Consider the following 60948-nt stretch of genomic DNA (forward strand, 5'->3'; position numbering starts at 1 on the left):
TACACAACTTAACCATCATTATCCCAGGTCTTTTGACCTAAAATGAACCCTACTGTTTCCTCAAAACTCCCACGAACCTGCCAAGACCACAGGGATGTCACATGGGGCACAGAGACCTGGGAGTGTTGTCCCAAATATGGGTTCTTCCACCCGGTGTGCAGAGAGCTGAAAAACACAGAGTTCAGATATTTGCTTTTATTCCACAGCTGCGCAGAGTTGGGTGCTAGGTGGTGGGTCCACAAAACTAGCACACCTCGGTTAACACACGGAAAATATTTACACAGTTTGAGCAACAGTTATAAGTATTTTTTAAAAGTTGGCTCTGTCACCCTTGTTCCCCTTGGTTCTCACCAGCCTCTTCTCCACTTAAAGTCACAGCATCCTTCTTTCTTCCTAGGCATGCTCCGTGAGGAGGGGGCTTTCCCTGCCCAGGGGCAGGTTTCTATTATGCCAATTAGATGTTAATTAGATGTTAATTAGGACAGTTCACTCAAGGTTCAGTAGTTGTGTTTCTTTTGTGATTATCTTGTTCCTTCCCTCAAGGTTGCACCTTGTTAACTGCTCACAGAGACTAAACAATACCCCCAGCTTCATTCCTTGCATGCCTTCAACAGGAGCCTGGGTACAGACTGGGTGTGTGGCCCAGGTCTAGCCTGATTCTGACCTTGAGCACATCTGACTTGGTATGTATCTGAAATGCCAGATTCTGCACCTGGGACAGAGTTACACCAGGCACAGATATAAACCGGGAGAGGAGCAGCTGGAGAGCAGCCCTGCAGAAAGGGGTCTGGGGGTGCTGGTCGACAGCAGGCTCAACAGGAGCTGTCAGCAGCGTGCCCTGGCAGCCACGAGGGCAAACCGCATCCTGGGGTGCTTCAAGCACAGCATAACCAGCCAGTCAAAAGAGGGGATTATCCTGCTGTATCCAGCACTGGTGCGGCCTCACCTTGAGCACTGTGTGCGGTTCTGGGCCCCACAACTTAAGAAAGATGAGAAGGTCCTTGAATGTGTCCAGAGGAGGGCAACAAAGCTGGTGACAGGGCTGGGCAGAAATGAGGAGTGGCTAAGGACTTTGGGCTTGTCTAGTTTGGAGAAAAGGAGGCTGAGGGACGACCTCATTGTTCTCTACAGCTTCCTGAAGAGGGGAAGTGGAGCGGGAGATGCTGAGCTCTTCTCCCTGGGATCCAGTGAGAGGATGCATGGGAATGGTTCAAGGCTTCACCAGGGGAGGTTTAGACTGGACATTAGGAAGCATTTCTTTACCAAGAGGATGGTCAAACATTGGAACAGGCTTCCTAGAGAGGTGGTCAATGCCCCAAGGCTGTCAGTGTTTAAGAGGCATTTGGACAATGCCCTTAACAACATGCTTTAACTTTCGGTCAGCTCTGAGCTGGTCAGGCAGCTGGACTAGATGATCATTGTAGGTCCTTTCCAACTGATATTCTATTCTATTCTATTCTATTCTATTCTATTCTATTCTATTCTATTCTATTCTATTCTATTCTATTCTATTCTATTCTATTCTATTCTATTCTATTCTATTCTATTCTATTCTATTCTATTCTATTCCCAGTGGCAGGACGAGAGGAAATGGCCTCAAGTTGCGCCAGGGGAGGTTTAGATTGGATATTAGGAAAAATTTCTTCACTGAGAGGGTGGTCAGGCATTGGAACAGGCTGCCCAGGGAGGTGGTGGAGTGGAAGTGTTCAAAAAATGTGTGGATGTGGCACTTCAAGACATGGTTTAGGGGACATGGTGACGCTGGATTAATGGTTGGACTTGATGATCTTGAAGGTCCTTTCCAACCTAGTGATTCTGTGATTCTGTGATTCTGTGATTCTATTCTATTCTATTCTATTCTATTCTATTCTATTCTATTCTATTCTATTCTATTCTATTCTATTCTATTTAGACTAGCGACCAAGTCTTGCTTTTGGGGTAGAGGGCTGTAGTAGTGCAGACACAGTCTAAGCACTGTGTATGTTTCCAAGATGGAAAGACAGACAGTGTCCAGCTGGTCTAAAGGCTATATATATTTCTGTAAATGTAAATGGTCTTTTATGGGCAGGACGGGACCCCTTCTTAACCCTTCTCTGCATATGGCTGCCTCTGGTTTCATCTTGTTTCACAGAGTGAATTTTCTGTCTGTCCTGGAACTTCAAGTATTACAGCCTCCTCTTGTGTGCTTTTATAGTCACAGTCTTGCCCTGCTGATACTGACCCAGATGCTGTTGTGCAAATCATTTTCCTGACTTGCCACTAGAGTAAGGCTGTCCTGCTTGATGCTTTTCTTGATTCCTCTTTTTCCCTAAGCATCAAGCATGAGCTGCCTGTCCTTACAGAATCACAGAATCACAGAATCACTAGGTTGGAAAGGACCTTCAAGATCATCAAGTCCAACCATTAATCCAGTGCCACCATGTCCCCTAAACCATGTCCTGAAGTGCCACATCCACACGTTTTTTGAACACTTCCAGAGATGGCGACTCCACCACCTCCCTGGGCAGCCTGTTCCAATGCCTGACCACCCTCTCAGTGAAGAAATTTTTCCTAATATCCAATCTAAACCTCCCCTGGTGCAACTTGAGGCCATTTCCTCTTGTCCTATCACTAGTTACTTGGGAGAAGAGACCAACACCCTTGTCGCCACAACCCCCTTTCAGGTAGCTGTAGAGAGCAATAAGGTCTCCCCTCAGCCTCCTCTTCTCCAGACTGAACAACCCCAGTTCCCTCAGCCGCTCCTCATAAGACTTGTGCTCCAGACCCCTCACCAGCTTCATTGTCCTTCTCTGGACACGCTCCAGCACCTCAACATCCTTCTTGTAGTGAGGGGCCCAAAACTGAACACAGTATTCAAGTTGCGGCCTCACCAGTGCCGAGTACAGGAGCACAATCACTTCCCTACTCCTGCTGGCCACACTATTCCTGATACAGGCCAGGATGCTGTTGGCCCTCTTGGCCACCTGGGCACACTGCCGGCTCATGTTCAGCCGGCTGTCAACCAGCATCCCCAGGTCCCTTTCCACCAGGCTGCTCTCTAGCCACTCCTCCCCAAGCCTGTAGCATTGCATGGGGTTGTTGTGGCCAAAGTGCAGGACCCTGCACTTGGCCTTATTAAACCTCATACAGTTGGCCTCTGCCCATCGATCCAGCCTGTCCAGATCCCTCTGCAGAGCCCTCCTACCCTCCAGCAGATCAACACTCGCACCCAACTTGGTGTCATCTGCAAACTTACTGAGGGAGCACTCGATTCCCTCATCCAGATCATCAATAAAGATATCGAACAAGACCGGCCCCAGAACCGAGCCCTGGGGAACACCACTCGTGACCGACCGCCAGCCGGATTTAACGCTGTTCACCACAACTGTCTGGGCTCGGCCATCCAGCCAGTTCCTCACCCAGCGAAGAGTAAACCCGTCTAAGCCACGAGCTGCCAGTTTCTCCAGGAGAATGCTGTGGGAGACGCTGTCAAAGGCTTTACTAAAGTCCAGGTAGACAACGTCCACAGTCTTTCCCTCATCCACTAGGCGGGTCACCTGGTCATAGAAGGAGATCAGGTTGGTCAAGCAGGACCTGCCTTTCATGAACCCCTGCTGGCTGGGCCTGATCCCTTGGTTGTCCTGCAGGTGCCCTGTGAGCACTCTCAAGACCAACCGCTCCATAATCTTCCCCGGTACAGAGGTCAGGCTGACAGGCCTGTAGTTCCCAGGATAACTTTCCCAGGATTACTTTCAAAGCCTTTGCAGTCCTCACGCATGCTCTTCTCCAGTACCGTGAAGTTTTAGCAGACTACATTAAAACAAATTTTGACTTAATGTATCCATTAATTTTTGGTTCAGACTCATATATTTAGCAAATCTGAAATTCATGAGTGAGCTTTCTTTAAAATAAAGCTTTGTTGACACTATGTTGACAACACAAAAATATTCCCAAACCATAAATACAAGATCATTTAATTCTATCCAGTACTGTTGCAGAAATTAGGAGTGAATACAGTGACCTGGTAACATGCCCCACAGGCCAGTGAACTCAGTTGCTCTCAAGCAAGTGGGTAGATGTGAATTTCAGAGTTGAGAACTTCTCCCCACCCTTCCTCAGCTGCCATTTTCCAGATGATACACAAATTTAGACACTGCCAGCTTAGATGTCACAAGTTTTCCCAGGTCTTGGCTGTGCACAGAGGAGTTCTGTGGGGCTGGAAGGGACCTCCTGGAAGAGAGCAGTGCTCTGATGTCACAGGCTCTGAGAGCATTTTTGGAAGAAAGCTGATCAGTTTCCAAAGCTGACACTTTTCCCTGCTTGTATCTCCTTTTGGAGGGCTGCCCGAGAACCTCATTTCTTTTACAATTAACTTTTTCCCACTCTAGGCATAATTAATTCTGGGATAATTTAAACCTATAAATTTTTGTGCCCACGGGTTCTAATAGGTTAAATAGGACTACTTCTTTTCCTGTGCTTATTCATCTAATAGATTTACAAAGAATAATCTCACTTTTTTTGCTATCTTTTCTTTCATTCGCCTTAGCTAAAGAGGCCAGTTTCTCTTAGTCTTTGCTTAGTGGATAGGCTGTTGATTCCTTTGGCTGTTCCTGTGATTTCAAGTCATGTCTTTGGGGAACTCTCATCAGCTTGCTATTTCCATCTGCCATAGAGTTGGTTCTGTATCTACCATTTTTGTAATAATTTCCATCTTTTACTCCTTAACTGATAGTTTTCAATGTGGTCAGTGTTTCTAGACTTCAGGAGATGAGGTTTATGCCATTTACTTTCTCTGGAAGATAATTTTTCAGCAGAAGATATTAGGTTGACTGCATATTTTGTTGTATTTTAACTCATGTTGCGCTTGCTTTCATGTCTTGAATTAGTCTTTCCTTTCTAAAGCCTTGCACACATTGATGAACTACCGACCCGTCAGCCTCACCTCTGTGCCTTGGAAGATCATGGAACAGATCCTCCTAAAAGCTATGCTAAGGCACATGGAGGGCAGGGAGGTGATTTGAGACAGCCAGCATGACTTCACCAAGGGCAACTCCTGCCTCACCAACCTAGTGGCCTTCTGTGATGGAGTGACCACATCAGTGGACAAGGGAGGAGCTACTGATGTTGTCTATCTGGACTTCTGTAAGGCCTTTTACACGGTCCCCCACAACATCCTTCTCTCTAAATTGGAGAGACATGGATTTGGTGTGTGGATGAGGCATTGGTTGGATGGTTGCATCTAGTGGTCAAGGGCTCAATGTCCAGATGGAGATCGGTGTTGAGTTGTGTCCCTCAAGGGTCTGTATTGTGACCAGTACTCTTTAGTATCTTCATCAATGATGTAGACAGTGGGATCGAGTGCACCCTCAGCAAGTTTGCAGACAACACCAAGCTGACACGCTTGGTGCAGTTGACACACCTGAGGGACGGGATGCCATCCAGAGGCACCTGGACGAATGGGCCCATGTGAATATCCTGAGGTTCAACAAGGCCAAGGGCAGGGTCCTGCACCTGGGTTGGGGCAACCCATCCTATCAGTACAGGTGGGGGATGAAGGGATTGAGAGCAGCCCTGCCGAGAAGGACTTGGTGGTGCTGGTGGATGAAAAGCTGGACATGAGCCAGCAATGTGTGCTCGTAGGCCAGAAGGCCAACTGTCTCCTGGGCTGCATCCAAAGAAACATGGACAGCAGGTCAAGGGAGGTGATTCTGCCCCTCTACTCCGCGCTGCTGAGACCCCACCTGCAGTCCTGCGTCCAGCTCTGGAGCCCTCAGCACAGGAAGGACATGGACCTGTTGGAGCGGGTCCAGAGGAGGGCCACCAAAATGATCAGAGGGATGGAACACCTCTCTTGTGAAGAAGGCTGAGAGAATTGGGGTTGTTCAGTCTGGAGAAGAGAAGGCTCCAGGGAGACAGTTATTGCAGCCTTCCCATACTTAAAGGGGACCTATAAGAAAGATGGGGACAGACATTTTAGCAGGGCCTGTTGTGATAGGACAAGGGTAGATATATACTAGATATAAGAAGGAAGACATTTTTCACAGTGAGGGTGGTGAACCACTGGCACAGGTTGCCCAGAGAGGTGGTAGATGCCCCATCCCATGAAACTTTCAAGATGAGGTTGGATGGGGCTCTGAGCAACCTGATCTAGTTGAAAACGTCCCTGCTTATTGCAGGGGGGGGGTGGACTAGATGACCTTTAAAGGTCCCTTCCAACCCAAAGATTCTAGGATTCTGTATTGCACAAAGGATCTGTAGTTGCCCAGATCATTTTTTCCTAGTCATACAGTACTAACCTCTGTTTGATTTATTAAAAATATTTCCTACTAAAATTGTAATTTTGTGTTCAAGAGCTCTTGGACAGAGATAATCTAGTTTCTTCCAACTAGAGGGAGTTAACTTTAATTCCGACCTCAGTTATGGAATTACAATTTCTGCACGTTTTTTCTACTAGCCATGTCATCTTGGTCCACATATTGAACACTAAAAATAAATGGGAATGCAACTTGCCTGTGTTACATTACCTCTGTTATAGGTTGTGCATGAGGCTTTCTAAGTAAAAAGGCCATATCTCAAATTGTGCCCAGAACTCATTTGGACGCTGTTGCAGAGTAGGAGATGCATCATTCGCTGAAGAGGTACACTGCACACAATATGCAGTCCAAAACAGCTGTGAGAGTCCCTGACATGATGAATCAGAGCTCAGTTTTGTCAGCAATACGCATTTGTCTCACCTGGAGATTCCTCAAACCGGGGCTGTCTGCATATCTCATACCTCCTGAAGGAGGGAATGACTTGGTAGGCTCATGATGTTACCAAGATTATCTCATCATAAGCTTTCCAGTAATACAACATGAAGAAAGGTTCTTTGCAGTAAGTGAGGACAGGATAAGTATTCAGAGAAGGCTTGGCTTGAATACTCCTTTGAGAGCTGCTAATATCTTCCCCTCCATGAAAGTATTGGGAATATTCTGTAACTGTAGACTTAAAATTTCCTCATCAGGTTTTTGTCAGTGAAATGCAGATTTCTGAGTTGTAGGTCTGAGAATTTCAATCTACCTCAAACAAGGAGATACTGCAAAACACATTCATACAATAAATTATTCACATTTATGTATATCTGATACAGGTTTGTGTTTTGTGGCTGTCAATCTTGCCTGGATCCAAATACCTGTGAACAAAAGGGGGAACCTCCATATGTAATAAATACTTAATGAGAGAAAAAAAAAATGAATTCAGTACTTCAAACAGCTTTGCATCTCAGGACTTTCAAATTACCGTGATAAGCAATTCTTTCCAATTTTCATTGCAATCATAAGAATAGTAACAAAAAAGACCTTGAACTGTCCTTAGAAGACAGAAGTCCAAGTAAGAACGCAACTGCTCCTAACAGCAGGCTAACTTCCTTCCTTCCTTCCTGGCCATCTGTGCTCCAAGGTGATCAAAGAGGAAGATGCTAGGCCAGAGAAGGTAGCGAGGCCAGCTATCATATTGATAGCTGAGGTTAGACAGTGTTCAGGGAACAGTAATGCCTAAACTAAACATCAATTCATTTTACTGATTGAAGACAATTTTTTTAAAGATCTGAACCCATCTGCTCTTCATTTAAATGTTGAAGTAAGATCAATGGGAAGATTTGAATATAGCTAAACCCCCCACTTGAAGGTAAAATAACAATTATTTTAAAAACATTGTGTGTAAGGATAACCTTCCATATATATGTATTACTTATAATAATTATTTGGAGTTTGATTTACTTAATAGGTAAGAAATTAATTTGAAAGCATATTTTTTTCTGCTTTGGACATTTGAACATAGACAAGACTTAATTATTTGTGATCATCTAAAACAAATAACAGAAGTTGTATTCTGATTTAGTATACTTAAGCCTGAACTTCCTGTTAGTAGTTTAGAAGGTAGGAGGCAAAATACATAAAGAATTCCAATATCAAGATTAGGTATTCAGAATTTAGGTTATAACTGACTTTATGGTACATAAATACTCTTCCTAAGTTCATCTTTAAAATAAGTTAATTTACTCTTTCATCTTAAGTGCATTCCTGCAAAGTGTACTTCAGGTGTACTCTTAAACTTCATGTATCTGTTATAATGGTCTTCTGTATATGGCACTGTAAAATGCCTTTATGTAACCATGAACGTGTGGATGTGGCACTTCAGGACATGGTTCAGTAAGCATGGTGGTTGTTGGGTTGATGGTTGGACTCCATGATCTTAAAGGTCTTTTTCAACCTTAATAAGTCTGTGATTCTGTGTGATGAAGGGTATTTGGGTTTCCTTGTACTTCAGCCACTAGTAATGTTGCAAAACGATGATCAAGGTGTGAGTTTTCCAGGCTGCTCTTGAAGAAAAGTGCTTGAGGGAGATATTTTTGTAGCTAAAAGAATCATTTTAGCAATCCAAACAAAATATAATTAAAATAAAAACAAGGAGAAGAAAATCTGTAAAAGTACTCATTCCCCCCTGGGGAATCGTATTTTCAGAATGCTCAACCAACTACTTTTCCTTCCAGCCCTGTATCACTTACAGAGACTGACTTCAACAAAAACTACTGCTGGAATAATTATTCTAAAATTTTAGTATTTTCTGTACAAGGGCTCAGTTCCTATCCTGTCCTTCGCCTGGTTTCTCACCAGGGACTCATGAGACCAACATCCCACTGTTAGATAATTCATAAACTCTTGTATTGGTGAGTCTGCACAGGATGCTGTGTTGCTACGGCGGATGGTCCAGACTAGCTCAGATACTAGAAATTATGTATCTGCATTAGTGTTCAGCTCAGACTTAGTGTGTGCCCTGTTTTAGAGCAAGCAGAGTTTATCGATTAAGCTGGGTATCTCTAAATGGCATGGTATTGTGCAGTCATGTTATAACCCATATTCCTGCTATTTTTTTCTCTGCTTAATAGCCCCATTGTTCATATGTTTGTGACTGCAGAGCACTTTAGGTTTCTGTATCATGGTTAGCTCTTTAGGTTTCTGTATTACAGACAGCCTCACTTTCCTGTTTCATTGGAGAGCCCATTAAATGATTCAGAACTAATTCTCAGCACAAATGGTTTTCTTTCTGCTTGTCCTTTTGTGTGGCACCCACTGCTTTCAGTTTCAGAGGAGAGGTCTTAAAATCTCCAAGTTTCTGGAGAACAGCAGTGAGGTTTAACCACATGTCTCTTTCCCTCAGTTTTTTTCTTTTTAAGCCTGTTTCTCCAGCTGCTATTTATTGCTGAGAAATCACTTTGAGACATTTTCATTGGGTATCTAAGTTTACTTAATCAGAATTTGATGAAAGGATTCTTTATGCATAATTCAACTGTGCAGTCCCAGATGGTTACTGTAAGATCATTTGAATACCACAGAATCAAACTGTTTAGTCATATTATTGCAAATAATTTTTAGAGCTTTCATATTGTTGCATGTAGTCATACTTCCTGAGTCACCTTTTCCATAAGCGAAGTATTGCAAATCTTGTGTTAAGCATATTTACTTGTTGAGAATTGCATTTTCTTTGATCCTTTGAAAAAGAAACAGATGAAGTTGGCGCAGAACCTACTTGTTGGTTTCAATTAAAATAGTCTCACTCTTGAGAATAAGTATTGTGCTCTTTTTTGGCCTCTGAGACAAATCTCCTCTACTCCATGGCTTAGGGTAGTGGTCATGTTAGATGATGTATCCATGCAGCACTGAGCTGGGAGGAGATACTGGCTTCATTTTGAGAACCATAGGGCTGTCAGCTCTGCTTACTGTGCTGCTGGATCATTCCTGCTCTGCTGCTCCGGGTTTTGGAGCTAGCAGCTGCTCCATTTGCTCAGGTAACTCTGAACTGTTTTCCAGTATGTGCTAGAGATGTATTCATACCAAATCTACCAGCCACTGTTATGGTCTAACTTCACCGCCTGCTGCTGGAGGCTGTCATCTCTCTTTTAATAACACAGAAGTTTTCACAATTAATAAATTTCAGTGACTGTCAGATGGCCACCACACTGTGAGGCAAAGAGCAGGAGAAGGGGTTCACTCAGCTTGGGGGAACTACGTAACCTTGCTGCAGATAACAGACAGGCCTTAATGTTGCTTTGAGCTTGCCCTGGACTCTGGCATGTGTTTTGGTGAGCAATGTGTCTGTGCTCTCTCCCACGCTCTTGCTGATGCAGCTTTTTTCTCTTCTAAGTCTTGTGGTTTGGGTAGGTGTTAAAACTGCCTAAATGTAAACCAGTTGCAATTAATTCCTAGAATACCTTCACAAATCAGACTTTTCTCAAATAGCTGGTTGGGCACCTGGTCCATGCAGTCAAGGTTAAATACATTCCCAGATTTGTGATTAGCTTGGCAGCATCTTCTGTGGTTTTTGCCTCCCTCACTCCCCATGTGGCATATAGTCATCAACTCAGGTTTAGCCAGGAATTTTCTTTGCTTATCAAACTTCCTGCTATTCTAGGAACCTATGGCAATTACGGAGTTGCTGGTCAGTGGTTACACTACTCTATGGGATCTAAGAGGGATAACTGCTGCTCTTTCTATTGCTGGTGTAGCCTTGGAAGGGGTAGGCACAAAGAGCAATATCTGCTCCAAAAAAACCCAATGACTACAAATTTTGCCCCATTCTCCATCTGTTAAATATTTTTATCCTGGTACATATATTTGTCGTGTTTTGTCAAAAAGGAACAATGCCTACTATGCCAAGTGCATCAAAATCATCACAGTCTAGAAGAAGAATGACTTTTGTACGGCTACTATCAATCTGTCCTCTATATAAAAATCAACAAGAGTACAGCATTTTTGTTAATGATAATATTAATAGCATTAATAAAATAGTATTCATAGTATTAATACTATCAATAGTATAAACAGTATTAAAGTGTTGGCATTTTTGAAAGCTTTTAGTTTACTTCTAATCTTAAAATTGTATGTAATAAAGCATGAAAATTCATGTAGCACGTAACAGTATAAATGCAGAGCCAAAAGCTTCGATTATGGCACTGGTTTATATCTGCTAATGGCCTGGACTACTCATTTCAGTTGAATGAGCTACACCAAAACTGTCTAGACAATAAAGGTACTAAGGACATATCTACTTCCAGCATTTCTAGCTTTCTGGCACATTATTACATTACACTGTATCAGGTCCATCTCAAATTTCTGCAGAGCAGCTCTCTCTGAGAAGCAACTCTGTACATTTGTGTGGTACCTGCAGTTGTGTGATAGCCTTGAATTTAATTTAACCTTTGACAGAAACACATTTTGAACCCAGTGTGTATAGCTGTGCATTGACAGGAACAATTGGTATTTAAGAGGTGTTTGTCTTTGCAAAATTTTGATATCTGGACTGTCTTTTTTTCAAGGTTAACCACTTCCTCTGGACTGTGCACCAGTCCTTGTTATTTTCATAGTGAGTGTGGTCTAGGCTTATTCAGACCTACTGCTGCTATTGCATGGAGTAGGATTTTAATTATGTCATATGCTCCTGCCTAAGAAATCCAGGAGAAAGCAGAATTTCGTGAAACAGTGGAGCCATTCTGTATTTATAATGGTATACAGGAGATTACAAGTTAGCCCTGAGATGACCCCACACTACTTAAAATCAGAGATTAGACTTTGGGCATATTTGGTTTCCAGCTTCTTCTGTCTCTCTTGGCACTCATTTGTCAGCTTTCTGTTTTGCCAGGTATCCTTGCTTTTTCCTTTTTAAAGGGATGTTTCTCTCATGCAAGCAGATTTAGAAGGCAGCAAGTTTTTAGTTCGTGTCACAAGGCACATCTCCCTGTATTTGCTGGTAAAACCAAAATGATGTCATATACATGAGATGAGTTGTACATTTTCATTCCATTTACAGTTTACTAAGAAAGCATTTTGGGGGGAGAGTGGAATGTCCTAAAACAAAAAAGTGCTTTTCCCCCATCCCCGACACATGGAGTGTTTTTACCTGTGGTACTGAAAGGAGCCATGGTTAGCGTGAGGCGATTGTGCCACAGCGTATCCTTGAACCTTGAAGACAAGTGCTAGGTACAGCTAAGGTACCCCATGAACGCAGTAGATGGACGGGGTACCTTTGGCTGTGCACATCCCACTAGTGACCCAGCTCTGGTCAGCTCAGCTTGCTCTTGTGCTATGCTGCTCACAACTGCTCTCTTGCTTGAGGATCTATACCTCCTGTTGTTGTGGCCCTGTTTATTCCAACAGAAATCAGCATAAGCAATAATGGTTTTGTGATCAAATTGTGCTTTTAAACTGTATAAAACATAAATTGAGAATTAGTTACTGCTGTGTTACTGCTGATTAATGTCGCTGTTCACAAATTTCCTTCTCTAAACTTTGGATTGTGTTCAGTAATTCTGATGGTTCTTGCATGCTTCCCATGCTGCTGGAGGGAGTATTACCAGTTTTGATTTGGTTGTTATTGTTGAAGAAAGAAACTCAGTGTATGCGTAGTTTAGAGTGTATGTAGTAGAATGTGAAGTGTAGACTGATACCAGTATTAAAAAGATGGATGAGGAGTGAACAGATAGATAGTCAGATAACCACCAATGGTTTTCACACCAGAAATTCCTGGAACAGTATTAATATGTATGCATCTACCTGATTTGCAGGCAAAATTAGGTATTTGCATAGCTATGCCTGTGGCTTCATAACTACAACTAATCACAGGCATCCACAAAAGTGAAGATTGTTTCTACAGATTGACTACTAAGGCTCTTCCACCAAAATACAATTAAAGACAGACATAAAATCCTCCAGCAAAGGTGTTTCCTTTTAAAAACTAATAAATCCCACAGGAGAAAATTGGCATAGGCAATGGTTGTAACTGTTTTTTTTCCCAGGAGAGATTTATGCCTATTCTAATAAATTCAGTGACAGAATGTTCTCAGATGCTGCAGCTCTGAGAACAGTATCAGTATCATATATAGCTATAAGGTAACCTGTATGACCACCTCAGGCACTGAAGAAGTGTAGGGTCAGGAAGTTAGTGTGCCAGGGTCAGTCTATATCTGGTACCCGACAGCCAAGTTGGCTCTCTTTCTTACCATGGGAGACAACATCAAGATGACCGTGTCAAAATCTTTCTAGGATCGTAATGTGATCTGGTAGCAGACTGACAACACCATCCATGCCGGCAAGACCAAGCTCTTTCGAGGACTATCAGAATGATTTGCCAGTGTAGAGATGACACTTCATGCTGTGATATAACTTGCCCTTCTGCTAAGCAAACTATTTATTGAATTAATAATTTTTAGGGTGCTTTCAGGTACTTTGGACCTATCCATTTTCTGGACAAGGTGTCATTGTCAAATATCCTAGAAGGTATTTTTATTTTCCAAGGGTGTGTCAGTACCAAGAGCAATTCTTTTGAAACAGAGGGCTTTTCAGTGTCCTGGGAGAAACACTGCAATTACTGAATTACTAAGATAATGGATTTAGCTAGAGTCTTGTCAGCATGCAAGTCATGCACAGCCCTATGTGTGAAATCATGCATAAAATTGCAGTGACTTAAAAAGCTTCCCCACAGTAACATAATAAGGGACAACCTTTGAAAGGCCAAACCTAGAAATAGAATGCAGTCTGAGAAAGTGTGTCACTCACTAATTATGGAGAGGCTGTCTCTTAAAGCCATAATTAACTTTCTATTATAAACCTATTTTTTTTCTTTTTTCTTCCCCAAGACAATTGAAGCTGCTCAAATAATTTTAAACATTTTTCATGTGTGATTTTACTAGTGATGTTTTAGGGGAAACAGTATAAGCTGGCCTGGTCTTCCAACGATGGCTGTACCACAGAGTGCCAGGACCCCCCTGAGTGTGGCTTTCCACTGCAGCCAAAATGCCTTTCCCTGATGCTTCCCTCCCAACCGCAACTCGTTACACAGCAGGGCTGCAACGGTTTTACCCTCTATGGAATCATTGATACCTGGACAAATGAGACTGTATTTGCATGGCTTGTTTGCTTAAGTCTGTATTACTTAAGTATGGCTTAAGTGTGGAACATTTCTTTGGATTACATGCTAGATATACATCTCAGCATCTGTAGAAAGAAAAATTTCTATAAAAGCCATTTTGTAATACATTATGCTAAGTTAAATTCTCTGTGATGCTTTTCACAGTAAGCATGCATTCGGAATTCATCTTCAGTCTATATACTTTGATATTTCACTTACTGAGTGGATATTTCCTAAGTATTAAAAAAATGATATTCAAGCCACGAATTCTACCCCCCTTTCTTTCATACCGTTTGTATTTCCATATCATACTTACATAGTAAACTAATTCACCTTTTGCAATTTAGCCACAGTTGTTTGGCGCTCTGGGTCAGGAAAGAATGTCTCTGCAATACCGTTTGAAGAGGGACATATGCAACTGCACGTTATGAAAAGACTTGCCAACACTGTCAGAGGCTCAGAGAAGGATTTACATTTGCACAGATGCAGAACAATAATGGAATACCACTGTTGTCCTCCCAGCTCTCTCAAACATATCTTCCTTGGGTAATTCTCTGTGTCAGCTTGAAGGAAATAGTTCTTGAAGGTATGTGCAGCATAGGGGAGATGTTGACCTATATAGTTGGGAGTTGGGATTAGCTGAGAAGACTTTGAATCCTCCCTATGGAAAGTCATTGCAAGCTAGTTAATCTCTTCCCCTAGCTGCAAGCCATTTGAATAGAAGGGCAAAATCCTTCTCCATAAATGTTCTGCCCAGCCCGTTATTCTCTGCCCAGCCTGTTATTTTCTTTGATGCCATAATTTTATGTCAAGTCTGTAATATGTATCCTTTTCTTTTAAGCAGATACTGATGCAAAGGAAGAAATTGAAAACTTGCCCATTTATTCAGCATACTTACAGCTACATATGTTTGTTATTGTACTGATTGTAAGATACCGTGCTGGAGGAGAAGCAGGAAACCTCACTGCTCTTTTTCAGTTCTCCATGAGCTTACAAGTACTGTAACACACAAGGCAGTTTATAATTAGTATCATGAGTCACTTAATACTAGTAACTGCAACTATGGCCTCAGAGGAAATGACTTTTCCATACCCTTCAGTTAAATTCTGTTTTGTATTAATGGCCCACCCCGCTCCTCTTGTGTTTCTTCTTCCAGAACTCCTGAGCTGATATTAAGAAGTATCTTCTAGTGGGTGTGAGGGGAGAAGACAAGTCAGACTTTGGTCCTCACAAATACTCTTCGAACTGTGCCTGCTTACAGAAAAAGGAAGACAAAGCAGAAACAGCAGCTTCCAGAATTCCACCCTTTCTCCAGAAGATAAATATAGATCAATAGCACGAGAACATAGCCTGAATTCAGTTAAAGAAACTGAACAAGACCTCCTTGCTTTATGAGACCTGTCCTATTAAGTCTGTTCCTGATTATAAGAGAATGGCTTAAAGCAAGTGGCTTTAAAAGAAAACTGGAGAAGTAGCATGTGGTGAGGCACACAGACTTCTTCGTGAGTTCAGGGATGGAGTGAACACTGAGTTGAGTTTCACATGCTTGGGCTTTCTAGTGTCCACTGAAGAGATAATGAGTCACCAAGCAAAGAAGATTAAAAAATATTTTGCTAATTTGTAATCCAATATCTGCTTCATGTTCCTATTGGGAAGATACAAAAGAAAAAGAGAAAATGGAGATCGAAGATAAGAACAGGTAAAAAAAAAAAAATTAACTCCTGAAATAATTTTCTGTTAGGCTGACATGTTCTTGCTCAAACCCCCATGGTCAATAAGTTAAAGACTGAGTCTGAAACTTGCCTCGTGTTTGTTCAAAATTGCTACTTTTATAGGTGAAATTAATTTCTTAAGTTACAAAATCATACATAGGTACCAGGTTCTGCTGCATTTACTTATCAGTTGTCTCTGTGAAATTAATAAGAACTGCTTGAAAAAAATTAATCACTCTTATGAGTAATGGATTCGTAGTCTAACTTTCAATTTACATTCACTACAGCATTTTTTGAAAACAAGTGAAAGTTTTCTTGCTGCACTTACCTAACTTTGAATTCAACACACTGTTTTACTGAGAAGAATGTATAACATAGCTAACAGCTAAAAAGCAAAGCGAGTTCCTTGTGTGAACAGTGTCTAAACAAATCTTATGAGATAAAGGTTATTTGGATGCTAAGTTGTAATTAGAAGTGGTCGTCTTTGCTATCAGTGGGCCTGTAGGAAGACAACAGCCTCCACCCTCTGCCTTGCAATCTGCAGAATCCCCACCGATGTGCAAGTCTATAACTTACGGCCTCTGCTTTCTCCTGTGTGTTAAGAAGATGGGCTTTGCATTTGGTTCCAAAGTCGTTGTTAGCAACAGCTGACTATTGTTTCAGGGTTTGTTCTACTGGCTTCCTGGGTAATTTTGTGAAAATTCATGTATTTCTATTGCAAGGTGCCTGTGGGATAGAAAATTTGGGGATTTGAACCTCTTTCTTTTTCTTCTAGATTATTTAACTAGGTCCTTCCAATGCAAATCTTGTACATTTGGAAATCTCTGAGGTTTAGACATTGCACAAACTATCTGTGCAGCAAGCTTTCTATCATCTAGTAAGACATGAAAGTCTCTTGTAAACACCTAGTCTGATGGTCAGCTTGGTTGGCATCAAGGACTGAAATGGCACCAGAGATGAAACTGCCTGGCACAAGAGCTGGAAAGTATGGATTGTCCTAGGTTGAGCTATCGGGCCAGTATTCAAGCTGGAAATTGCATTGGCCAAAAGTGGGACTGAAGTGAGGCTTCAAAGTTGTAGTCACCCACCTCACTACAACCTCCTTTCAGGTAGTTGTAGAGAGCGATAAGGTCTCCCCTGAGCTTCCTTTTCTCCAGGCTAAACAATCTCAGTTCCCTCAGCTGCTCCTCAGAAGACTTGTGCTGCCGTGGTTTAACCACAGCTGGCAACTAAGCCCCATGCAGCTGCTTGCTCATTCCCCCATGGTGGGACAGGGGAGAGAATCGGAAGAGTAGAAGTGAGGAGAGTCATGGTTTGAGATAAAGACAGCTTAATAGGTAAAGGAAAAGCCATGCACGCAAGCAAAGCAAAACAGGGAATCCATTCACTACTCCCCATAGGCAGGCAGGTGTTCAGCCACCTCCAGGGAAGCAGGGCTCCATCATCCGTAACCATTACTTGGGAAGACAGATGCCATAACTATGAATGTCCCTCCACCCCTTCCTTCTTCTTTGCCCCAGCTTTATATACTGAGCATGATGTCATATCTCTTTGGTCATTTGGGGCCAGCTGTCCCAGCTGTGTCCTCTCACAGCTTCCTATGCACCCCCAGCCTTCTTGTTAGCAGGTCAGCACGAGAAGCTGGACTGTCCTTGACTACTTAGCAACAACTCAAAACATCAGCACATTATCAACATTTTCTCAACCCAGATCCAAAACACAGCCTCACACCAGCTTCTGTGAAGAAAATTAACTCTATCCTGGCTGAAACCAGGACATGTGCTCTAGACCCTTCACCAGCTTCGTTGCCCTTCTTTGGACATGCTCCAACACCTCAATGCCTTCCTTGTAGTGAGGGGCCCAAAACTGAACACAGTATTCGAGATGTGGCCTCACCAGTGCCAAGTACAGGGGTACAATCACTTCCCTACTCCTGCTGGCCACACTATTTCTGATACAGGCCAGGAGGCTGTTGGCCTTCTTGGCCACCTGGGCACACTGCCGGCTCATATTCAGCTGGCTGTTGACCAACACCCTCAGGTCCTTATCTGCTGGGCAGCTTTCCAGCCATTCCTCCCCAAGCCTGTAGTGTTGCATTGAGGTTGTTGTGACCCAAGTGCCGGACCCAACTCTTGGCCTTGTTGAACTTATACAGTTGGCCTTGGCCCATTGATCCAGCCTGTCCAGATCCCTCTGTACAGCCTTCCTGCTCTCCAGCAGATCAACAATCCTGCCCAACTTGGTGTCATTTGCAAACTTACTGAGGTAGCACTTGATCCCCTCGTCCAGATCATTGATAAAGATATGAAACAGAACTGGCCCAAATACTGAGCCCTGTGGAACACCGCTTGTGGCCAGCTACAAACTGGGTTTGACTCCATTCACCACAACTCTCTGGGCTCGGCCATCCAGCCAGTTCTTTACCCAGCGAAGAGTAAACCTATCTAAGCCACGAGCCTCCAGTTTCTCCAGGAGAATGCTGTGGGAGATGCCATCAAAGGCTTTACTAAAGTCCGTGTAGACAAGTTCCACAGCCTTTCCCTCATCCACTAAGCGGGTCAGCTTGTCATAGAAGGAGACCAGGTTGGTCAAGCAGGACCTGCCTTTCATAAACCCATGCTAACTGGGCCTGATCACCTGGTTGCATGTGCTCCGTGTTGGTACTCAAGACAATCTGCTCCATAACCTTCCCCCACACCGACGTCAGGCTGACAGACCTGTAGCTCCCTGGATCCTCCTTCTGGCCTTTCTTGTAGATGGGTGTCACATTTGCTAACTTCCAGTCAACTGGGACCTTGTCAGTTAGCCAGGACTGCTGATAAATGATGGAAAGTGGCTTGGTGAGCACTTCTGCCAGCTCTCTCAGTACCCTTCAGTGGATCCCATCCAGCCCCATAGACTTGTGTGTGTTTAAGTGGTGTAGCAGGTCACTAACCATTTCTGCTTGGATTATGGTGGCTTCATTCTGCTCCCTGTCCCTGTCTTCCAGCTCAGGGGGCTGGGTACTCAGAGAACAAAATTACATTCTTGGATACTATTAAATGATGGGCTTTGCTCCACCAGGATCATAAATGACAAATATCCTGTCATGTCAGTTATGTAGTTAATTTTTGCTCATTTGGTTCCATGTTGTTTATATTTTTTATGCAAGACTCGGTTAAATTGAGTTTCCATTAGACTATGTAGTGATAGCTCAGAATCCCCATTGGATTTTTTTTTTATTTCAGTGTCAGTCAATTATAAAAAATTACAGATCTCAAAGATTTTGGTACAACATTTTACCTGAGCTTCATCTTTAAAATTGATATGATACCTAGCTCTATTTAATGGTAGTTGAGTGTCAATTTTCAAACTGGTGTGCAAAATTAGGGCTTTAGATGTCTAAGTTGAAGCTTAGCTTTAGTAGACTCTTGTGCCCTTGTGTTGTCACACCAAATTAGTTTGCTTTTCAAATTTTGGTGTATGCCCTTCCTCCACGTCTTTAGTCCACTACAAATAGATGCTTTTTGGGGCAGAGCCAAGCTTTTATGCTTTTTATGCACAAGACTGTGCTCCCAGTTGGAGCTTTATGAAGTTTGTGCAATATATATAAAGACAATAGCTAAAGTACAGACTTCCAGTCCAGGTTTTGACTTTGAAGTTTTAGAACTTTTCTCTTCATTATATATATTTGGCACTATTACATTAATTAATGGTAATAGGGGTGCAGTTCCCTTAACTTCCTATCCTTATTCCTCTCTCTGTCAACACACAGATGCACTAGAAATACTAAAAAAAAAGGGTTTCTACCTAACTAAAAAGAAATTATTTTCCAGAAAGGCTTCATTGATTATGTTGTAGATGGGTTTTGCTGCAATCTTAGTTTGCGTTAAGCACAAAAATCTTTGGGTCCTGAAGTGCTTTAAACTGGTCCATGACCGGAGGGAGGAAGTGCACTGCAGCTCTTGCAGTGCTGATGCTCAGATGGCGTACGGCCATACTACAGCTTTAGTTACCACAACCCATCAGCTGCTAATCCAGTCTTTACTGACTGTGAAACTCTTTATGCTGCTTTTTTTTTTTTTTTCAGTGTGGCTACTTCTGCTCCAGATAGGCACAAGCAGGCTAGCTGAAGAGAAGTTGACACAAGCTTAGTTAATTTTGCACTTACATCATACCTGTATATCAATAGATATTTTACATAGATTATAATAATAGACATATTGTACCTAATCACCTCTTTCCATAAGTGCATATGTGTAAATATGAATACATATGCATAACAAATAAGCATACAATCTGTTGTACATTTAAAATGCTGCTCTGTAAGTGTCCTGTTCCCATCTCACTTTCCTTAACAGTTGTAGAAAACTCCCTTGACTTCTACATTCCCTGTTTCTCTTGTGTCCAAATGCACAGAGGTATGCCAAGGGGCATACCATACCTGTTCCGTCACACTGATAGAGATGTAAACAACAACGATGGCACTTTCAAAAGCACCCTGTCCCCATCTGCTGAAAGTTTTACCATCACTTCACTGGGAGCAGTTAGGATGTCTTTATGTCTTACCCTTCCTGAAGCTACAGGCTAGCACACCCTCCATGCTGAAGATGATCACAGCTGCCTTGTGCTTTGTCTCAGCTCCAACAAAATGAGCCAAATTAGCTCAAACAATTAAAATAGTAAGAATTTGTTAAATTCGGTAATACCACCTGAACCAGCGTTAGGGGCAATTGTGTAAGAAGTTCCACCAGTAAACTGGAAAGAACAGCAAACTGCAGTGGGAGTGTAGGAGGCTGGAAGTACGTGATGTCTTATACCATGCTACTTTATGTAGGACAGGACATGGAAACACAGCTTCTGATTCCCAGTGAACGATTCTGCAACTCTTGTGTATGAGCTAGTGTTTGGAGCCGTATTTACTTGCAGCTACTACAGTTGTGTGACTGGACTTGTCATGTAATGCAGGAATCCCTTTCACTTCTTCTCTGTGTCTTCCCAGAAAAGGATGCCCTGTGTCATTTCTTCCCCTTTTCCTCCCTTCTTCTCACTGAGCCTTCCATATCGCTCATGTTTCTTCCTCTGTGCCACCCACCCTTCTGTTGTCTGAAGGATAAATTGTTGCTTGTATTTCTGTATGAAACCCTGTTATGAAGGAGACAGAACTGATACAGAGCTGGTATAGAGCTAGCAGTATCTGAAAGGGTATTACTGGGTATCATCCACTATCTGATGTACAGATACTTGCAGAGGTGCTTGAAGTTGTGGCTTTTCATAATTTAAGAAAATTACATCTTGTATTTCCTTCTGTTTGATATTCTAATTTTCTCCATATACGTAGGACTCTGTTCACTGATGCCTAGAAAATATTATGAAACTTTGGAGCATGATTAGATGCAGTAATAGAAGCAATAGGCATGGAGAATGCATTCAATGATTAATGGGGCCACTGATTTTATTTTAGTTATTGAGTGGATTTTCCTCACTTTTGTAGAAAGATAATAGCTTCATTAAGTACTCTGGAATGGCAGTAAGAAAGATGTCTTACAGTAGTATGGAAAAAGATACCTTTGATAAGCTGATTAGCTTGTGTCCTAAACAGAGGCAAAAAACCTAGGCCTGGATTCATTATGGTATTTAGGAACCCACATTAGGCACTGAAATACATTTGCAAATTTAGGCTCTGCTTTTTTGATGTTTCAAGGTTAAAGTGGATGTTCTAAATCTGGCCCTTTCATTGGCACCAAAGGCTGTAGGAAAGTACCACCAGTAATTTATCATGCTGCTTATTAAAAAATGTATGCCAACAGCAGTTCTTGCAACACTGTACTCCCTCCTAATGCAATTCTCTAAAGAGCCATTGAGGACTTTATTTGTATCACTGTTTTGGTTTAATCTTTTGCATAATTTGAACTGCCAAGCATTTTTACTGGTATTTTGTTATTGTACCGCCTGGAACAGAAAACCCTGTGATTCTTAGCAATTCAAATTTATGGAGTAATGGTTACTGTACTATAGTTAAGAGTAAGTTTAGGTTCTCTCTTTGAGGACTTAATTTAAAGTAGTCTTTTCCTAGAGGTAGATCTAAGAGTATATTTTACTTTGGCATTTGAGAAGATTTTGAAATTTTATAATTTATTTGTGCCTTCTTGCTCTGCTCTTTATTTGCAAAGAATAAGCTGAAACAACTTTTAAGGTCTTTTAAGTACTTTCCATTAGCATTTCCTTAGTGCCGTCAAGGAACTGGCTTAAACATTAAAGCAAATAACTGAGAGATCAAAATCATTAGATGGAAATAAATGGCTGGCCTCTGTCCCCTTAAATCTTTTGTTTGTTTTCAGTAGTATTTCAAAAGTATTCTGTTCTTTTTATATTTGACATTTAGAAACACATGAGCTTGCAAAAGAAATAAGATAATACTTGCCTCCAGTTCTTTAATATTTGACTAAGCCATGACCATACAGATATTTTGCTTAAAAGCTGCCTATAATGGTTTCCCATGAGGAGTGCAGAGTAGGAGTATTGATTGAAACTCACTGCACCACAATCTATAATAAAATAGTTTCAGCAAATTTCTTAAACTGTGTAATAGATTTTAGGGCAAAACTAGATATTTTGTTTCAATCAAATGCTTCACAGGACAGAGGGGTTTTTTGGTCACTTGTACTAGGTAAGAGTACAGCCATTTCAGTGATTTCTTTCAAGAAAAAAAATACTTGTTTTCTGTTAATGGAGCTATTCAAATAAAATAGAAACTTTCCAGTAAGGGGCGGCTTTCCAATGACTAACATGTATGTCATCAGCAAATGGTAGGTTTATCCTCAAACTTCTTGAAAATGCATTAGTAAGCAAGGATAAAGCAAGCTCCTGGCAGTGACTACAGACCAATGCAATCTGTAATCTCTGGCTAATGTGAAATATATACAATGTAATGTGTAAAACATGTTAGAAACACTTAAGGAATTGATTTAAGAATGAAGGTAAGTGCTTACTGTGTCATGGAAAGTTTTGATTTTCTGTTTGGAGTGCACTGTCTCAAATCTAGACGTAGTTGTTGAGTCACTGCTACTTGCCTGCCAGCACTGCAGAATGTTCTTTGCTGCACTGGAAGCTACTATACTGCAGCGGGTTTCCTCTTGCATTAGTGACCTAATCACATTTGTTTATTATCACACCACACACTCCTTTTGCAGATTCCATTCCATCTTTCTAAGCTCACTGATAAGGAAGGAAGGGGTTTGCATCCATCTCTTCCTGCTACTGCACACTTAATTTTAAATTATTGGAAATACGAGGTGATTCCACAGCACAGAATTTTCAGTTTTCAAGAAAAGTCACTATGAAAATGGCTTTAACTTCATTTTATAAAAATACTTTAACGTTGCAGAGACTCTTTCAATTTTTTTTATTGCATGTCCCTTCTTGCAAGGGTTATATGACCTCATTCTGAACTAAACAGAAGTCTTTTTTATAGCCACAGGACAATTTTCCAGATGTATTTTTAAATCTAAATCCTGTTCTACTTGGAAAAGTAGTTATAAAAATGTTATCATAGGAATTTCTATATGTAGTATTTAAAAATTCTCAAATCAGTCCCAATCATTTTAGATTTAAAAGATATTTTTGTCTAACTGCCATCATTACAAAATTCCCACCTGGTCGGTGGATTTTTTTTACATTGTCATGTACAATCATTAATAGTAGTTCTGCATAACCAATATGTATGTGATACCTTTAACTTCACTAGGATTACACAGCTTCCATAGTTTGGTTTTCCAAAGGGATAAGCAAAATTAAAAATAAAAAAAGGCTGGGTTTTTGTTTCTTTTTTTTTTTTTTTTGTGAAAACCTGCAAACTGGAATATGTACTCCTTTTCGGTCACACAGTGTAATTTCTATATAGTTACTTTTCTAGGATATTTTTATTTAGATATCAGGGAAAAAAAAAGGTTTACAAATGTCACTGTCATAAGCTGTAAAAAAGACAACAGTTTGATAACGGGTAACAGGATATGTATAAATCACTGTGTAATTAAAAGGAGATTTATATTCTACATTCCTTGCCAGATGAATGGCCAGGATGTTTCTGACAAAAATCAGCATTATAATTAATGCTGTAGGAGTGGCTTTAAATTCTAATGAAGTTTCTGCAAACAGGTTTGTACTGAAACTGTACTTGGAATACTTCTACTCCTTTTTTTTTTCTTTTTTTTTAATTAGACTTTGAGAAGAGCTCATTTTTCCCCATTCTTTGGATCTGGCATCAGTGTTCATTTTCATTATCTTTGTGACTTAAATCAGTGCCTTCTCTTATTAGGAGACTATGCCATGAAATTAGTAATCTGACATTGTGGCATCACTGAAATCAATGGGAGTCTTGCTTATTGTCATCAATAGCAACATCTGGCCAATAAATAAAATGGGATGGGGTCCCAGGGAAGAGGCCAGAAGTCTAAGGGTAAGTGGCATAGCACAGCTCATGTCTAAAAAACTTGACAGCCTTTGACCCTAAACCAAAATGTCCTTATCTGTTCTGCCTGTGGGGAGTTTTCCCTGGTTTATGAACCATGCCTGATCATTGTCCTGAAGACTGGGTGGTTATGGGTCAAAACTGTGCCAAGAAGTATGACAACAATTAAACAGGGCAGATGATCAAAGGGCTGCATTGGAACACATGCCCTAGCCATGCTTACTCTATTAATACAGAGGTACTAAGAGGATGAACATCTTGCTTCTGTCTGGATGGGCAGAAAAAAAAAAAAACAATCCAAAGGCAGAAGTTATCAAAAGAGGAAAACAGAGTAGAAAAGACATGATAAAGGAGAGGCAAATGAAAAGTGTCCCATAGTAAATAGAAATGAGACATTCATTCCTGCCAGCATGAAAAAACAATCTCCCTTGTAACAAGAGGATCAGATTTATAAGGGGAACAAGTATGGATAACTTCCAGGAGCTCAAGAGACCAACTCCTTTATCCAGAACCTTGCATGGTTGCACTTATCTATCACCAGTTCTTCCCAACTCCTCCTCCTCTACTGAAGAGGTCACATACTAGACAGAATCTGTGGTATCCAGCATTTTTTCCTCCAATATTAATGTTAAATCATCACAGGACATAATTTGGGAGTATTGTCTTGTCATGTGATGTGACATGGGTTGTGAAGCTTCAGACAATCATTGACAGCAGGATTGAATTTGTCCCACCATTTGAAATGTTCAGCATAGAGAGGTGGCTGTTAGGTGAGATAGCTCTGTTTCTCTCCAAGTTCCCATTCAAACAATTATGAATGCTTCATAAAATGCTAAATAACTCCTGTGATCCCAGCTGGCAAAGAAGAATTAGATTTTGCAGGTGTGGCTTGGTGGTTCAACTGGTCTGGAGACTGTTTCAGTAGCTGACTTGGATGTGACTGCATTAGATTTCACTCCTTCCATCTTGTCCAGTCATCCATACTTGTGCTCCTCCTGTGATACCCTTCTGCAGGTAGTATATTCCCTTGGTATCAAGACATAAAAAGAAAAACATAAGAGATCGGAAGGCAGCCTCCTCGCTCCTTTGGACATAGTATGAAAAAAATCTGTGATGACAAACTGTGAAGGGCATGTAACAAAATGGAAAGTTAAAAAGATGAAATGGTAGAAAAATGAACCAAGTCCTAAACTAAAGGAAAGAATTAGAGCCATCCTGTTTAAGTTAAAATATTTTTTTTTAGTTACTTCTGGTGAAAACAGGATCAGACCCACAAAAATTTCTAACTTTTTCTTATAATCCTGTAGTATTCAATATACAAATATTCCTGATGAATTAAATAAGACATTGCAGCACTGGCAAAACTCTGTCTACCTAGATACTGTGTTAGATCCTGCTCTACCTCAACCTTTGTGGTTTTTAAGCTTCCTTCCATTTTAGTGGGCTCATCTTTTCTTAGCTTGGGACACTTTCTGCAAACAGGTTCATTGTGTCTTTTCCCCCTTACACAGAAACTCTGCTATCTGTTGCTGCCAAGTAGCAGTTTTAACTCCCTGTTACTGAGTAAAGTCACAAATGGTTTAGTTTGGGCAGGGACTGGAACTGAGGACCTGTTGGAATGAAATGGACTTGTTGGCTGGAGGTATGTAGTCCATCTTCCTGGTCAAAGCAGGAGGACCACCAATACTGGATCAGGTCAGTCACAGCTAAGCCTTGAAAATATCTCAATATGAATACTGGCTCTAGACAATCCATGCTAGTATTGCGCTAGTCTCCTCGTGACAGTTTTTTTCCTACTGTCCAGTGTGAACCTCCCAAGCTGCAGTTCGTTGCTGTTGTCCCTTGTTAGTCTTGCACTATTAAGAAGACTTCAGTTCCATCACCTTTGTAACCGCCCTTCAGGTAGTTGCAGGATGTTACTGTATTGCACCAGTCTCCTCCTCATCAGACTAAACAAGTCCAACTCCCGTATCTTCTCCTTTGGGCCCCTGACTGTGTTAGTAGTCTTCTGCTGGGATCTGGAATGGAGGAAGCCCAAAAAATCATATCCTGGTCACAATATCCTAGATCCAGCCTCATCAGCGCTGAGCAGAGTCACCTCCCTTGATCTGCTTGACATCCTCCTTCTAAAGAGAGCACACTGCTGCCTCGTATTCAGCCTGGCATCCCCCCACTCCTTTGAGGCAGGGCTGATATTCAGCCCGTCACTTTCTAGGCTGTGCTAAGGCACAGCCCGTGGTCCCAGGTGCAGAACTTTGCACACAACGAACCTGGGAGGTTTCTGTTGGCCCCCTCCACAAGTTTCTCACGGTCCCCTTAGCTCATTGGGATCACAGATAGACTAAACCTCTGTTTTCAGGAGAGAGCGCACTTTCTGTAAGTCCTGAAGGGCATGAGGACTTAACCATACACCCTATGAGATAAAGTAGATCAATACCAATAGTCAGGATCAATCAAGTGCCTGACAGAAAACCAGGAAAATGATGTTTCCTTCTGTGTTCTGCATCCTTGAGAAAGACGAGGTTTATCAGCTGTAACTTTCTGTGCTCCACGTGGTGGTGCCTGAAACCCGGGAATTCTGTGAAACAACACTGGGCTACCCTGCCGGCCTGCCCTGCGGAAGGAGGACCTCGCATGCGGTAACGCCTCTGGATCCCCGCGTTAGTCACGGCCTTGGCAACATCATGCCATACATGCCCCGCCGGCCAAGCGCAGCTGCATCCTTCCCCTCGCCCGAGGCGACCGGGCTCGCTCACCCGAGGGCCCTGGCTGGCAGCGGCAGTGACGAGCTCCGCGAACCGGGCGCGAGGCCACGGGAAGCCTTCCCCGCTCCGCGGAGCCGGGAAATCCCGTCTGCGGGGCCTTCCTGCGTAGAGGCAGCGCCGGGGGCAGCAGGCGGGCCGGGCCGGGCCGCTAGCCGCCGCGGGGAACCCGCTGACGGGCTGGGCTGGGCCGGGCACGCCGCCCCCGTAGAGCCGCCACCGCTACTTTTACGGTGGCTTCACCACCCACTCCCCCCTCCCTCTTCCTCCGCGGCGCAGACCTCAGGGCGAGCTCCTCCCTTTCGCCGCCGTGCAGCAGCCCCACCCCTTCCCCGTGTGGGGAGCGGCGGCGGCGGCGGCTGCAGCTAACGGTCCTTTGTGTGCCGCGGCGGGCATGTGAGTGGCGGCGGGACGGGAGGGGAGGCCGCGGGCGTGCGGCGCTGCGGGAGCGGCTCCGCTCGCAGGCCCGGCGGCTCCTTCGCCCCTCCACCTCCGGAGGAGGGGCAGGCGCCCGCCCGCCATCCCTGAACCCGAGCGGGCTCCGGCGTCCGTCTCGGGCCTCCGGGGTACCCGAGGGGGGAGGGCGAGCAAGCGGCGTGTGGGCGCCGGGGCAGGGCGCTGCGCGTCTCTCTTCAGCTGGTGTCTCTCGTGTTGTCGCAGGCTGGCCCGGGTGACCGTCCTCCATGACTGCCTGGGCTGCAGGACCTTCGAACTGCCGCCTTCCGCGGCCGTGGGGGACGTGAAGGCGCGGATTGACGCGGAAGCCGGCTTCCCCCCCGCCGAGCAGCGGCTGTGGCACCGCGGGAGAGAGGTGAGGGGGCGCGGCGGGGCGGGCGGCTGGGGCACCTCCGCTTCTGTGGTGGCCTCTCACACCGCTGTGGTGCTGGAAGTCCCCACCCGGCTGCGTTTTGTGTCTTGACAAGTCTGGTGCGTGGGCAACACAATGTGTGTGTGTCGTTAGGTGTGGTTCTCTCGTGGGAAGCAAGGAGGTCGTTTGGACAAGCAGCTCCTATTTCTCTTGATGGTGCCAGCTTTTATCAGTCCATTTTTTGTGTCTTTTTCCATGTCCTTTATCCTTATTTCTTTGAGGGGGAGCAGAAGATTCACCTGGGAGTGCTGATGTGCTTGTTGTGGCTTTCTTTTGATCTTTAACTGATTTTTCTACCAGCTGGCCAGCTTTAACAGCAGAGTTGCCATCACCATGACAGGAAGCTCTTACAAGTTAAAAATTGAGGTCTGAATACAGGAGAGACAGTGGAATGAATGACCATGTTTTGTTGAAGGCATCAGCTTGGGGTCACTGTTTCAGTAGTGCTTGGCATGCTTCTAGCCACGCTACTGGGAAATGGGAACCTGGAGATGTTGTTGAGATGGGATGAGTAGGGGCAAGAGGGGGGAGAGAGGTGGTTGGAAATTAGGGTTAAATAGGGCAAGGGGACTTGCAAATGCATAAAGGAGAAGACAAGGCTCCAAGGAGACCTTATTGCAGCCTTTCAATATGTAAAAGGGGCTAATAAGAAAGATGGAGAAAGACTTTATACCAAGGCCTAGGCCTGTAGTGACAGGACAAGGGGCAGTGGCTTTAAATTGAAAGAGAGTGGATTTAGATTGGACATAAAGAAAAAAAACATTTTACAATGAGGGTGATGAGACACTGGAACAGGTTGCCCAGATAAGTTGTGGGTGGCCCATCATTGGAAATGTTCAAGGTTCAGTTGGATGGAGCTTTGAGCAACCTGATCTAGTGAAAGATGTCCCTGTCCATGGCAGAGAGGGTTGGACTAGTTCTTTAAAGGTCTTAAAATCTTCCAACCCAAACCATTCAATGATGCTAGGAAAGAACTACATGTTAGTAGTTGTACTGCTCAAGAAGCTTTTAAGAACCTACATGGGGAATGCAAGTAGTCTTTGAGGGCTCAGGTTTGAAACAAACTACCCGTGTAGTTTATCTTTTATTTTCTTGCCTAGTTTTGTATGTCCTTAATTTTGTTCTCTCTAGGCCTTCCTGTTTTGGGAGGAAGGAGATCTGTGTATCACTTTCTAAAATTCATCTGGAAGCAAAGATCTGAGCAGCACTCTGTCTGGCACGGAAAACTATCTTTTGGCAGGGAATAGTCAGTAAGCAGGCTGTAATAGCTATTCTGACTCTTTTTTTATATTAAACTAGAATACATATGGGAATATTTATTCTGTACTGTAGCAGTTTTGAAAATCCTTTATAAACTTTTGAACTCCTGTTTATTGGGATCAAATTATTTTTTTTAATATATTGAGGTAGTAAATAATCAGTAGATCTTTTTTTTCCATTAAAGCTGCTATATGCAATTTACAGATGTCAAGTAAAACCCAGTATCTCTTTCTCTCATAGTTCCTTACAGTGTTAAACTGTGAATTTGAATCTATTCAATCTCCTAGTTTCTCCTGGTGTTTTGGTACAAAAATCCTGCCTGAGAAAATTTGATTATTCTATCCCCTTAATCCTTGGTGATGGGTTACAGAGTTCTGTGGATTCTTTTTTATTTTAGTGAGTCCTGAGTAGGTCGTATACCCGGTGTAAGCTATTTTACATCTTGAGACAAGATCAGCTCAGGTATAATATTTCTGTAGGAACTTACAATAAATGCACTGTTGTTGTAAGTACTATTTAAAACTGGTGTCAGTAAAAAGGAATATAATTTTTTTCTTAATATTTTAAGATTATGACTACATATTGTGGATGAGGGCTGTCTTGCTCTATTAAATGTAGCTAGATGTAAGCATCTACATCTATGTAAGCACCAACTTCTTTCTAGTGATTTTTTACCCATCAAAGTGAGGAAGTAGTCCTGAACTTTGCTATGAACTGCGACTAATATAATAATATAATTTCACATAATAAAATTTTAATATCGTTTGCTATAGATGGAAGCTAATTTGAATTGGTTAAGTTTCTAATTAGCACACTGCAACTTCTACGTTTGTTAATGTGGTATGCAGGATAACATCACGTCATATATGACTACTTTAGCATTACATCGTATATGACTGGGACACACATATAGTATGAAACTAGAATTGCAACAAAACCATTATACGCTATGATTACTAAATAGTTTTCCCAATGGCTGCTAAGGAATTTGTTGCTTAGTTTGCCCCAGTTTCTTTGTGATGTTCCCAGTGAGTCCATAGGTCTGCATGTAGAGGTAATGGGGAGATGAGGCTGTCAAATTCTTCTGGGATGTTTCTGTGACATACATATGTGTCTACACGTTCTGTATTACCAGCTGCTTTGGGCTGATACTGCTTAGTTTAAAACTTCTGTGAAATTGCATACCCATATGTACTTCTTGGAGTATATAGACCATGTGCTTCCTGTATATGTTTATTTTCTTTATGGGCATGCACTGTAGAACAATAATTGCTTTAGTTGTATGCTTCCAGAAGTTCCCAGAACATGGAACTTTTAAAATGTAAAAACAGGAAGGCATGGCTTGCTTTTAGTATGCTTCTATAAGCATTTTTTCCACCTGATTTGTTTGCGGACATTTTTTTGGTCCTGTTACTAACAAACTGATACTTTGTCTGAGGAGTATCATTAGGCAAAGGAGGCCATCCTAGGCCTCAGGGACTGAAGGTGCTGCTCAATCTGAATACTGGATGTTTCGGAGTATTTGTATACTTCTAGAAAAAAGCAGACTTCATAGAATAAATAGGTAGGAAATGAAGCTAGAGTAAATCATTTATGCTGCAGAATATTCTGATCAATATCTGTCTTATTTTTTATTTCAGTTACCTGATGGTATCAAGATTGTGGATCTTCAGAAGCCTGAAAATCAAGTTTTTCTGAAACTTCAGTCAAAAGGGTTGAAAGGAGGAGGTATGAAAAATACTTGTCTCTGTTTATAAACTGGAAGGTCAGAGGATTTTCTAATGCAGTCTGGAGTTAATTGAAATTATCCTTTTCTTTAAATGGGAAGCAATTATTTTTCTTGTAAATTCTAGGTATCCCTTCACTTTTTCTTTCTATTCTGCTCTAGGAAAATTACACTTCTCTTTTTAAGTGCCTTGGTGTTTAATTTTTTCTTTGTAATTTCATGTGTAGAAATTGGAATATTTCTGTCCTTTGGAATCAGTAGAACTTGCCTTGCAGTAGAGTTAATAGCTGCCTTTTCTCATAAAAAATAAGCTGAATATTTGTAAGCAATTCAGATACTGAAAGGATATCTTTTCAGTAACACAGTGAAGAAAACTACAACACTGCTAAAAAGCTTTTGATTTCTTCTGATTTTTTTGTTTGTTTTTCTTTTGATTCTGTATGTTTAGTTACATTTTTATTACAAAAATTGTAGGTGTATCTGTTTGTATGGTATCTTGAATTAGATTATGATACCTGAATATCTTCAGAAATGTTCTAATTAAAAACTGTCGTGATTATGTTACTTGTGTTACTTGGTTGCTAGCGTTAATATTCTTTTAACAGTAACTTTATTATAAGGGAATGAAACAAATGCTAATGAGGTGGTAGAATGAAGAAGGAAACCCTTCTGTTCATGCAGATATTTTATTTGGTGTCACAAAATATTGTATTTCTTAGCCTATGTAAGCCATGAATGTACTGGATTATGGTTTTCTAGCGACGGAGGGAAGTGAAGCATTTGTATATTAGCCAGAAGTTCATGTTCACTTTTTCTAGAACCTGCAATGATCAGAAAATACCTATGAAAATGGACCCCATGGTTATATGGCACCAAATGTTTTTCATTCTTGACTGTTTGCTTTGATAATTTTTGCTGTATGTTGGCTGTCATAGACTAAATAAAAAGATTTTCTTTTTTCTTTTTTGAGCTGTATTTTTGCCATGCAAGTATATGGACAAGAAGTCTTTCATGGGAAAGAAACATTTGCTGTTTTTTTTGCCTAGGAATAGAATATTTGGCTGTGAGATTTTCTTAGAGATATCACTCTAACCAGTCCATGTCTAGATAAAACACTTAACTGTTTCTGGCCCACAATTCTGGTGTAAGTCAATCTAAAAGATCTATCTAAAGGCTTTAGTACCAACCTTTTGTGTTCATTCTGGAGTCTTTCAGTTCTGAGGTTTGTTTATTTTCCTTACAGAAGATAAGTCAAGGAAGGCCCTGAATTTCTGACTTCAGGAAGTGCATGGTCACTAGGGCCAAGCACATCGGTTGCTGAAGTACTCTGAAGATCACCCATGTCACCTTTGTGTTCATTCATCACCAGTGTCTATAAAATAATGCATAATCTTTTCATATGATCACAGAATAACTCATGTTGGAAAGGACATCAGGAGATCTCTACTCCAACCTTCTGCCTACAGCAGGGTCAGCACAGAGGTCAGACCAGGTTGCTCAGGGGTTGATCTGGTCAAGTTTGGAAAGTCTCCAAGGATGGAGGCTGCACAGATGCTCTGAGCTCCTGTTCCAATGCTTGACTGCTCTTATTGTGGAAAAAATTTCTCCTTCAGATTGTGGAACTAGTTTTGTGTTAAACATGACCAGCTTTAATACTCAAGAAAAATCAGCTTTTGGTAGGATGCAGTAAGTCCTGATCTCTAGGCAGAGTAATTTTCGTGACGTACATAGAGCAGCTCTGCTCTCAGACATTATTCTATTGACATCTGTCTTCAGTTCTATCACTTAGAAGTTACTTGTCTGTTTTTGTGGTTCCCATAGTGAAATGTGTTGTTTAAACACTTCTGCCCACCTGCCCGAGTTAGACTTAGAGAAGATTGGTTTCTTGATTTTCACAGAAGAAAAGAAACACCCAAACTCTCCTACTATTGATCAGTTCACCTTACATTGGAAGTTTGCATATTGCATGTTGACTTTCATGTACTTCTGTGTACTGTAAAAATAATAACAAAAGTTATAAAACAGTTTCTACACTTCCAGCTGTGAGTTGCAATTTGTTTGGTTTTTTTTTAATTGATGCTATTAAGTTACTTTAAATAGAGAGTGGTACAAATATCTTCCTTCCAAAAAATCCTTACAAAAATCTTGTAAAAACAAGAAGACGTTTGATGTTTTTACTTGATGTTTTCTCAGCAAATAGATTTCTTATCTATCCACTTTTTTCCACATTGCTGAGGATTATTTGTGGGTTTTTTTTTGTATAATGTTTTATTCCGTAATTTATATATTGTGTGTTTGAATCTGTGTGCTTCATGAACACATATATGCAGAAGGGGCGGAGTGAGAGAGAGATAATTACTTTGTTGCTTCCTTTTAAAGTTCATTAATAGATGGGGCATCAGTGGAGTCTGTTTTCCTTGTGGGGATTGCATCATTAATATTTGCTTGAAGCATATGTTTTAGAGGTTTGGATTTAGGACGCTGCTCTTCAGTCTCAGACTGAAGTTTGGATTGAAGAGTATTGAACCTTTCGTTCTCTGACAGACTCTGTCTCTTAGAGCAGAACTTCCTAACGTTTGGTACTACCTTTCTGAGACTCTCTTCCCTCCAGTGCTAAGCCCACGTAACACCAAAGCTAGCGCTAGGCCCAGCACCTCGATATGCCAGAACAGGAAGAGTACACTAGAGCCACAGTGTACTGTGCCTGTGTGTAGCTGTCAGTAGGGATCAACACTGGCTATAAAAAAGTATAGCCACTGCTGCCCTAGAATACTGTCCTGCTGCTTAAAAAGTAGTAGTCCTTTAGAAATACTGTCCTGCTGCTTAAAAAGTAGTAGTCCTTTAGAAATTGCTATATTTGAACATCCAGTAGTTGGAGTTTGGGTATGACTGATGCAAAGACTTAGCCCCCATATTTATTTCATCTAGATATGAAACAGCATGTTGACATTAACATCAAGTCTGCTATTTTGTTTTTTTTAATAAAAAGATTTATAATGTAGTATTTTTACAGTTGATGTTGGAAATAAAAGATTTCCCAGTAATTGTTTAGTGAGGGTTTTGGGTTTTTTTTTTTTTTTTTTAATTTGAAATTAAGTGCATAGTGGCATAATACACAGGTGATTTTTTTTGTTTGTTTTTAGGTCGTTTTGGACAAACAACTCCACCACTTGTTGACTTTCTTAAGGATATTTTAAGAAGATATCCAGAAGGAGGACAGATTCTTAAGGTACGTAACAAATGGTATTCTTAGCAGTGATTATGTATGACATAATACCATTAGTTTAACACGTTCCAGCAAATCTTGCAATTGTTGTACCTCATTAGATATTCATTCTAGTACAGGAGATACATGTTTCCATTTCTGTGGACCAGGCAACTTGAATTGTAGGTTTGTGTTTTTTTGTTGTTTTGTGTTTAACATCTCTGAGTTTGCTTGTCACAGATACCATTGTAATTTATAAAAAACAGAGACTGAATGCAGATGTTAGAATTAAATCAGACTTCATGATGTACTTTAAGCGAGTGAGCTATCTAAAATGTTTATTTTGCTTATTACTTTATTGTTCATCTCTGCTATAAGCTATAGTAAAATCACATAATAATGTATAAAATTTTTTGGAAGAGATTATCTTAGTATGAGAATGGGATAAGCTCAAGACTTTAATAAAAGATTTTGCTGTGGAATTTTTTGGTAGCTAAATACATCTTCCTCTCTGTGAATTATGACAGTCTCACAAAATTTCATCATTAAGAACACTTTTAAGATGGGAGTCTTTGAGTGGCATTTGGGAGACTTGGTCTAAGGTGATAAGAATAATGAACCCATCAGTTTTGTATGGGCTGAAAAACGTTTTTAGTCTATGCATCGGTTCTCATAACAAAAGAATGTCAGTGGATTTTCTGAACTGAGGATAGTGTTCTTTATGGTGTTTTATCATGGGTCCAGGAGACTTCAAAGTATGCAACAGCAGTGCATGTTATGTTGTGGTGCTCCACATCTGAATGTTGAATGTTACATGTATAAGCCTAACAATGGAAATGACAGCATTGCTTTAAGCACTAAAAATTTTTTCAGTAAATAGGATGGTGAACTGTTAGAGTGGAGTTCACCTCACCTTACTTTAGACACGGCTGGAACACCTCTTCTGTGAAGAACGGCTGAGAGAGTTGGGGTTGTTCAGCCTAGAGAAGAGAAGGCTCTGGCAAGACCTTATTGCAGCCTTTCAATATATAAAGGGAGCTTATAAGAAAGATGGGGACAGAGTTTATACCAAGGCCTGTAGTGACAGGACAAGGGGCAATGGTTTTAAACTGAAAGAGAATGGATTTAAATTGGATATAAAGATAGGATGAGGGTGGTTAGACACTGGTTGCCTAGGGAAGTTGTGAATGCCCCATCCCTGGAAGTGTTCAAGGTGAAGTTCGATGGAGCTTTGAGCAACCTGATCTAGTGAAAGATGTCCTTGCCCATGGCAGAGAGGGTTGGACTAAATGATAGCCAAAGGTCTCTTCCAACCTAAACCATTCTATGGTTCTATGATCTGAAAAAATAAAAATTATTCTAAATTTGTCAAGTCCCGCAAAGGGAAAGACAGGGTACCTGTAGAAGATGATTTGTCTGATTTATTGTAGCTTCCTATGCTAACGCCTAGAAATGCCAGTTTGATTTTTCTTTTGTTTTTGAAGAGCATGTGGGGTGATTAGTTCATAGCTGGATGTTAAATGTTTCATCCAGAATGCTTCATCACATGGATGTTAGGAGATTCATTTCCTTAGTATATGGGAATACTACATTCTAACTAATGGGATTTGGTACAGATATATGTATATATCTATCCATATATAAGAAACACACAAATACAAATGGTGACAGATGATGACAGTTCCTGCCATCTCTTGGAAGGTTTTCTTTGCAACCATGGAACTAGAAGTTGATTATTTTTAGTGTGAATACTTAAAACAAGTGTACGTTTAATTGTTTTGGCAAACTGCATCCTGGATATGTTCTGAGCAGTGTCTGTTGATAGGATGAGTGCTTACATTTTTACTATTTCCCAGTACTAGCTGGATCTGTATCTTACATTTTTAATCTGTATCAGCATTTGAATCATGAAGGGTTCAGACCTTCTTAACAATTTAAATCCAAATTTTCATTCCAACATGAAGAAATAAGATAATATCCTTAGAAATCAGATAAGTAAATCTAAAAGTAGAACTGTTACTCTTTTCATGGTTTACAGTTTATAGTTAACAGACTGCTAGGGAGGGATTACTACCAGGAAGTTTGCTGATTTGTTAAAATTGATTTCACTGTTTGGATTGTTCAAATACAATGCTGTTACAGCTGAATGTAGCAGATGCTCCATGTGCCACAGCATCAACGCAAGCCTCTGACTCTGTCATGGTTTCTGTACTTATGTAATATTTCTTGATAACTTTGGCTATCTTTCTGTATCTTCTTGAATGGTTGCCATGATTATTCTTTTAGAAGAAGAATAGCATGGGTTTTGTAACTAAATACCTCCGTGGATATTCTTTAAAAATATTCTTTATGCTGAACTGTGGGTATATTTCTTGCTATCTCATCATGCTTCAAAATTATGTAGAAGTGACAATATAAATGATATATCTTTGGTTACTTGTGTGATATACCTTATAGACTGGATATATTGTCACAAAGTGAAAAATCGAGGGATAATAGTTTTGAAACCAGATAATAGATAATGATGAGCTTATAGTATACACTACATTAGAATGCAACCTAATCTGAAATATCTGCTGCTAGTGATGCTTGCTTTTTTTTTAAGTAAAGATTCATCTTGCTAGCAAGTTTTTTGTTTTTATGCATAACTGAATGAAATTTATGCTGTATGAATACACTGGCTTTTCAGTTCATCTGAGATACTTATGCCAAACTTGCATATGCCTCCACAAACTTATATGTGTGTGTGTACTTGTGTATCTATGCATGTATGAGTGTGTATCTTTGGAGCCCTGATACACTTCAATGATTCAGTGCAAATAGAGCATTGTGTGAAGCCCTAATCCTGTAGGTATTTATAATCATGCTGACATTTCTGCAGTGTATAATGCTATTGATGTAAATGGGACTGGGTAGGCATATTTTATTCATGTTAGTGGTTTATTGATATTTTAGTTGTTAGTTTTCCATAGCTCTCACCACTCCTAACACTATTTAACAAATACTCAATATAAGTCTCTTTCTAGTCTATGGGCTTTATTCAACAGGTGAACTCTGTTGGCTCATGATTTACAGTTACTGGTCATAATTGTTATGCAGACTTTTGCTGAAGGGGTGTTAGAAGTGAGCACCATGGTTCTTGAACAGTTGGTTCACACTGTGGAATGTTAACTTAAATGGAGTTCAGTTGATGTAAAGAAGAGTGCTGTGTATTGCCTTTTTATGACTTGTTGCCTCACTGTTGTCTTACAGCTATTGTGTGGGCTTAACAGTAAGCTTTGATTTTTTTTTTTTCACCTTTTTTTTTCTCTGCCATCTTGCATTGTTTTGAAACTTGAACAACTCTTGATTTGGGATAATATAGTTATAGTAGTGACAGTTTAGTAGCTTATTTCTAAACTTTATAAATACTGCTTGTGTGTGATATTTGAGCTCCAAATTCAAATTTTTTAATAGTATTTGTATGACTATTCCTTCTATAATGATGTCTATTTTTATTAAGGTAAACTGGATAAATTTATTTTGGTTGAAAAGTATGAAAACAATTACACTTGAGACAATTTATTATCTTCTACTGTTTAAGTTGGAAAGCCATTGCTAGAATATATACAATGTTACTGCATTATGCTTTGTTTTGGTGTTTGGTTCCCGCCCTCCCCCCCCATCTCAGGAACTGATACAGAATGCAGAAGATGCTGGTGCCACAGAGGTTAGGTTTTTATATGATGAAACTCAGTATGGAACAGAAACTCTGTGGTCAAAGGACATGGCACAATATCAGGGTAAATATAATTTTTATTAACTTTGGCCATTATTCTTAAATATGCATGTGGTTCTGTGTTTTTCCCCTTGCTGTATGGAGATCACCATGTAGGGATGATTCCATTGCTACTTCCACCTTACAAGGTACATATTTTGTCTGTGTTCTAATGTTGATAATTCTTTTTCAAAGCCAGTGTTTGGTATTGAAGGCCTCACACTGCCTTCTTGCAGGTTGTCAGTAGCAGCTTTCCAATGGCTTCCAGTTAATGCTGTTTGAGAAAGTCTTCATGTTCTGCTTTGTTCTAAGTCAGTTCTCCCAGGGTGGCTGTGTATCCAGTGGTTTATTTCCCTGGGTTCACTCCGTATCCCAAAATACAAGAAAGGATTTTCAGTAGAGCAGGTAAACAAGATTTAAAAAGTAAGTCCTAGGGTAAAAGAATGCTTCGGTATTAGACAATCATTTACAGATTTTTTACATATTAACCTCTACGTTTTGAGAGCTGTCTCCAGTTCTTAATTAAAAGATGACCCTAGCCCCTTACATTTCAGCACTCTCCAGGGAGTTCTGTTTTCTTCCCCCTCTCTTACTCTTTCACCCTTATACCAAACTTTGCTTCATGTTGCCTTATACTGCAAATGTAGTTTCTTGTAACTTTAAGGTTTTTACATCATCTGATACAGTTTTGTGTGACAGAGGTCAGTTATATTTATCAAACAGATTAGTTTGCATAATCATCCCAAAAGGCATTCAGTTGTGATTTGAAGATTTCGATGATGAATAATCCACTACTACTTGTTTCTAGGTTTTTTCAGTTGTTAATCAGCCTCATTGTCTTCTAATTTGAATTTGTCTGTCTTACTTTCTAGACAAAGGTTATTGTTCTATCTTGCCCTGTATTCCCTTCCAGTGGAGGTATTAGTAGACTGTGATTACTACATCTTTCAAACATCTTTTTGATGGACTGAACAGATTGAGTTTAAGCCTTGCACTATAGGACACTTCTTTCAGAAGTTTTGTTGTTTTCTGCTTTCTGTTCAGTTTTTGAGAATCATTCTTTTAAAATGTGGACACCAGAAGTAGGTAACACATTGGAATATACATCTCTTGAGTACCGTATAGAGAGGTAAATCCATCTTCTTGCTTCTGTGTTTGCTGCTACTCTATACCTCCCTTTTACCATTTGATGTCAGCTTGAGTCATATCTTCCCCATTAAATCTGCACATGCATAGTTTAAAGGAATACTTTGTCAGTTCTGTAAGTTAATTTCCTAGAAATTTTTAACAGTAAATACTTTCCTGTCACCTTTTTAACACTTGCCTATTTATTATAGGGCCAGCATTTTATGCATACAATGATGCAATTTTCACCCCTGAGGACTGGCATGGTATACAGGAAATAGCAAGAAGCAGGAAGAAAGATGATCCCCTGAAAGTTGGAAGATTTGGAATTGGCTTTAATTCAGTTTATCATATAACAGGTACTCTCAGTAGATATTTTAAAATGAAAACGTTGACGTTTTAAATTGTTTGATTATTTTATGTGTTCATTTTTTTTAAATTAGATCCCTGGCTAAGTTTCCTTAAGAAGCGTTCATATTTTTCAAAAATCTCTATAAGGTATCCTTTGGATTTTGAAGGAGATTTGTTTCATCTATTAACATCATTATGTACTTGATCCCATATATTGACATGAACATTCCTTTACACTGTTATTTCAGTTATGTGTTGCTGTTCATATTGGATTCCCATAATACAGACTAGATATGCAAGTAGAAGTGTGAAAGTTTAGACTAGACTGAAACTTTTATGCAGATTCTTTGCATGATAAGCAGTGACTTTATTTCATGCTAGAAAGGATATTCCGTAATAGAGGTATATGCACATTTACATTTGAGAGAGATAGTACATACATACAGTATGTACTGTAATACTGTAATACAAGCTGGTAATACTCAGTCTTGAAACATATTATTCTGGCAAAATGTTTTACTGCTTGTCCTGGTTTCAGCTGGGATAGAGTTAATTTTCTTCCTAGTGCTGTGTTTTGGATTTAGGATAAGAATAATGTTGATAACACACTGGTGTTTTAGTTAGTGCTAAGGAGTGTTAACACTAAGTCAAGGACTTCAGCTTCTCATACTGCCCCACCAGCAAGGATGCTGGGGACACACAAGAGGCTGGGAGGTGACACAGCCAGGACAGCTGACGCCAACTGGCCAAGGGGATATTGCATACCATGTAACGTTATGCTCAGTATATAAACTAGAGGGAAAGCTACCTGGGGACCACTGCTTAGGAACTGGATGGGCATTGGTCAGTGGGTGGTGAGCAATTGCATTGTGCATCACTTGTTTTGTATATTTTAGTATTTTTTTTTTTAACTTTCATTTTCTGTCATATTAAACTGTCTTTACCTCAACCCAGGAATTTTAATTTCTCTCCCCTCCCCCTGCCCTGATTGTCTCACCCATCCCACTGGGTGGTGGGGGAGTGAGTGAATGGCTGTGTGATATTTAGCTACCTGCTGGGTTAAATCACAACACAGCTGTACAGAAGAAGCATATAGTGTAAATAGTGCTTACAGTCTACATAGTAATTATAATAGTACAGCACAAGAGGCACGCTTTTGCTGAAATAACATTTTTAACTTGCGAGTTTGTTAAGACAGAGGATTTTTTTTTCCACAATATTTCACCTAGTAGAGCATGAATAAAAGCTCAGTTAATGCATTCAGTGGCTTGATAATTCTGGGAATTTATAATTTTAAACATAGAAGATTACTTTTTGCAAGCCTTCATGATCTGCAAAGTATGAATGTAATAGAATACATCTTTAGTAAATTAAATGTTTTTTTTCCCCTGAAAACTTTGGAAAGATAAAAGTATACAGTTGAAAAAATTATACTTTTTGTTGCTCACTCGTTGCTAAAATTCAAATAATTGAATGACTGTTTATATATTTAATTGCAGAATTCGGGTGTGCTTGTTTCTTTCTGTCAATAAGCACTGAAGTACATGTTATCAGAGTTACAGGATCATAGAATCATATAGGTTGGAAAAGACCTTTAAGATCATTGGGTCCAGCCATAAACCTAACACTGCCAAATCCAGCACTAAACCATGTCCTTAAGTGCCACATCTACATGTCTTTTAAATACTTGCAGGGATGGTGACTCAAACACTTCCCTGGGCGTTATACTGGGTTCATTGCAGTTTTGTAATGTTTGTTTTTCTTGCCTTTTAAAAATTTGCTCCTTAAGACTGTATTTGAAAAATATGTTGGTTTAGGATTATTAATAGTTGTTTTTTATGTATACAGATGTCCCTAGTATTTTCAGTGGTGACCAGATTGGAATGCTTGATCCCCATCAAACCCTTTTTGGACCTCATGAATCAGGCCAGTGTTGGAATCTAAAAGAAGATAGCAAGGAAATCAGTGAACTTACAGACCAGTTTGCACCATTCATTGGTGTATTTGGCAGCACTAAAGAAACCTTTAAGAATGGAAACTTTCCTGGTACCTTTTTTCGTTTCCCACTTCGTCTGCAGCCTTCCCAACTGAGCAGCAATGTTTATGACAAAGAGAAGATTTTGGAGCTCTTTGAATCCTTCAGAGCAGATGCGGACACAGTATTGCTCTTCTTGAAGAGTGTTCAGGATGTTTCATTGCATGTTAGGGAAGCCGATGGAACCGAGAGGCTGATTTTTAGAGTAACCGCTAGTGAGAACAAGGCCTTGAAACATGAAAGACCCAATTCTATCAAAATCTTAGGAACCGCAATAAATCAGTATTGTAAGGGAGTTCCAAGCAATAGCATAACATGTGTGACATACCATGTAAATATAGTTGTAGAAGATGAGAATGTTAAGGATGCACAGAAAACATCTTGGTTAGTATGTAATTGTGTAGGTGGTCGAGGAATGTGTACTGAACTGGATTGTTTAGCTGATGACTTGAAATTTGTTCCTACTATTGGCATAGCCATGTCTTTATCAACTAATGGGGAGGAAAAAGGAGCTGTAGCAGATTTTTCAGGAAGAGCATTTTGTTTTCTGCCTTTGCCTCCAGGTGAAGAAAGCAAAACTGGACTCCCAGTTCATGTTAGTGGTTTCTTCGGTCTCACAGACAATAGGAGGAGTATCAAATGGCGAGAGCTGGATCAGTGGAGGGATCCAGCAGCTTTGTGGAATGATCTTCTTGTGGTAAATATAGTGCCAAAGGCATACACCACCCTTATTTTGGAAGCTATCAAACGAATGGAGACTGAGAAGAATTCGGATTTTCCGTTGTCAGCTGAAAGAATTTATAGGTTATGGCCTGATGAGAACAAAATCAGGGTACCCTGGAAACCAATTGTAGTACCTCTCTTCAAAGAGCTGCTTCAGGATACAGTTATTTACTCAGTGAGTAATCAATGGATAAAGGTGGAACAGGTGCACTTTTCTGAAATGGATGAGAGTTTGGAGTACACACAGTCTGTTCTCAACTACCTCCAGAATTCAGGGAAGCAGATTGCCAAGGTACCAGCAAATATTGCTAGTGCAGTGCATCTCACTATTTCTACTTCTAAAGCTGTGAAAAAAGTGACTCCTGCTGTAGTACGGCAAGTACTAAGGAAATCTGGACACGATGGACCTCCTGAAGAAAGGCTTCATCTTTTAGAATTTGTGCTTTCTGATGGAGTCTACAGTGAACTGATTGGATTGGAGCTTTTGCCATTACAGAATGGAAATTTTATTCCTTTTTCCTCATCTGTGTCAGAACAGGATGTAGTTTACATAACATCAGAAGAATATCCCAGGTATACTTAATATTTTAAATACTGTGTTTTTAGTTTAAATGTTAAAACAGAACTTCAGACTGTTATTTGCTTATCAGCAAACAAGATGATATGCAGCAGCCTGTAATGTAAGGAGATAACGCAAAGATAGAGCTCAGTTTTCTGTATGTATGTACTTACTTGTGTGCATATGCCTCATTTGAAAAGCTTGACAGCCATCTGTCATTACAACTTTATAAAGAATTATGTGATCTAGGCTCTAGGGGAATACTTCAGGATATACTTCAAATCAGCTTTCTTCTGAGAATTATAAATAAGAGGAGGTTAGAAACATGCATACTAAGCAGCACATTAGTTTAGGTAAAGATAAAAGCTTTTTTTTGAACTTCAAGCTTGAGATTACTTCAGGCTTTTTTTTTTTTTTCATACAACACTCTTACTTTCAGTGAAGGGTTTAGTACTGAACACTTACTGGTTTCGGGAAGTAAGCAGATTCTACCATGGAAAGAAGTGGGTTTGTCTTCTACATCTGCTCTCCTTTTGTTCTTTCCAGTTCCTCTCCAATTAATTTTTTTCCTTGCTTATTTCCTAGCTTCATCAATGTTCCAATTTGGTTCACATTTCATCTGCCAAAAAGCTTGCACTGACACTGGGGAGGTGATAGGAAAGATCAGGCTAGCTGGAATATTGCCCTTGGGGTCACTGGGGGGAAGGCATGACTACTGCTTTTTATGTCTGAACTAGATTATGGATGTATAGAAGATTTGTTAAATCTGGACACTTCTCCAAGTAACCTCTTAAGAGGTACTGCTTGGAGTCACTGAAACACGCCAGATGTCTTACTTGTAACTGTTCCTCCTTATGAAATGTTAGCCCTACGTGTGTTCACAACCACCCCTCCATGTCCTTTCCCTCAGAGTTCCACTAATTTTCATATCCTCAGTTTGAGAGAATGTGACATTTGACATGTGCTTTGCTGCTTTTACTGCCCTATGAACTGTTTAAACGGGAAGTAGAGGTGGGTTGGATTGTGCCAATATAGATATTATTAAGGTAAAATGTGGTTCAAGTAAGGTCCTTGTATAAATTGTGGCTTGAATATATGTATAGACAACACATCTTCAAGAAAAGCAGTTGGATGCATGTAACTGGTCATCCCAGGTTGCTTGAGCAGAGTGCTGCTGTTCTTCCCAGGTTGCTTGGACAGTCTGCTGCTATTCTTTTTCTATTACATTGTAAGACTATGATCTGTTTTGTTCTAGACAATTCCAAGTTATTTATCAGTGAATTAACATGACTCAAGAGCCTGGGATTCTAGGGTCTTTTAAAAAAGTAATAATAAAAATTTCTCTAGCGTCTATTGTGAGATGTTTCATCTTTTGTTATTCTACTTTGTTTCCCCTTCCAGAAGTTAAGCCAATATACCAATACAGAAAACATTCCCATGATGCCACTTATAAATTTTCCTTACAGCCCTACTTCAGATTAGTCATAAGATACTTTTTTGGAACTTAATGATACTGCTATATCTTATTCAGTTTGTGTTCTGTTGTTAATGGACTTAGTTGGGTTAATCTTGTAAAACTGGTACAAAAGCATGTTATACCAGGCATAAATCTACTTGCTAGCTATGGTAATACAGAAATTTGAAATAGTAATGCTTTATTTGCCTCTCTTCTTGACTACAGTAATTATTTTTAATTCTGATGTTATAAGTATGATAAATGACTTATGCTAGATGTTTTAAAACACTTTCAACTGAAGATTTTGGCTATTTGCGTATTCAAATTTGGAGCCTGCTTAAAAAGCTGAAAAAAGCTCTTAGGAATTTCTTTCTGTTAACACCTGGGGAAGAACAAGAAAGATTATGTTGGTTTATGTGTAATTGATATACCTTCTGTCAGAGTTAAACTGGATACTTATTTTTTATTTGAGAAGACCAAAGCCCTAAAAAACTATTTAGTTTTAAGTGCTAACATAAAGGAAGGGGAAGGAGGGGCAGGATGAGACTGACTCTTGGCTACAATATTTTTAACCACTGTCTGCAGATCTTTTGGAATTCACAAGTCGTGTGAAGTCCTAGAATTACATGTTGTATTTCTTTGTATAGAAATCAAATAGATCTTTCAAATAGAATCTTTAAGAGACATAGAGTAGTAGGTGCTATTTTACCTTTTTTTTTTTTTTAGAATAAAAATAGATGAAAATAATTTTCTAATCCTAGTTTTTCTATCAAGAGATAACTTGCTTAGACCTGCTTTGAAAAGAAGAGTAGTTGGAGAAATTAGTTTCTTACAACTCTCTGCCTCTAAATGTATGATTTTCTCATTTATAAGAAAGCACCCACTGAAAGCCCAGTTCTGCGTATGTAAGCGATTGCTTTGCATGCAACTGTCTGACCATGATGATTACCATACTGGTAATTTCTGTGCAGCAACATAAATAAATCAGATGCTTTGCTGAAGTGTGGATTTTCCTTTTTTATAAATTTAAAAAAAAAATTTATTTTTATGGTGTGCTTAGATCACTCTTTCCTGGCCTGGAGGGAAGGTTACTTTCCGATGACCTGAAGCCTGAGGTTCTAGCTGCTTTGAAGGAAGCTGCCAAAAGCCGAGGTAATATGTCTTTTATGTTCTCATATAGTGAAACAGATTACTAATAGTTGAACAGACTAGTTCTAAACCCAGGTTCAAAGCAATGTCTTTTTTGAAATGGAGTTCACATAAATAAGTTGGTCATCTAAAAAAAAAAATTTAAGATGCAATAGACTATGTTGTTTGAAATGACACAAATGAAAATTATAAATGAACAAACAGGCAAGGGAAGAAGGATAAAAATTTTAATAAAAGAAGAGGTACTCACTTAGTAAAGCATGTATTCAAGGTTCAGTAATTTTGTGCAAATAGTATTCCTCCACTTAGTCTGGGTTCTATTTTGTGTTTGTAGTATTTGCACATGCAATGGCTAGGTCATGTTTTTGGTATTGTGGATCATCTCTTGCCTCACAATTGCAAGTGATTGCATCAGTGCATTTTTTTTAAAACCAGATGAAACTAGTTTAAGCATCTAACCTCAAGAATACTGTGGACCACACAATTTCATCAAGAGTTCCCTGATTCTTAATTCATAGCTCATGGGTGTTTCAGTGTGGACCTACTGAAATACTTCCAATCTTGATCAAAAGAAGTTTGCTTCATCTGTAGAGAAGATGCTTCTATGTTTAACTGCCTTCACAATTACAATTTTTTTGCCTCTTTTTCTGCTCAAAGTTTGTCTATATTTACCTTTCCACCGTTGCATTTCGTTATGCATTTGATTGGTAAATTTGAAGTCTTGAGTCTCAGAGGTCATTTCATGTAAGCACAGTGTGCAAACAAGTCACTCCAGCTTATTTTTAAATACTGTGAGTACATGGTGAGCTATTTTACTCTTCAGTGTCTAGAAAATGTACTTTTCAGAAAAAAATCCTTGTCTCTCTCTTTTTAAAAAAATTGCTCAATTTACTAGAGGTCTTTTTTTAGACTGAGGACGTTAGAACCAGACGTAGAATACTATAAATCACTGTCTTGATTTGCTTTTTTAATACCCTTTATCATGGTCTTTAGTCACAGTTTCTACTTCTTCAGTCTGTGTTCTGACCTTTATTTTTCTTCAATCCTTTATATGTTCTCTATTTATTATTCTTCCTGTTCAGTTGGAAACCTACTCCTTTCTCCATGTTTTGATCATTGCTTCATTATAAAAAATAACAGAAAAGTAAGATAATTCTGAGGCTAAGCTGGTAAATTTTTGAAGTATAGCAAAGCATCTGTGAAAAGATTGAAAGAATTGGGAGTGACTTATTGCACAGAGTAAACAGTGTAAATATCTTCTATAGAATTTGTATTATTTTAAATATGAAATCAATGCTGGGACTTCATTGAATATGAAGAACAGCAAGTGTGAAACTACTCTAAAGCAAAACTTTGTTTTAAAAAGCATAATTGTCAAAGTCTTATGGGCATATTGTATGATAAGTGTTTTGTTGTAGTAGAATATGCTTGTTTTAATTTTTTTTTTTACTTTCAATTTCTTCCAGCACTGTTTTTAATTTATTATGTTTTGGTTTAATACAGACTATAAACTGTTGAAAGTAGTGACTACTTGTATACCCAAACAGTGAATATGCTTAATCTGGGTTAGAACCATAAGGAATTACTGCTTACTGTAGTAGTAATTGCTGGGCCTTTAGAAGAACCAAAATATATAGAGATCAAGACAGCCACAGTGAGACTTGATAGATGAAAAATGGTATGGAAGACAGGAATGTCAGCTTTGAAAAACGCCAGTTCTTTGTGATGATACCTTAAAAAAAAAAAAAAAAAGAGCAAACCAAAATACATGTTTAACAGACTATATGCTTGAATTAATTTTAAACAGAAAAAGCAGAGGTGACTAAAATGAAAAAAACCTATATATTCATAAAGCAATCCCTTGCTGAGTTCTTCTAGTACAGTCCTTCACTTCCAGGCTTGGTCTCTGAGTTGCCACAAAGTCTGCCTAGGTTTTTTTAGTGCCTGGGAAGATTTTTTTGTCACATTTAAGGTCTTGCTTCTGTCTCTCTTCTTCCTCTGTCAGTTTCTTTGAATGATATTTTTCTAGGGACTTGTTCTTATTTGGTAGTATACTCTCATTGATTAGTAGAACATATTTTTGTAAATGAATATGACAAGTATAATGCTTCTAAATCTCCTAGAAATGCCTAAGGACTTTTAGAGAATCCTTTGCAAGATTGTAGTGCCTACTTTTCTTTCTATCTCCTCCTAAATTATTCTTCATTCTAAGATTTTGCGTAATTGTGAAGTACAACTGCAGTACCATAGAAGTTGTATGTTATTATAAGTAAGTATTAACGGGGGTTTTGGTGGGTTTTGAAACCTTACCTGTCAAGAATTTTACTTACACAGCTGTAGTAATTATATCAGGGGAATTCCTGATACAGTTGCAGAAATAGAAACTTTTTTGTATTATTTCTGTGAGAAAATGGCGTGCTTTTTTTTTATTGTGTTATACAAAGACAAACAGATCTTACGTTTTCTTTCATAAAATGTGTACTGTATTTTTCTAGTTAATACCTGTTTCTGTATTTAGTGTGTTAATGTGTAACTCCTTCTCTAAAAATGGATTTGATTATGTTCTAGCCCAACAGCTTCTCTGGGGATTTTCAGGTATGGTTATTAACTGAAGATGTACTGGTTTGGATTGAAGCTTGATATTTGTGTGAATCTGGTGATTAGCTATTCTCATTACCCCAGCTTTCTTGTAAACAAAACTTTCCAAATAGAGCTGCCAAAAAATAGTTTAAAGATAATTAAAGATAATTATGAAAAGAGTTGAGGGGAAATGCACGTTGATGAAGAAAACCTTGCAGTTATGTTACACAGAAATGATCAATATTTTAATTCATGCATTTATGTATTTTTTTAATAAATTCCCATTCAGGAAGATTGCTGGTATTTTAAGGTCACATGTATAGGTATTACAACAGTGTTTCTATAGATCTGTGCTCAAATAATGGGATTTAAGCTTAGCTTTTAAGTAGATTCTTATCTTGCTGGCCCACTGCTGCAAGTATTTCTCACTTTCACAAGGCTGCTGTGTTTACCTGTGTTTCCTGTTCAAGAGAACTAACAGAAGGCGTAGCTCTGTAACCATGAAGTGAAAGGAAAAAAAATTGTCTTCCAAAGGATGTCTTACTACTGATTTCCAGCAAAGCAGGGACAGTAGATAGTATCTTTAGTCAGACTGTTGCTTTTAAGGAAATGGCAGTGCTATCTAGATGGAAAAAAAGATCTGAAATTCAAATAGATGCCTTGCTTTCCATTTCTGTCATTGTTGTTGATGTTGTTGGGAAGTAGTGGTATTTTTATATTCTGGACTATTTTCTTACCCTCAGAAATTCTGTAATTTTTAAGTATAAGCTGTCTTAATGATAATTAAGACATGAGTGTTAACATAGTTCTTTTAGTGGGAGCTTTGATAATAAGAATGAAAGTGTATACATCTAAACTTAGTTTCATCACTCCTTGAATAACTGACTTTTGTTGCTTGTTAGTTTTAGTGTAAGATCATCTGCCCCTGAGCTGCTCTTTGCTCTATCTAATAAATAATCTTTCAGATGTATTTGAATCTTTGTAATTATAGACAAACAAATAATGGATTAGATTCTTACTTACCACTAGCCAAATAAGTAAAGAATCAACCAAACAAAAAAAATGTTTGAAGCTTCTACTTTGATTGTAAATCCGTAGCTGCTATGTATGCCTGAGAACTCTTGTGTCAAACTAACAAATGCAATAACATATTGATCATTTTCAATTTGTGTTTATTTTCATACTAATATGGAATGTAAACACTTTTAATTAACTCCTGGAAGCAATGGGAGCTGGTATCTGCAGTTCTATTTAACAAACAATTTTTTCCATGAAATTAAAAGGCAGGGCACAAATTAGATTTTTTAATTTTCATTTTTTTTTCCTCCCTCTAACAACCAAAAGCACTTTGTTATGTAACTCTTCTCTGTGATTTTTATGGCTTTGCCCTTTTGCTATAATTTCAGGAAGGCCATGCACTCAGCTGCAGCTTCTGAACCCAGAAAGATTTGCCCGGCTCATTAAAGAAGTTATGAATAGCGTGTGGCCTGGCAGAGACATGGTGGTACAGTGGTATCCAGGTTTGGAAGACAAAAATCACCCATCAGTTTCCTGGCTTAAGATGGTCTGGAAAAACCTATATATACATTTTTCTGATGATTTGAGTGTGTTTGATGACATGCCGCTTATCCCCAAGACACTGCTGGAGGAAAATCAAACATCAGTGGAACTGGTTAGATTTAGGAATCCATCACCTATCATTCTGGAAGATGAATCTGAGACCCAGCTCCCGGAATACTTAGATGATATTATTCAGAAAGTTGGTGGAGTTGTACTTAAGCAGCTGGATATTTCTATCCATCATCCACTTATAAAAAAATATGTGCATCCACCATTACCAAGTGCTGTTTTACAAATAATGGAAAAAATGTCCTTACAGAAACTATGCAGTCAGGTTGCATCATTCCCATCAACACATAAAGATGCTCTTAGGGCATTTTTAGCTAGTTTAACTGACGCAAGTGACAAAGAGAGAAGAATTATTCAGGAATTGCTAATATTTAAAAAAATTGAAAAATCATCTGATGAAAGTGTCCCTGTTTTTACTGGGCTAAAAGGTAGTAAGGTACTACACCACACTGCCAAAATTCCTCCTGGTCTAAGATTTTCTATTCCAGTAATTGACAGCAGTGATGAAGCTACTATTCGATTAGCTAACTTGCTGAAAATAGAACAGCTAAAGAGCACAGATTGCTTGAAGTTTATTATACAAGACATAAGAAGTAATTTTTATTCATATGATGAAACAACACAGATAATGCAGTGGGTTCTTGAAAATCTGACTTTTCTGAAAAATGAGAATACAGATGTGATAGATTGGCTGACATCACTAAAGTTTATTAAGATTTCACAGGAAAAGATAATGTCAGCAAATGAACTCTTTGATCCTGAGGTAGAACTTCTGCAAAATTTGTTTTATGCTGAGGAGGAAATTTGCTTCCCCCCTGTTATTTTTACATCTTCAGATATTCTTCATTCTCTGAGACAAATAGGCTTAAAAAATGAGGCTGGTCTTGAAGAAAGAGATATTATGAGAGTGGCAAATAAAATAGAAAGTTTGTGTGCTAACTCTAACACCAATCATGATTTACTGCTAAGAAAAGCTAGAACGCTCTTGATGATTTTGAATAAAAACCATACACTGCTTCACTCATCTGAAACAAAAGCTGAGCTGAAAAAAATAAAGTGGATTCCGGCATGTAAGGAAAGACCTCCAAATTATCCAGCATCCTTAGTTTGGAAAGGAGATCATTGTAATCTCTGTTCGCCACCAGAAATGTGTGATATATCTCATGCAATTTTAGTTGGTTCTTCAGTTCCTCTTGTGGAAAATGTGCTGTTGGATGTAGAAAAAGCACTTGGCATCCCCACCAAGCCCAGCATAAAAGCAGTCTTAAAACATTTCAAGGTGGTGGTTGACTGGCACAGTTCTAAAACCTTCAGTGACGAGGACTATTATCAATTTCAGCATATCTTGCTTGAGATTTATGGGTTTATGCATGATCATCTAGAAGAAGGCAAAGAAGCTTTTAAAGCCCTGAAATTTCCCTGGGTTTGGACAGGTAAAACATTTTGTTCCCTCACACAAGCAGTAATAAAGTCAGTACCTGATCTTGATCTCCAACCTTATCTACATTATGTGCCAAAAACTATGGCAAAGTTTCACCAGTTGTTTAAATGTTGTGGTTCAATTGAACAGTTAACACCAGACCATGTTTCTATGGTCATTCAGAAAATATATCTAAAAACTGAGCAGTCTCTCTCTGAACAAGAGAGTAAACAAAATCTTCACATTATGTTGAGCATCGTAAGATGGCTGTATAGCAATCAGATTCCTGCAAGTCTGCATACACCCATGCCACTATACAGTGGCAAACTTCCTTATAAACTTGCAATGAGGCCAATCCATGAGTGCTGTTATTGTGATATCAAAGTTGATGACTTAAATGATTTGCTTGAAGATTCTGTTGAACCAATAATTTTGGTGCATGAAGACATACCAATGAAAACTGCTGAGTGGTTAAATGTCCCATGCCTTAGCACAAGATTGATTAATCCAGAAAATATGGGATTTGAGCAATCTGGGCAAAGAGAGCCTCTGACTGTAAGAATTAAAAACATTTTGGAAGAATACCCTTCCATTTCCGATATTTTTAAAGAGCTTCTTCAAAACGCTGATGATGCTAATGCAACAGAATGTAATTTCCTGATCGACATGAGAAGAAATATGGATATAAGAGAGAATCTTCTTGATCCGGGAATGGCAGCATGTCATGGTCCAGCTTTGTGGTCATTCAATAATTCTGAATTTTCTGACTCTGATTTCCTAAATATAACTCGATTAGGAGAATCTTTAAAAAGGAGTGAAGTTGACAAAGTAGGAAAATTTGGACTGGGGTTCAATTCTGTTTATCATATCACTGATGTTCCTATTATTTTGAGCCGGGAGTTCATGATTATGTTTGATCCAAATGTTAACCATATCAGTAAGCATATTAGAGATAAATCTAACCCTGGGATCAAAATCAACTGGAGTAAACAACAGAAGAGGCTGCGAAAATTTCCAAATCAGTTTAAGCCATTTATAGGAGTTTTTGGTTGCCAGCTACCACTGACTGTAGAATCTCCTTACAGCTACAAAGGAACGCTTTTCAGGCTGTCCTTTAGAACTCAGCAGGAAGCTAAAGTGAGTGAAGTCAGCAGTGCATGTTACAATACAGCAGACATTTACTCTCTTGTGGATGAATTTAGCATTTGTGGTCATAGACTGATTATATTTGCTCAGAGTGTAAATTCAATGGTTTTGAAATACTTGAAAATTGAGGCAGATGATCCTGGGGTGGCACAAGATGTTGTCACTATCAAAAAAAATCTGTGTTCTTCCAAAGCCTTAACTGCACCAAACGTAAGTGTTTTAAAGGAAGCAGCTAAACTCATGAAGGTCTGCAGTAGTGGTAATAAAAAGCTTCCCACTGAAACACCAAAATCGTCATGTATCTTACAGATAGTAGTAGAAGAATTTCACCATGTATTTAGGCGAATTGCTGATTTACAGTCTCCCCTATTCAGAGGTACAGAAGATGATCCAGCTTCTTTCTTTGAAATGGCTAAATCAGGACAGATAAAAAGATCAGCTGATGAATTGCCACAGAAAACAGTAGATTCAACAACATGGCTTATATGTTCTTGCATGGACACTGGGGACGCTTTAAAATTTTCATTACATGAAAGTGGACGAAGACTAGGTCTTGTTCCCTGTGGTGGAGTAGGAGTGTTGCTCTCTGAAACCCAGGATCAAAAGTGGATTGTGAAACCTAATTGCAACAACATAGGTGAAGTATTCTGCTATTTACCTCTACGAATAAAAACAGGCTTACCTCTTCATATAAATGGCTGCTTTGCAGTTACTTCAAATCGGAAAGAAATCTGGAAAACAGACACGAAAGGAAGATGGAATACAGTATTCATGAGGCATGTTATTGTAAAAGCCTACATAGAAGCACTTTGTGTTCTACGTGACATGGCAATCAATGGTGAGCTAGTTGACTATAGTTACTGTGCAGTGTGGCCAGATCCTGATTCAGTTCATGATGATTTTTCTGTTATTTGTCAAGGGTTTTATGAAGACATAGCTCATATGAAAAGCAAAGAAGGGATCAAAGTGTTTTCTGATGGTTTCTCTTGGGTTTCTATGAAGAATGTAAGGTTTTTAGATGACTCTATACTGAAACGACCAGACGTTGGACCATCAGCCTTTAAGATCTTTCTGAAGTACCTTAAAAAAACTGGTTCTAAAAATCTGTGTGCTGTAGATCTCCCATCCTGGGTAAAGACAGGATTTGAAGAAGCAGGATGCAAATACGTATTACTGGAGAACACTTTCTCTGAGAAACAGTTCTTTTCTGAGGTATTTTTTCCTAATGTTCAGGAGATTGATGCAGAGCTGCGCGATCCTTTGATGCGTTATGTTCTCAATGAAAAAGTTGAGGAGTTCTCAGGAATTCTTCGTGTTACTCCATGTATTCCCTGTTCATTGGATGGACATCCATTAGTTACACCATCAAGACTGATCCATCCTGAAGGAAGAGTTGCAAAGTTATACGATGCTGAAGACGGAAGATTTCCTTATGGCACTACTCAGAATTATCTTAACCCAGTTACTTTGGTTAAACTTGTTCAGTTGGGAATGGCTAAAGATGATATTTTATGGGAAGATCTGATAGAACGTGCAGAGTCAGTAGCCGAAATTAACAAGATTGATCATGCTGCAGCTTGTCTCAGAAGCAGTATTATAGTCAGTCTTATTGATGAAAAACTAAAATCGAGGGACCCTAGAGCTAAAGAATTTGCTGCAAAATGTCAAACCATTCCTTTCCTTCCTTTCCTTAGCAAACCAGCAGGCTTCTCACTGCACTGGAAAGGCAGTGATTTTCAGCCTGAAGCAATGTTTTCAGCAACTGATCTTTTCACTGCTGATCATCAAGATACAGTTTGCCTAATACAACCAATTCTTAATGAAAATTCCCACTCCTTTAAAGGCTGTGGTGCTTTGTCATTAGCTGTCAAAGAATTTTTGGGTTTACTGAAGAAACCAGCTGTTAATTTGGTCATAAATCAGTTAGAAGAAGTTGCAAAGTCTTTTGATGGAATCACGTTATATCAAGAAAATATCACTAATGCTTGTTACAAATATCTACATGAAGCAATGTTACAGAATGAATCAACAAAAGCTATGATAGTTGAACAGCTGACAAACTGTAGTTTTATTCTGGTTGAGAATGTGTATGTTGATCCAACAAAAGTGTCTTTTCATTTGAATTTTGAAGCAGCACCCTATCTCTATCAGTTGCCTAATAAATATAAAAATAGTTTCCGTGAGCTATTTGAAAGTGTGGGTGTAAGACAGGCTTTTACAGTTGAAGATTTTGCTGTAGTTCTGGAATTAATAAATCAGGAAAGAGGGACCAAACAACTAACAGAAGACAACTTTCAGCTTTGCAGAAGAATAATTAGTGAAGGAATATGGGGCCTCATTAGAGAGAAGAAGCAGGAATTCTGTGAAAAAAAGTATGGTGAGATTTTGTTACCCGATACTCGTCTTGCACTTCTGCCTGCAAAATCTTTGTGTTACAATGACTGTCCATGGATTAAAGTTAAAGACACAACTGTTAAATATTGTCATGGTGATATCCCAAGAGAAGTTGCAGTAAAGCTTGGAGCAATACCAAAACGCCATAAAGCTTTAGAAAGATACGCATCCAATATCTGTTTTACTACTCTTGGAACAGAATTTGGCCAGAAAGAAAAATTGACAAGTAGAATTAAAAGCATTCTTAATGCCTACCCTTCAGAAAAAGAAATGCTGAAAGAGCTCCTTCAGAATGCAGATGATGCAAAAGCCACAGAGATCTGTTTTGTGTTTGATCCTAGACAGCATCCAGCTGATAGAATATTTGATGAGAAATGGGCACCACTTCAGGGACCAGCACTGTGTGTTTACAACAACCAGCCTTTTACCGAAGATGATATTCGAGGAATTCAGAACCTTGGAAAAGGTACAAAAGTAGGAAATCCCTGTAAAACAGGACAATATGGTATAGGTTTCAATTCTGTTTATCACATTACTGATTGCCCTTCTTTCATATCTGGCAATGATATACTTTGTATTTTTGATCCTCATGCTAGATATGCACCAGGTTCAACATCAACAAGTCCTGGCCGCATGTTTAGAGATTTAGATGCAGATTTCAGAACACAGTTCTCAGATGTACTAGACCTCTACTTAGGAGATCACTTTAAACTGGATAATTGCACAATGTTCAGGTTTCCTCTTCGAAATGGAGAAATGGCGAAAGTATCAGAAATTTCCTCAGTTCCGTGCTCAGATAGAATGGTCCAAAATCTTTTAGATAAGCTGCGTACAGATGGAGCAGAACTCTTAATGTTTTTGAACCATATGGAAAAAATTTCTATTTGTGAGATAGAAAAAACAACAGGAGCACTGAATGTGTTGTATTCTGTACAAGGTAAAATCACTGATGGAGACAGACTGAAACGAAAGCAATTCCATGCATCTGTAATTGACAGTGTAACTAAAAAAAGGCAGCTAAGTGAAATACCTGTGCAACAGATTACTTACACAATGGATACTGAAGACTCTGAAGGCAATCTTACAACTTGGTTAATTTGTAACAGGTCAGGCTTTTCTGCTATGGAAAAGGTATCCAAAAGTGTGATTTCAGCCCACAAGAATGAGGACATTACTCTTTTTCCACGTGGTGGGGTAGCAGCTTGCATTACTCATAATTACAAAAAACCTCACAGAGCGTTCTGTTTCTTACCATTGTCTTTAGAAACTGGGTTACCTTTTCATGTGAATGGACACTTTGCTCTGGATTCAGCAAGAAGAAATCTATGGCGTGATGACAATGGTGTTGGAGTAAGAAGTGACTGGAATAGTAGCCTAATGACAGCACTGATAGCACCAGCCTATGTTGAACTGCTGATTCAGCTGAAGAAACGGTATTTTCCAGGCAATGATCCTACAGTATCGGTGCTGCAAAACACACCTATTCATGTTGTGAAAGACACTTTAAAAAAATTTTTATCCTTTTTTCCAGTTAATAGACTTGATATTCAGCCAGATTGGTATTGTTTAGTGAAAGCAGTTTACAGTTGCATTTATGAAGATTTGAAGCGTCTTTTACCTGTTATGCGAGCTCCGAATATTGATGGTTCTGATTTGCATTCTGCTGTTATCATCACATGGGTTAACATGTCTACCGTGAACAAAGGTAGGCCATTCTTTGACAATTTACTACAAGATGAATTACAGCATCTCAAAAATACAGAGTACAACATCACAACGCGGAAGACAGTGGCTGAAAACGTTTACAGACTCAAACATTTACTCTTAGAAATTGGATTTAATTTGGTATATAACTGTGATGAAACTGCAAATCTTTACCACTGTTTGGTAGATGCAGATATTCCTGTCACCTATGTGACACCTGCTGATGTCCGGTCATTTTTGATGACATTTTCTTTTCCAGACTCTAATTGCCACATTGGAAAGCTACCCTGTCGTCTTCAGCAGACAAATTTGAAACTTTTCCATAGTCTCAAACTTCTGGTTGATTACTGTTTTAAAGATGCAGAAGAAAGTGAAATCCAAATTGAGGGTTTGCCGCTCCTTATTACTCTTGACAATGTTTTGCAAATTTTTGATTCAAAGCGACCAAAGTTCTTAACAATATACCATGAACTGATTCCATCTCGCAAGGATCTCTTTATGAACACATTGTATTTGAGGTACAACAGTATTCTACTTAACAGTGAAGTAGCAAAAGTCTTTGATATCACAAGTTTTGCTGAATTGTTATCATCTGTGTTGCCTAGAGAATATAAAACTAGAAATTGTATGAAATGGAAGGAGAACTTTGCAAGTGAATCTTGGCTTAAAAATACCTGGCATTTTATTAGTGAGTCTATAAATATTAAGGAAGAGCAAGAAGATATGCAAGTAAAATTTGATGATGTTGTTGACACTTTGAAGGACTGGACTTTGCTCCCAGGTGTAAAGTTTACTGTCTCAGCTAATCATCTTGTTGTGCCAGAGTGTGATGTTTTGCTGCCCCTCAGCATTATGCATATAGCTGTTTTTCCAAATGCTCAGAGTGATAAAGTCTTTCATGCTTTAATGAAAACAGGCTGTATTCAGCTGGCATTGAACAAAATTTGCTCCAAAGACAGTGCTTTAGTGCCTTTGCTGTCGGGACGTACAGCAAATATAGACAGTCCTTCAAGCATTCTGAAAGCCATACAGTATATGGTACAGACATCAACTTTTAGGACTGAAAAGTTAGCAGAAAGTGACTTTGAGGCACTCTTAATGTACTTCAATTGCAATTTATGTCATTTGACATCTCAGGATGACATTAGAATTTTAAAGTCTCTACCATGTTATAAATCGATTAGTGGCCGATACATCAGCATTTCAAAATATGGGATGTGTTACGTCCTCACGAAAAGTATCCCATCAGTAGAAGTAGACAGATGGACACAGTCAACTTCATCAGCTTTTCTTGAAGAGAAGCTTCATTTGAAAGATTTGTATACTCTACTTGGCTGTGTCTCTGTGGATGATCTTGAAGTGTACTTGAAACATCTTTTGCCAAAAATTGAAAGTCTGACTTACGATGCAAAATTGGAACACTTGATCTACTTAAAGAATAGGCTAACTAGCATTGAAGAAACTTCAGAAATGAAAGAACAGCTGTTTGAAAAGCTTGAAAGCATTTTGATCATTCATGATGCAAGCAATAGATTAAAACCTGCAAAATATTTTTATGACAGGACTGTAAAAGTCTTTGAAGTTATGCTTCCCGAAAAATTCTTTATACCCCAAGATTTTTTTAAGAAACTAGAGCAACTTACAAAACCAAAAAATCAAGCTACATTCCTTCCATCGTGGGTAACTTTTCTACGACATATTGGATTGAAATTCATCATTTCACAGCAACAGTTATTACAGTTTGCTAAGGAGATCAGCATGCGAGCAAATACAGAAAACTGGTCTAAAGAAACACTACAGAATACTGTTGATGTCCTCCTTCATCACATATTTCAAGAAAGAACTGACCTTTTGTCAGGAAATTTTCTGAAAGAATTGTCATTAATTCCTTTTCTGTGCCCTGAACGAGCTCCAGCAGAATTTGTTAGATTTCATCCTCAGTATCAAGAAGTTAATGGGACACTTCCTCTTATACGATTCAACGGGGCACAGGTGAATCCTAAATTCAAACAGACTGATGTGTTGCAGTTGTTGTGGACTTCATGTCCCATTCTTCCTGAAAAAGCAACACCTTTAAGTATCAAAGAGCAAGAGGGAAGTAGTCTTGGTGCACAAGAACAACTTGAGCAAGTTTTAACTATGCTGAATGTTAATTTGGACCCTCCCCTGGACAAAGTTATCAATAACTGCAGGAACATATGCAATATAACAACTTTGGATGAGGACATGGTGAAAACTAGGGTCAAGGTCCTAAGAAGCATTTATGAGTTTCTTAGTACAGAGAAAAGGGAATTCCGCTTTCAGCTTCGAGGAGTTTCTTTTATAATGGTAGAAGAAGGTTGGAAGCTCCTTAAGCCTGAAGAGGTGGTAATAAACCTTGAGTATGAATCTGATTTTAAACCTTACCTTTACAAACTTCCTTTAGAACTTGGTACTTTCCATCAGTTATTTAAACATTTGGGTACTGAAGATGTTATTTCAACAAAGCAGTATGTTGAAGTTCTAGGTCGCATATTCAGGAACTCGGAAGGAAAGCAATTGGATCCTAATGAAATGCGCACAGTTAAAAGGGTAGTTTCTGGCCTATTCAAAAGTCTTCAGAATGATTCTGTCAAGGTTAGGAATGACCTTGAGAATATGAGGGATTTTGCCCTTTACCTTCCCAGTCAAGACGGTAGGTTGGTAAAGTCTAGTATCTTAGTTTTTGATGATGCACCCCACTACAAAAGCAGAATCCAAGGTAACATTGGTGTGCAAATGCTTGTTGATCTTAGCCAGTGCTACTTAGGCAAAGATCATGGTTTTCATACTAAATTGATAATGTTATTCCCTCAGAAACTGAGGCCTCGCTTACTTAGCAGTATTCTTGAAGAACAGTTGGATGAAGAGTCTCCCAAAATTTGTCAGTTTGGAGCATTATGTTCTTTGCAAGGAAGGTTACAGTTACTGTTGTCTTCAGAACAATTCATCACAGGACTCATTAGGATTATGAAGCATGAAAATGACAATGCTTTTTTAGCTAATGAAGAAAAAGTAATAAGACTTTGCAAAGCTTTGCGAGAAGGTTTGAAAGTTTCCTGTTTTGAGAAGTTGCAAACAACATTAAGAGTTAAAGGTTTTGCTCCTATTCCCCACAGCAAAAGTGAGACATTTGCTTTCCTGAAGAGATACGGAAATGCAGTAATACTGCTTTATATACAGCATTCTGACAGCAAAGACATAAATTTCCTGTTAGCATTGGCAATGACCTTAAAATCTGCAACTGACAACCTGATTTCTGATACCTCATATTTAATTGCCATGCTGGGTTGTAATGATATTTACCGGATCAGTGAGAAGCTTGACAGTTTAGGAGTGAAGTATGACTCTTCTGAACCATCAAAACTTGAACTACCAACACCTGGCACTCCTATACCAGCTGAAATTCACTATACACTTCTTATGGATCCAATGAATGTATTTTATCCTGGTGAATATGTTGGTTACCTTGTTGATGCTGAAGGTGGTGATATATATGGATCATATCAGCCAACGTATACCTATGCAATCATTGTACAGGAAGTAGAAAGAGAAGATGATGAAAGTCCCAGTTTTCTAGGGAAGATTTACCAGATTGATATTGGATATAGTGAATATAAAATAGTGAGCTCTCTTGATTTGTACAAATTTTCAAGACCAGAGGAAAGTTCTCAAAGCAGGGATAGCACACCTTCTACCCCAACGAGTCCTACAGAATTTCCATCACATGGACCGAGGACAATTCCACCTCTCTTCCCTGGTAGAGAGAGCCACAAAACAATGTCCTCAAAACATCACTCTCCAAAAAAGATAAAGTCAAACTCGTTGCCAGAAATACTGAGAGAAGTGACATCTGTGATTGAACAGGCTTGGAAGCTTCCAGAATCTGAAAGAAAAAAGATTATTAGGAGGCTGTATCTTAAATGGCATCCAGATAAAAATGCAGAGAATCTTGATATAGCTAATGAGGTTTTCAAACATTTACAGAATGAGATTAACAGACTAGAAAAACAGGCCTTTATGGATCAAAATATGGATAGAGCCTCGAGAAGACCATTTTCATCCTCTGCTTCTCGATTTCAGTCAGATAAATTTTCATTTCAGAGATTTTATACTTCATGGAATCAAGAAGCAACAAGCCACAAATCTGAAAGACAGCAGTGTAAAGAAAAGTGTCCATCTTCCACGGGGCCATCTTACTCACAACGCTTTTTTGTCCCACCTACGTTCAGGTCTGTTGGCAACCCTGTAGAGGCACGTCGATGGCTTAGGCAGGCCCGAGCTAACTTTTCAGCTGCAAGAAATGACCTTCATAAAAATGCCAATGAATGGGTATGCTTTAAATGCTACCTTGCTACTAAGCTAGCGTTGATTGCCGCTGACTATGCTGTGAAGGGCAAATCGGACAAAGACGTAAAACCAGCAGCCCTCGCACAAAAAATAGAAGAATATAGTCAGCAACTTGAAGGGCTTACAAATGATGTTCAGACATTGGAAGCTTATGGAGTAGATAGCTTAAAAACTAGGTATCCTGACTTACTTCCTTTTCCACAGATTCCCAATGATAGGTTTACTTCAGAAGTTGCTATGAGAGTGATGGAATGTACTGCTTGCATCATAATAAAACTTGAAAACTTTATACAACAGAAAGTATAAGAGAATTTGAAGGGGTTAGGGAACCCTTTTGTCAAGAGCTTGGGTATTTCATGTGCTGGGATACAAATGCAATTGTGCAGATTACTGAACATCCAAAAGGTTACACGTTGCCAAACAGTTCAGAAGTGTAGTGCGCAAAGGTGGATGGTACTGAAATACTTAGAATTGAAATTTATTTAAACGGGATTTTTTTTTTTAAACTGAGCCTGCTGTATAAGCAAACTGTAAAACACGAATATTTTTAAAAAATTGCAGGGAAACTGAGCTGCAAAAATTAGCTGTATGTACAATATTGTGATTAATTGGCATATTATTGAACTGCACTTTATATAACCAAAGCTTAG

At 39.3% G+C, this 60948-nt stretch overlaps 1 protein-coding gene across 1 annotated transcript; it reads left to right on the forward strand.

The window, feature by feature from the left end:
• Positions 1 to 26774: 26774 nt before the first annotated feature.
• SACS (sacsin molecular chaperone) lies at positions 26775 to 60604 on the forward strand (the record flags this gene model as incomplete). The annotated part of the gene is made up of 10 exons (XM_082014803.1): positions 26775 to 27076; positions 27504 to 27654; positions 30612 to 30699; positions 33841 to 33926; positions 37573 to 37684; positions 38997 to 39143; positions 40984 to 42466; positions 44969 to 45060; positions 47626 to 47652; positions 49044 to 60604. 10 exons carry the CDS (start codon positions 26775 to 26777, stop codon positions 60602 to 60604), a joined length of 14049 nt encoding a protein of 4682 aa, XP_081870929.1.
• Between the last annotated feature and the right edge of the window lie 344 nt (positions 60605 to 60948).

Source organism: Phaethon aethereus (genome assembly GCF_964289735.1).
Source record: "Phaethon aethereus genome assembly, chromosome: 1".
NCBI classification, from domain to species: domain Eukaryota; kingdom Metazoa; phylum Chordata; class Aves; order Phaethontiformes; family Phaethontidae; genus Phaethon; species Phaethon aethereus.